At 38.1% G+C, this 57,758-nt stretch overlaps 2 protein-coding genes across 3 annotated transcripts; both read left to right on the top strand.

The window, feature by feature from the left end:
- Nucleotides 1-20,171: 20,171 nt before the first annotated feature.
- On the top strand, nucleotides 20,172-26,615 carry LOC149840614 (inositol diphosphatase DSP4-like). 2 transcript variants are annotated; one of them, XM_090004501.1, is made up of 5 exons: nucleotides 20,172-20,765; nucleotides 22,148-22,241; nucleotides 24,776-24,833; nucleotides 24,917-24,960; nucleotides 26,100-26,615. In XM_090004501.1, the coding sequence occupies exons 1-5, from the start codon at nucleotides 20,434-20,436 to the stop codon at nucleotides 26,178-26,180; spliced, it is 609 nt and encodes a 202-aa protein (XP_089860627.1). In that variant the 5' UTR covers nucleotides 20,172-20,433; the 3' UTR covers nucleotides 26,181-26,615. The 2 variants fall into 2 exon arrangements, with proteins under 2 accessions (XP_089860627.1, XP_089860626.1); XM_090004500.1 differs by lacking the exon at nucleotides 26,100-26,615 and adding an exon at nucleotides 25,158-25,514 and having other exon boundaries at nucleotides 20,230-20,765.
- Nucleotides 26,616-42,906: 16,291 nt separating this feature from the next.
- On the top strand, nucleotides 42,907-53,475 carry LOC149840613 (ubiquitin carboxyl-terminal hydrolase 2-like). Its single transcript, XM_090004499.1, has 2 exons — nucleotides 42,907-46,448; nucleotides 52,914-53,475. The coding sequence occupies exons 1-2, from the start codon at nucleotides 43,564-43,566 to the stop codon at nucleotides 53,161-53,163; spliced, it is 3,135 nt and encodes a 1,044-aa protein (XP_089860625.1). The 5' UTR covers nucleotides 42,907-43,563; the 3' UTR covers nucleotides 53,164-53,475.
- Nucleotides 53,476-57,758: the final 4,283 nt, after the last annotated feature.

The following is a 57,758-nucleotide window of genomic DNA, read 5'->3' as shown; positions in this document are numbered from 1 at the left end:
AATTAGATGTTGGCTAAGCGGATTCAAATTCAGATTCAGCTGGTGAAAAGCTCATACCATATCTGATTTTTTTACATGTAATCAGATTCAGATATCCATCAAATCCAGATATTTGTTGGATTCGGTAGCAAAAAATCAAAACCATATCGGCATCTGATGATAATCAAACATCGTATCCATTGACATCCCTAGTCACACCAAAGGGCCCGACTAGGAGGTAGCCATGGGCTAAGCCCACCTCGATTCCCCAGAGAAGTGGGCTCACCGAGGTTTTGGTATGCGGGCAGGTTGGAGAGGTACCATGCTATGAGTGGGCTGGAAGTGATGGGAGTCTCTATGCCCCCACTGAAGGGATCAACATTGAGCGGCTCAATCACTTGGTAGGTTGGCTGCACACAAACAGGAAGAATCTGTTAAAAGCCAAAAACCAACTTGTTTTTTAATTTTGTTAATTTAACGCATCCACTTATACTGGTAAATTGGATAATTTGGGAACGAATCCCGACTTTCCCATTTATCTGGATAAATGTGTAAATCTGGGAAATGAAACGAGTTCTTCATGGTTCGGATCGTAAAGAGCTTGTTCGAACTCATAAAGTAGGCTCAACAAACAAAACATGAACAACAGGTGTTCGGCACGGCTCGGCTCGGCTTTATAACACATAATGTAGTGTAAAATAAATAATTGAAGTGTTTAGCTTGCACGGATAAGATAAGTAACACCAGGCTCTTTTGGCATCAGATAGCTGGCTTTCATAAAGGATGTGAATGAGTCCAGCCTGGTTAGAGAGGGACTGGACATGGCTGGTGTGTGTAGGGTTCAGAATGTCAAATTTGATTCGTTTAGTTGCATTTGGTAAAGCCAAAACCACATCCAATTATAATTGAATGTGGATAAGGTTTTGATTTTTTGCTGCCGAATCCACAAATATCCGAATTTGACAGATATCTAAATCCATTTACACGTAAAAAGTAGATCTGGTATGAGCTTTTTACCACCTGAATCCGAATCTGAATTTGAATCCATTTAGCCAACATCCTATTAGTCGAATGTGATATTGGCTACATCCGATCAGAATCAGAACCGTTTACATCCCTAGGTCCATGCACATTTGATGTCCGAACTACTGACATGGTTAAAGGACCTTGCAATTGAGCCCGGACTCAGTAACTTAGGGATTCAAATTGGTCTGAGTTTGGACCCACATTGGAACTGGATCCGATTCAGATTTTTGGATATGGGTAGTGGGTATCTGAATATGGTTTTGATTCGAACAGCATGCTGAGTCAACACTTACTGTAGTAATGCTGTTGACTTTGACTCACCTAGTGTGATTTGGTCTAGTGCTGTTGACATCAGCTAACTTGCGCGACTGATTTTGACTCACCTGGGGCAAGTCAGGTAGGACCGGGTCAAATCGCCTGCAGTCATAGCTTTGACTCTCCACCCCGAAAATAACATCCTCACTTGGGCTGCACCAATTCTGTTAAAACTTGGCTTGGGTCAACCCAGTCACGACCTTTTGATGCGCTTCGTGTTTGACTTGGATTGAGTGGGCTCGGGACAATTCTCATGCTCAACCTCAACTTGGTCCATTAAATAGGAAAATTCCATCTAGGGGTCAACCTTTTGGTTTTAATTCCAAATATAGGCCTCAAGTTTCTGAATGTCCACATATGGGCCTTTATTTTCCTGAAAACTTCCAAACAAAGGCTTACATTTATCACGGTGCTTTATTTCAAGTTAAATCACAAGTCAAAATTACGATAATAACCTTCAACATTAATAGTTCACACTGTTTACTTTTTGTGTTTTCTACGAGGATGAATGGGTACTTTTCAATCTTCAAGGGAGAAATACAGGAAACCGAAAAGGAATCACAATTTCCAAGATGAAAGCATAGCGACAAACGTTAAAAATGGCAAAATCTCGTTTTTGAAAAACTAGCGAGAATTTGAAAAATGTTCATAAATCAGGCGTTTTTCTGCAAAATGTCGGCAATAAAAATTAAATTAAAAAATATAAAAATTATTTTTTTAAAAAATATTAATAAAAAATACTTAAAAATAAAAATACATGTTTTTTTCATGATAAATAGCCTTTTAAAACATAAATATCGCGTTTATATCACAATATTTATGTTTTTTCATAAATCTCATGATATTTTGAAAATCTCACAAGAAATTGCCGTTTTAAACTTTCAGGCAGTTTCTCGCAAAATTATTGCAAGATTTTCATAAATCTAGCTATATTTGTCACTATGGATGAAAGATGTTTGACCATAGGTCCTTATTTGGCTGTTTTCAGGAAAAGTTTGTCCATGTTTGAAATTATAGGCAAGATGTTAGCACCAAAATGAATTTTTCCTTAAATTTAAAAAAGAGCTAAATTTTCAATATAACGTGAAAATAGTGCCTGTTCAACTGATTATAACAGGATATTTTTTTTATCTATCCACCGAAAAATGGTGGTTAAAAAAAAAAAAAAACTCCGGCCTCTCAAACCCAACCGTCTCAGAATCCTAGAACCGCCAATTTTTAGAATTCAAGTGGCATTTTCGTCATTTGAGAAGGAGACCATCGGGGCTGGGCTGAGCCTTACCTTCTCGGTCTGGATAGCCCTGACGTCCTATGAAGTAAATTACTTGATTACCCTTAGACTTTTTCTTGTCGACTTCGATAAGACTGTTAGAGTGCAGCTAAGCTCGAGCTCATAACAGAACCAACGCAAAGGAGCTAGGCTCAAGCTGGCTCATTTAAATAAAAAAAATTGGTTTGAACGGGTCAAGCTCGAATAGTTAAGGATACACCCCATCTAAGATACAAAGAACCCTTCACAATGTTAGGAAAGCTGTTTATCTGGTAGATGAACGGTGTGGATCAATCAACAGAATATCACAAGTATTGTTGTTCGCTAAACCATCGTAGGGAAAACTACACGCAAAATCTTACTATCGCTCTAGTTTTTCATCAAATGTGTGGATCGTCATTCAAGTCTTTTTAAAGTAATTGGATCAGTTCTTTATAGTTATTTGGGGTTCTCATACAAATTTCATGATCCTTCTTTATTTTTAATAATGCACAAATCAACTGGTTATGAGAATGATAATATCCATGAGATTAATATTCAATTTTTTTTTAAAGTATTGATTTGACCTCATAAGTGGAAGTCACCACCCAATAGCATGTTTCAGAGTCTTTTCATCATCAACCAGTCTGGCTGGGTCTTGTCAGTATCGACAAGAAAAAAATAACCAAACAGAAACATCAATTAACTATGCAAAGGATCCCAAGTATTAGATCTTCATCAATAGCATTCAATCAGTTAGGTAACCATTGTTAAGATTAATACAACTATGCTAGTTCTCAAATGTAAATAAAACCATCAGTCCACACTCATGTTTACTATTTGCAAGTGAACCATGTCACGAATTGCAACATGTTACTATTTGAAAGCCAGCTTTGCTACTGTATCACAATTTACATGTTGCAGCTACTAGGGTTGTAACGATTTGTAAACAACGCCATATCAACACGGAATATAACGTGGTTCAGTCAATATGACTTACGTCCACGAAAGAAGCACCAGTGATGATTATTTCTTATTATTCTCAAGGAAGAGAGCACCCATATAAATACACAATATCATAATCCTGATAAGGATCAAGAGGATAACCAAAAAAGGAAAGAGGAACACCCTGCCATACATATCGATATCCTTGAAGCTTGAATGTAGGAGAAAATCACGCTGGATAACCGTAACAATCTCCCCCTCAAGTTGGGGATCTTTGATTTCAAATTGTTTGTGTAGTTGAGACTTGATATTTTTCATAAAGCCTATATCATCTCTTGTCATGATGATATCATCTACATAGACTAACAAAATCACGGTTCTTGTAGTTTTAATGGACGAGAACATAGAATAATAGACCGTGCTTCTTTGGAAACCCAAATTGATGAGAGCTATACTTAACTTTGAAAACCAAGCTCTCGGTGATTGCTTTAAACAATAAAGAGATTTTTTTAATTTGCAAACCTGACTTTTCTTTTCAATACCGGGAGGAGGATCCATAAAAATTTCTTCTTCCAAGTCTCCATGTAAAAATGCTTTTTTTATGTCTAATTGAAAAGTTTTCCACCTTTTAATAGAAGCGATTGACAGTAAAGTATAAATTGAACTCATTTTTGCGATACGAGCAAAGGTTTCATTATAGTCAATCCCTTCTTTTTGGGTGTACCCCTTAGCTATGTGTTTGGCCTTGTACCTTTCAACGCTGCCATCACTATTGAACTTGACTTTGTATATCCACTTTCACCCCCACAGTTTATTTCCCTTTGGGTAATGGAACCATCTCCCATGTCTGGTTTGTTTCTAGGGCATTTAGTTCATCTTCCATAGCTTTCTTTCACTTAGGGTCTTTTGAGGCCTCTTCAAAGGTAGAAGGTTCCTGAGACGAGTATGTGTGAAAGATATATGATTGATAGGAGGGTGAAAGGTGGTCAAAGGATATATAGTTTTCTATGGGATGATTGGTGGACTGAGTTGACAAGTAGGTATAAAAGTCTTTTAGTTTAGCGGAATGACGAGTAGGCCTAGAGGATCTGCGGAGGATGAGAGGATTGATGACCGGGATATCCAGACTGAGTGAATCATCGGGGATGATCACAAGGTCTTGGTTTTTAGGACTTGGGTCATGGTCATCTGCCTCAATTTGATGAATATTTTGGTGAGGAGAAGGCATATTGACTATATCATCCGACTGAAGCATGAGAAGAATAGGTTTGGGTTGTCTGACTATAATCCCCTCCTTATGATGTAGATCTGATGGAAAGTATGGTTCATCTTCAAAAAATTGAATTCACATCCTTGGAGACAAACAAATTTTTTGAAAGAAGATCATAACACTTATATCCTCTCTTAGTGGTAGAGTACCCAAGAAAGATGCATTTTGCAGCTCTTTTTTCAAGTTTGTGTTGAAATGTATCTTGAATATGAACATACGCCTTGCAGCCAAAGACTCTTATATGTTTGATCGAAATCGGCCTCTGATATAGAATTTTGAGTGGAACTCTATTGTCAAGATTCACACTCGGGATTCTATTTATAATATAGCATGCCATGGATATGTCAACAACCCAATAACTTTGAGGAACATTCATATGAAACATAAGTGATCTGACCACATTTAGGAGGTGACGATTTTTTCGCTCGACAATTCCATTTTGCTGTGGGGTACCAATACATGTATTTTGTGGCCGGATCCCTTTTTTAATCATGAAGGGCGGTATTGACATATTCACCCCCATTGTCAGACCAAAGCTTTTTTTATCTTAACTTCATACTGAGCAAGGACTATATTATAAAATTCTTCAAAAGGTTTCGACACTCCGCTTTTATTTTTCAAAAAAAAAATCCAAGTAGTTCGGGATTTATCTTCTATGAAGGTAATATAATACCGTTACCCATAGTTGGATTCAGTAGGAGCGGATTCCCAAACATTAAAATGAACAAGATCAAATAATGCATCCGACCGTCTACTAGTTTCATGAAATGGTAGTCTTGTGGCTTTGGAAAATTCACAAGCATCACATGCTAACGAGGTAAGAATCAACTCAGGAAAAAAGTTTTATGACACGGCTGGAAGCATGTCCTAGACGAGAGTGCCATCGGAAAAAAAATCATCACCATGAGTTATGAAGGCTGCAACATCGACTTGGTTGAGCACGTACATGCCATTGCATTCCTATCCTCTACCAATCTCCATCATTTTCATGTTCTGAAATATCACATTCTTGGGAGAAAAAATAGCCAAGCAATTGTGAGTTTTAGTAAGCTTACTAACTGACAATAAACTTGACGTGATTTGAGGTACATATAGAACATTGATTTCACCTCATGATTCAGTAACTTATACCTGCCGATTCCTCTAACTGAGATTGGTGAGTTATTTGCAGTAAAAACCAGGTTTTTACTCACCAAGGTTAGCTCTTCCAAAAGATTAGATCGATTTGTCATATGGTCTGTAGCTCCAGAATTCACAACCCATTTAAAATTATTATCATAGAGTGTAAGGGCATGATTTATACCTTTATCGTGTGGCTGAACGGGCTGATCAACAACAAGATTGGTCTTGGTAAACTGTTCAAAATCTTTTGCAAGATCATCCTTGGTGACGAAATTTACAGCTTCTAGTTTTTGTACACTCTTTTTTTCTTTAGGTGGTCTGCCGACTAGATCTCAGCAACGTTCATGCGTGTGGCCAGTTTTTTTACAGTATGAACATATGAGCCGACTTCGGTTATTGGATTTGCCTTGACTTTTATAACCTTTACAGGTGGAAATCATGGTTGATGGTGGCGTGACATGAGACTTCAATGCCATCTTGTCTCCTTGTTCCTCAATCGATTTGAGATCTGGATTCATGATTTTCCAGTGGGCCGCTTCTCGTTGGATAGTTTGACACACCGTATTGAAGTTAGGTAGCGAAGTAGTCATAAGAATCTGGCTTTTAAGACCTTTGAAATCACTGCTAAGACCAGCCAAGGCTTTGAAGACTTTGTCTTCTTCTGTACGCTGGTTAATGACATCAAGATTAGGGGTGGACAGTTGGCATTGACCCAGTTCATCCCACATGTCAGCCAACGTGCAAAGGTACAAATTGATGGGTTTATCTTCACACGTATATTTGGCTATGTCTTGCTGGAGTTGAAAAACCCTCACCAAATTGTTGTGTTTACCGTATCGTTCTTTTAGGGTTTTCCAGATTTCTTCAGTTGTCTCTTTGTACAAAAGAGATTCACCAATATGTGGTTCCATGGAATTGAGAAGCCATGACATCACTAAGTGATTCATGGACTCCCATTCATCATATACGGAGCCACACGACGATTCAGAGGCTTTGTTCTTTCCTGTGACGTATCCCAATTTTCCTTTCCCACTTAAAAATAAATTAACAACTTTAGACCAACTCATATAATTGTGGCCATTCAACGGTGTAGAGGTGATTTTCAAGATTGGGTTTTGTTCTTGACTCACCATCTTGCTGGCGGGATCAGATATCTAGACCTCAGACACAAGCAACAAAACAAAAGGATGAGAAAGGGTACATTCAATAGAGAGGGATACAATCATGCACAGTAGTGAATGGTCACCAGATCTTTTCCACGAGGGTGCTGAACGTCAAAAGCTTTGATACCACATGTTACGATTTGCAAGTGACACCATGTCACGATTTGCAAGCCAGCTTTGCTACCATGTCACGATTTTCATATACCATGATACGATTTACATGTTGCGGCTACTAGGGTTGTAACGATTTGTAAACAACGCCATATCAACACGGAATATAACGTGGTTCGGTCAATATGACCTACGTCCATGAAGGAAGCACCATCAATGATTATTTCTTATTATTCTCAAGGAAGAGAGCACCCATATAAATACACAATATCATAATCCTAATAAGGATCAAGAGGATAACCGAAAAAGGAAAGAGGTACACCCTGCCATATATATCGATATCCTTGAAGCTTGAATGTAGGAGAGAATCACGTTGAATAACCGTAACAAGAGCTTCCTTCACCGTAGACGTAGGTTCTTCAATGAACCAAACCACGTAAACCTTGTGTTGTGTGTTCCTTGTGAGTGAGTGTATCTCCATGATTCTTTCAACCATAAGCTTTGACCAACATTAATTGATGGTCCATTCGTTGAAGATACATGGCCATGAGCTCATAAATAAAGAAGGTTGTTCCTGCCCCAAGTCTAAATTCTTGTGTAATCACTCATTTTCACAAGGCAAAGCAAGAAACTCCTTTGAGATCAAAGGAGTGATTACAAAGTTTTGTGTTATCGGGTAGACTAGAGGAAAACGAGCCTCCACCCTGCCTAGTTTTGTTTGAACTGGGGATGAAGGACATGAAACAAAGAAGAAGGTTAAAATCAAAACTTGTGCAGGGATGGAGGCGGGGATGAACTTATGCTTTTCCCCGCTCTGTCCCCATCTCCAATCCCCGCCTTGCCCTGCCCTATCCCCGATCCTTCTCTAGGGATGACCTTGGATCAAGGAAAAACAGACCCCGTTCTGTCTCACCCCGTTTGAATCAGGGATGGAGGACATGAAACGAGAATGGAGGTTAAAATCAAAACCCGTGCAGGGATGGAGGGAAAGATTTTAGGATGGGGAGGGGGTGGATGTAACGCCTCAAAATTTTAACCCAATTTTAGATGATTTTTTTAAGGCAGCAGAAATATTCAAATTTAAATAAGCTAAACATTTCAGGCACGTCACAGGAATCCTCAAATCAATTACTTCATTCATTACTAATAAATGTTTGAACATAAAATCATAGTTTAAACCAACTAAATAACATAAGCAACTTTTGATATCCCGGGAACACAATAGATCATATATCTTTGTCCGTACACCATCCTGCAACCGCTCTTGGACTTTTACTCTTCTCCTGAAAAATAATAAGATGATTTGTGTCAGACTACAACCAGTCTGTGTAGGAGAATACTATGATTTTGTAGAAGTACTGTGTAACAAGTATGCAATGTGTATGATTAAATATGGTTGGTAAAGCATGATATTAAGCATGACATAAGAAATAAGTAACATGAATTTAACTTATTGCATATCACAATTCTACTCACAAAAATATAACAGGAATTAACATCTAATCATATAAGTAAACACTGGTTTAAATACTTAATCACATGTTCAATTTTCTAATCACAAGTGAACAAGTGCAAGTATAAATGTCACAATATTTTGTTTGATCTCATAATTATAAGTATTCAACTAGCATACGTGAACAATAGCAAGCTCAAATCAAACTCACAGATATATTAAATTTATTTTATGCTAAATTAAACAAACAATCACATGCTAAAAGTAACTATTAACCTGTTAAAGTGCAAACCTGTCAACTCTCTACTCAACTGATGTACACAAAATATTTTTAGTTAGTGTTTTTCTTTAATTATCCTGTAAGTACATGTGAGCCAAGGCAACCATTTCAGAAGAGAACATTCGAAGGTTTATTATTCATTGGTGTTTTATTAACCCAATATTCTAACTGAAACTGTAATTCCTAAGGGAGCAGCCAGTGACCGAGAGAACATTCCAAAGGCCCAAAACCAAAATAGGATGCATCCCTAACTTCTGCAGAAGAACAAAGAGCTACCACCTAGAACACATTGGTAGTCTGGGTCCCCCAACTCCGAGGACTAGGGACCAACGAGCCATTGTCGCTCGAAACAAGAAGCACATGTCTCCGGAGTTTCGTACCACATACCCTCTCTAAGGTAAGCCCGAATCTGAGTGGGTTGATCTTTTCATTTATTTGAAATTTCTTGAAGTAGAGGGGCATTTTCTCAAAATTAATTTCCTACTACAATAGTAGTAGATCCCTACCCTTTGTGATCTTATAAGGGTATCCAAATCAATTTTGTTCTATTTGATTGCACAGACCCACTCAGAGTGCTCTAATACCTTTAAACCAGTCAAGCACGGATGCCCCGATACCTTTAAACCAGTCAAGCTCACAAATTTAAATTTAAGTTTCTCTTCAATGTTATTGACATTGAGTGCAAGCTCATCAACCAAGCACCTGCATCAGGTACCCAACCCATATTGCCCAATTAGGCAAGACTTTCCAAACACCCACTCAGAGTGCTCCAGTGCCTTTAGACCAGTCAAACACACAAGCCTCGGTACCTTTAAATCAGTCAGGCCCACAAAATTCAATTTACGTTTCTCACCAGTGTTATTGATATTTCACACAAGTTTAATAGCCCAACACAAAGTGACTTGCACTAGCTACCCCTACCAGGCAAGCTAAGCCCCCCAATGATTTATCACATGTAAATCAAACCAAAAAGCCACAGGATTTGTGCATGCATCCGCATTGATTGATCAAGTGAGAGAAAACACAACATATTTACAGAATTCAGGCACACTCAATACCTGAATTTATCACATGAAATAAACGAAGCTCACAGGGTTTAAGCATACATTTAACATTGATTAACCAAATTACATGTACAAAATTCAGACATGATCAGTATCTGGATTTGAGCATGCCTCTACATTTATCAATCAGTTAACAAAATATTCGATTATCAAATGCACACAGAAGTTCGTGGGTATAGTGAACTCCTTGCTACACATACTGCCCAGATCTCAGTCGTTGATGTGTTATGAAGAAACCATAAACAGAGTTTTACACGGCAAGATAGATACTGAATTTCAGTGCTATTTCAATAATCAACAAACAAAATACATTAACTTTTCTGGAATACATATATTTATACCCTCGGTTCAGCCTGTGCCTTGATCCAATATGCAAATTCAGAAATTTTCCAATTATCTATCTTCAATATATATATGTATTACAATTCAGAAATAAATACATTAAAGAACACATTGTACATGACTCAAATATGTAGGTTCAGAGAAATTACGCATGGTAAAACAAAGGCAGACTTCACATCTTGCAAAAAAACTAAACATACCTAGTGCAGTTGAATACTTCAGAGAATACGTTGTACATGTTTTAAATATGTAGGTTCACTGAAATTACGTATGTTAGAAATAAAGACAGACTTCTTATATTGCCAAAATATACATAAACACCTATAGATTCCACGTTCAAAAATTGCCATTATATTCAGTTTATAACCCCTCTCCAAAACCCTCTTTTTATTAAGAATTTGCGAAAACCTCACACAACATGCTCAACATGTGGTACACCCGAAGAAGAAAAACAGTAAACCTACTGACTCCCCAAGTCATAGCTAAAAAAAAAATCACAACATTTCTATTTAAACTCTTTATTAAGAAGGCATATTAGACAAAAAAGGATAGTTTACCGCAAACCAAACTCAAATCTATACTGAAACAACATTTTAGACATCACTGGAAATCACACCGAGGTTGATTTCTCAACCTTTGCTATTTAACTTTATGTAAGAAGAAAAACACCCAAGATATACCTGTGAGATTTGAATTTGGTAATTGAACATAATACAAAAAGAATTTTGTTATGTATTGAACACTGTATCTTTGAGTATAAAATAGAAATCGGGCAGCCAATGCATTCAACATAGAGATTCCAAATTGTTATTGAACTTAATACACTATTTACACATAACAAGTGACTATAATTAATGAACTATTAAGATTGTAACATAAAGCTTACAATTAATCTTCACCTTTATTTCCATCAATTCTAAGCTCCCTGTCCCACCTATACTATGAGAGACTAACAAAATGATAATATAGCTGTATCACACGGATTTCCTATCTCTATGAGATTCAGATGCTCCTTGGGGCTCTAGCCAACAACCACAATGTTCTCTCTTTTTTTGTTCGAGCATTAAGGTTTTCTGGAAACTCAATTTGGGATGTGTGGATGCATACCTACAACTAAGCTAGAAACGATAGTGTTGTGACAGATATGAACTGCATATTATGATATCGGAAAAAGATAATAAATCATGAGGGTGATCATGGCGAAGGTGAAAACAAGGATAGTGGACAATGCTGTAATAGGTAAACGATATTATCACAAATAAGTATTAATGTAAGAGATAAAAGAAAATTGGTTATACAAAACAATACAAACCCACACCCTACAACCAAGAGAAAGAACAAGTAACAAGTAGAAAAAAAAAAAAGATTCAAACCAATCAGAGAGAAAAGAACATAACCTGTACGCCTAACACGGGAAGTCACAGAACCCCTTTCAAAAACTATGAAATGGTTAATCTCTTTTTTTTATATTATTATTATTATTCGAGATACAGAAATTAGTGTATTATGCAACTATTCAATGCTTTATGTATTCACTTATTATACAGAAAATGTGTAACCGACTATAAAGGTAACAATTTTGGTACTGAATAATCAGAACAAAAAAAAACATACCCAATATCAAACTACGCAGGCTGCTAAGCTTTAAATCCTTTTCCTTCTAGGTATATATTGAAATTTCATAGCACAACAGCCCGGAACATGGGAACAAAACGCTGATAGAATCGTACTCCTCACAATATGATACACCAGAAGTTGAATATAGCTTTCCCAAGCTCTATTTATGCAAAAAAAATCATTTCTTTGTGTGTAGCACACACAAAACCGAAATTTTGCATTTGTGCACAAAATAAACCCAAATAGATGAGTTGTGCAACATTATTTTACATACTTGAAACAAGCATACTACAAAAACACAGTAAATCCTACCTTTGAACCGAAAATCCCCAAATCTGTTCGATTGTTTCCCTCTAGCCGCCATGAAGTCGAGCCCTCCTCATGCCGAATCCGCAACCATGAACGAGAGGGATGGAAATTCGAGGTAACCCTCATCATCGTGCTCGTGTGAACCGTGTGTTTTTTCACCGGCTGGTGCAAGAAAGAAAGGAAAACGAGAGGGAGAGAAAGAGGGAACGAAAAGGGAGAGAGGGTATTAACAAGAGAAAAGGGATGGGGGGTCTTATGGTGAGCGTGAGGGTCGGTGAGAGAGAATTGGGGAGGAGATCGTGGGGGAGTGGGGGTCGGTTACCCCAACTCTTCAACGGCTGCGTGAAAACACGCAGTCCCTCTCTCATATAACTCAAAAGCAAACCCTTTTTAGGGTTTGCATAATCCTCTCTTTTAACCTTACATTTTTTTTTACTTGTAATTCATGTTTTAACGCATGTCCCCTTTTTTTTGTGCTTTCATTTTAATGCACTTATGGGTGCGGATTTGGTTCGCCTGAACCCGTGACCCGCAACCTTCTTATTTGTTTGGGTCCACTCGTAGCCTATCCAGATCCATGGATGGATCCGGATCCTCTTTTAGATTTTTAAGGTGTTAGTATTTTAAATTTTGAATAGGGATCCAAATTGAATTACTATGGATCCAATTACATAGACTTTAAGTAACTTATTATGGATCCAAGATCTGCTATGTTCATAAAATTTTATAAGAAATCCAGATCTAAGGATCCAAAGTTTCCTTTATACCATGGATTCAAACCACTATTATGGATCCAAATATAAAAGTTCTAATTGGATCATCGCCATATTTAAATCTTTGATGTCTAGGATCCAAATACAATATTGTGGATTCGAACATTGCATAGACTATTACGATTCCCCATAAGATGTTATGAGTCCGATATAAAAATTTTCTTAGTAAAAATTTGACTTAAAGCTCATGAACCCACTACATTCGTCCTGGATCCAATATCAAATTTGATCATGACATTGAGGATCCAATGCCATATATCCGATCCCTTTGACTGCAATCTATTATTAAATATCAAATTTAGTAATCTGATATCTAAGATCCAAATAGAATATCAAAGATCCGAACATGATATAATTGATCCGATATTGAAGATCCAAACAAAATATCTGATATCTGAATACGAATAACACGTACAATAATAAAAAATATGGTAGGACATAAGTTTCAAGTTTATTTATCTGATAAAATTTACGGGTATTACAGTGGAGACCTTGTCCCCCACCCCCATAGTGACTCTAGGTTTGGTAGGATAAAATAAATGACACCAAGTTTCGAATCCAAGTGTATAATAAAATTTAAAAGAAAGATAACAACCATAATGCACCAAAATTTCATGAGTGGTATGAGTTCCACTTGAACAAGGTGAGCTGGTAGGTGCAGTTAGTGCATGTCACCTTGTGTTGGGACGTTGCAGGTTCAAAACCCAATGGCATAATTATATAACTGTTAGGGGTCTACAGACCGTCTGCCTAACCTTAGCTTGCCTTTCAAAAAAAAAAAAGAGAGCTCGTGCCTACTTTTTGATACATAGTATGGTACTAACGATCGACTTGACTTGAAAAATGGCTTCAGTATGGTCAGTATACAGAGCATTATCTGGGCCTGACCGCTCACGTTTGTGGGCTAGAACCAATGTTGTCAATATCAGTATCGGCCCTGAATCATTGGGCCACCGATTCAGCTGTACCGGTTGATACTGATACTCAAGTGAATTGTTCTGTATCGGCCAGAAAATAATAAGAAAATATTATGTATCAATCATAACGTGACACGTCTTAAAACCATTAAAATAATAATAATAATTATATATATATATATATATATATATAATTTTTGCATTTATTTAAAAATAGCCGATTCAGGGTGAAGCGTATCGATTTTCTAACTATACGATACTGATAACATTGTTTAGAACCATATTTATTTACATAGCCAAGCTTGTAGGAACGTAGACAGGTGGTTTTAGTTCGATGCAGCTAATACTGAATCCAACCTCACCAAAATTTGCCCAATAGGGTCTGGATACAAATTTGGAGTCGGATGAAAAAAAAAAAGGACACCAAACTCAGATCCGATTTGCTAATCAGACATGTTTTGCATGTAATCGTGCCAGATTAACCATTGGATTCAGATTTCATGTGGAATCAAATTCAGATTTAGATGCAAATCTGCACACCAAATCCAAATCGTATTATTAATCTGATCTTACTTGTTTTGCCAAATCAGACCAATCTAATTCTGATTCGGATATCTGATTGAAGCACCATACTTCTTAGTTGTGCTGATGCGCCATTTAGAACGCGTCAGGGATGACACGATTGAGCATGCTATGACACCCATTTTTTTAATATTTATTTTTATATTTTTAATAATGATGTAATTAAAAATAGTTTTTATATATAAACATGTCAAAAAAAATTAATAAAAATCGACACCTTCATCTAATGAAAATTTTAAACTCACAAGTCAAAACCCGAGTCCGCGTGTTGGGTCTCACCGGTAATTTTGGAGATCGTATTAGGTTATAGGTGCACAATAATATCGTCAGAGGTGCCTTGGATACCGTTCATTCATGAGATGAACGGCAACCCAAACACCATCATTTTTCTTTGTTTTTCAGCCGTTCATTTTTCCTGCTTTAGATGCTGTTCATCTACAAAATGAATGGCTTTGAAAATTTTGTGTTGAACCTATCTGAAAAGTAAATTATCTACGCATAGTGTTTGGGTTGGTTGATGTTCATCACATGGATGAACGGCATCCGAGGTGCCTCTGACCTGATCCTGTCCCACATGGTGGATCCTTCTGTCATGAGATGATCATGGCAGTGGACCGTCACCATCTCTCCTGCCATCCCTGCAAACTTGGGTCTTTGGGATCCGAACCCAACACCCTTGGCTTGGGAAGTGTATCCTTGATTGTTTTTTACTCAACAATTGCCTGTTGGTGAGCCAGTCTGTGAGTCAAAGCATGTGGGAGGGAAAAACTGGATTTGGATCAAGACCCGTATTCGGATTTACTTTGTCCAAAGTACCATTACCAACAAGAATGGATTAGTCTAAGCCTACTAGGACAAAGCTAACTACTCAATTAGTCTTGCAAATTATGGTCTAATTTGTCCTCCGAGCTCTGGACTACCCCAAGTGACTTTGCCTGCACCAGTGTCACAAATCTGGGTATTCAGATTTTCTCCCCAAGGATGAAATCCCATTGATTTTGATAGAATGGAAGGTGGCTGCATAAGGAGGATCTGACTACAAATAGTGTCATACTTGTCGTTGAGTCCCACTAAGAATTGGATGAGATGATCGGACTGTAGTCTATCATGCACGGACTTCATGGCATCACACGCACAACATGAAGCAGGACGTACGAATCAAGTTTGTCCCACAATCCATTCATCTTTGTGAAGTAATCTGCAATTGAGCTCTTTATTTGTTTCATGTTGATAATTTGGTGTTGGATCTGGTAGATTTTTGGAGCATCTGTTTGAGAAAATAGCTTATCAATATCCTTCCACACCTCAGTTGCATTTTGAGCATATATCACACTCTTTGCTAGGTCCCTGTGAATGGCATTGAGAAGCAACTATATCGTTATACCTCTCCCACACAACAATCTTTGGTGGATCCACAGGCTTTTTAATTAGGCAATTGGCGAAGCCCATCTTGTTTTTGGTACTAAGTGCCATACAGATCGCCCATTTTCACATCGAATAGTTCTTACTGGCGAGAACTTGTGACACAAGCAGAGTGCTCGGATTATTTGAATGATGGATGTAGAACAAGTTTAACTCGACTGGATCATCACCCTTCTATTTTTAGTCACCATTGTTATCGCTAGAAGCCATGAAAACTAAGCCTTAGATGGACTACGATGAACCTGGATGAGATGGTAAGGGAGAGTGCACCGGCTACAAGGCTTTTGTTGTCGTCGGTGGCAACAACAGCCACAACTGCTGCCGCTAGGGAACACAACAACAAAAACTAAGCAACTCTCAAGGTATCGACCATCTCTGATACCATGAAAGAAGCCAAGGGTGCATATTGCAATGTGTGTATAGCTTCATTCACATGGGTTTCCGTATACATATATAAAAGATACAACGATCTGATATGATCGTAATCTGATTTTAACAGCACTCAACCTGCCTACTACCAAAAATGGTGAAACCAAATAAGGCAGGGACAATTACCAAATCTACGTTAGCTTGTTACCATAGTCATTGAATCCTATAGCAAAAAACATGTAGATGATAGACATTAGGAATAAGAAAATGTTAACAAATCATGTAATCCAGTAAGGGGATAATTTGAAAGAGTTACTTGGATGCACCATCCACTATGTGATTCCAAATATCTTTGAGGTCCCTGCTGCCATGATTTTTTAAAATCAATTTATTCTCTTCGTGAAAAACTGTTTCAATGTTAATGATCTGTTTCAGTGCTACCTTACAGGCGCTAAATTAGCGGCACAATGAAGCAAATTTTCACTGGCGCTGAATTTGCGTCAATGACTAGTTTTCACTGGTCCAAACAGCACCAATGGGTTTTCACAAGTATCCACAAAAGTTTTCACTGGCGAATGTAAATTGCGCCACTAAAACTTTTACTGACTAAGATTTTACTGGCATAACGATTGCGCCAATAAAGACTTTTAAGGGCGCAACAGCCGCGCCAGTAAAAATCGAATTTATTGTAGTGCAATGGGACTAGGACTTGTACTCGTACTCAAATGACTTAGGATTGGACCTTGTTCTTCCACGACCTGGATTGAACCATGTGGTCTTAGACCTAAAGTTGGTCATAGCAAGTAAGCCTGGTTCCAAGGTGTCTGGACCCACTGTTGCCGGTCAGTTGAGTACATTGACCCATTATTCTTTAAAGCATGGATACTGGATTGGGTCCATTCTTTATTTGGCCAGATTTGGCTCAGTAGGACCTAGTTGGACCCAGACATGTCAAGATCTGGGCCTACCTAACTTCCAAAAGGTACCGATTAGCAAAACTCCAATTAAAACACACGTTCCTTTCAATAAAACTTTGAAAATGAAGAAAACAACTGAAACTCTATCTTTTCAAAAAACCGGCAATGAAACATGTCCTTAGAAGCATTTAGAGCACGGAAACTTATATTTAAAACAAATTACTTTTTAAAAAACTCAATTATGGATCCAATTGGATCGGATCATGGGTTTGGATCATAATGATTCTTGAATATGAATCTCATTGTTCTTATATCCTAACTTTTTTTTCATCTAAAAATAACATATATATGTCTGTTTTTGTAACCTGCTTTATAAAATTTAAATCGAACTAAACCCCTATGTATTGTTTGCTGATTTTTTTGCCACTCGTTCTTTTATGCAGTTTTTTAAAGCCATATTTTTTAATGTGAAACCTTTCAAATAGCTTATTTTAATGATTTTTTGTTGTTTCACATATTGCTAACTATAGTCCACACCTAAAGTTTGGAGATCCAAATTCAAACTTTCTGGATCTGAACCCGACCACTTTCCTACTATATGAACCTTATCCTGCACGTAGAGTAACTAAATCGGGCGTATATAGTCAGCACAGTTTGATGATCGCCAATGGATCCAGACCTTTAGAATCCAATACCAGATCCAACCTTTTTTTAAGAAAAAAAATCTAACTAAACTGGTTATGGGTCCAAATAGTGCTGTCAAAGAGTCGTTTTTTTATAAGGTACCCAACCCAACCGGAGCCTGAATTTCCTAGGATAAAAAGTGCCGACCTGAATAATATTTGGGTTGACTTGAAACCGACCAGAGCAATATGTGGGCCGGGTTTGGGTTATGATTTTTGATGGGTACTTGACCCGACCCGAATGTTTTATATGTATTTTTAAGTAAAAGTAAACCTCTGAATTTGTATGGATCCGGGTTTCAGATTTCATTCTTGTCACCCAACAAATATTGAACCTGTCAATTTGTTATTTGGAGGGATTCAAGTACACCCTGGTGGGTCGGTTACCCAACCCGTTGACAACCCTAGATCCAAATTACGAGCATTCCCAATTGGCCAATTTTCTTCACTCAACACAATGTCACAGATTTCGGTATTGGGATTTTCTCAACAAGGGAAAATCTTTCAACTTAATTAGGAAAAAACAGTTTTAATTTGTTCAAGAAAATATTGGCATATATAATACTAAGAAATATATCAAAATATAACTTTAAAAACATGAAAATGTATACAAATTTAAAGAAAGGATAAAAACATCAAAAAAGAAGTCAAAAGGTGTCAATACCGAATAGTTTAGATAGATCATGCATGTTTTTTAGGGGATTGTCTACTTTTGAAAACACTACTTTAAATTAGTGAAGATTTCAGAATATCACCTATATTTTGTTATGAGGCTCAATTATAGTGACAAACGTTAAAAACGGCAAAAGTTTGTTTTTCAAAAAACTTGAGAGAATTTGAATTTTTTTCATAAATCTCACATTTTTTGGCAAAATCTCAGTAATAAAAAAAAATATTAAATATAAAAAATATTTTTATAAGAAAATATTAATAAAAATTATTTAAATATAAAAATACATGTTTTTTTCACGATAAATAGCTGTTTGAAATGTAAATATCGCATTTAAATCATGGTATTTTCATAAATCTTGTGATATTTTAAAAATCTCACGAGAAATTGCCGTTTTAAACTTTCAGGCAATTGCTCACTATATTATCTCGAGATTTTCATAAATCGCATGATATTTGTCACTATATATGGACTCAACCTATATGGTTTTGAGTCGTCCGACCACCACGTTCAGTCAAAATATAAGAGAGAGAGAGAGAGAGAGAGTAGGGATGTCAAAGGGTCTGATGTAATCTGATATCTGACCCGAATCCAAATCCGATTAGTGAGATTTCGTATTAATATTACGTTAAAATCCAAATCTGATCTGATTAAAACTTGAATCCGACTAAGATCCAAATCCGATTAAGTTTAAATATCGAGTTTTAGACTAGTGGAATATGGATTCGGTTTTATCTTCTTTTTTTTTCATCCGGAATCCGATTAAGTCAGATTGGTCTGTACACAATATGTCCAGAGATCGGTATTATCTATTTTAGGCCACATATTTTGTGTGTATAACTTCTGACTTTTTTTTTTTTGCAATAAATCCTAACCAAACCCTCTATCCTTTTCGGGGCCAAAAGGACCATATGTGTGGTTACTATTCAATATTACCATAAATTGATGACAACGAATATGACCGGACCTCATTTCTTTTTTTCATTAAATGGTGTTTGTTTCTTCTCAAAACTTGAGAAAGAGGCCATCCCTATGTCCAATTCTGGGAAACCAATTCTCCGAAGAAAACAGATATTGAGACCCACATATTGAAATCATGCTTCGTATGATGTTCAAATCTATAATAAAATATGAGTTATCGCCTATCAATTTACAATTTTTATCTCATCTTGATTATTGTTCATATTTGATATGATTCTCGTTTTAGATCATAAATATGAGTTGTGAGATTGAATTAAATGAAAATAAAGAAAAATCATATGTTTTTTTTGGTGTATATGTATGTCATGCTTTTCTTTTTTTATTTATAATTTTTATTTAATCCATTATTTTTTTTTTCAAATATAAAAAGTGGGGTTCGACCTCTCTTCTTAGTAAGCGTTTTTGCTGTATAGGAGTGCTCTTGGTGCAAAAGGTTCTTAACACGTTGGTGATCAGATGCTTAATGCACAAATATTTGTACAATCATATTGCACGTGATCTTTTCACCACGCGACGGGATCACGTGAAAAGAGTGAAGGGAGAGGGGGTGTGAGAGCATGAGCCTATCACTTTATCCCGTGGGATTCCAGAATCCCCGGATTCGGAATTCTTTCCAAGGAATTCCGATCCCGGGGAGAAAGTTCCACTTATAGAGACTAGGGGTTCAGATTAGGCGGCGAATTCCTCCGTTTGGGTCGTCCACGGCGTCCCTTTTTTTGAAATCATGGGCGCCCTCCCTCCACCACCGCCCCAACAACCACCACCACCACAATCCCCACCTCTCCTCGGTTTCAGATCCCCCAGAAATCCCTCCCTCCCCCTCCTCTGATACCTCCCTCTTTCTTCTTCTTCGTCATCGTTACTATCTCACTTGATGACGAATCTCGCGGAGATCGTCTCGGCGAACAAAGATAGGGCAAGGGCCGCCGCAATGCGGGGGAGGAATTCGGTCTTTCGGAAGGCGGAGAACGACGGCGACGACGGTGGTGGCGGCCGTGGTGGAATTGGCAGGTGGAACGGTGGACGGAAGGAGGAGGAGGATGATGATGATGAGGAGGAGGTGGAGGTGGAGGAGGTGGAGGTGGAGGACGGGCTCTACATGCCGCCGGTCAACTTCTCCATGGTCGATTCCGGGATCTACCGGTCCGGGTTTCCCCAGCCGGCGAACTTCGACTTCTTGGAGACCCTGGGGCTCCGCTCCATCATGTATGTATGCCGACGCCTCTCCCTCTCTCATCATCATCTTATTCCTCTTCTTCTTTCGCTCACCTTGTGATTTCCTGTCGTTTCTGTTTTTGAGGATTTGGAAGGAGTTTCTCCTTTTTCCTTTTGTTTCTTTATGAGAAAGGAATTGATGCTTTTCTTTTGAAGGATTAATTCGAGTTCGGTTAGTTTTTTCCTGTTGATTTTATATTGTTCTTTCCTGTTGAAATTTGGTGTACTTTTCTTTTCTTTTTTAATTTTTATTTATGGCCTACCGCCAGCCTACTGCGAGGGAATAGGTGTTTTAAGGTTGTTTTCAGCAGATCTGACCCTGTAGATGTGTTCGGCATGGTTGATTTGCTAGGAAACGACATTTTGATAACATGATTTTTTAAGCCTTCAATATTTATGAAAATTTTAAACCATCGATTTTTAAACCTTATAAAAACCTACCGGCGTTTGAATCGGACAATCCAAGAGTCGATTCCTATAAAATTAAGCATGTACTATCAGATTTACCTAAAACATGAAAAAGCCCTTCAAAATCCTGGTAAGCTTGCGGTATACCAAAAAAGTGTTTGGCAGCTACTGCCTACTCTGTTTCCTATTCTAAAGAATTAGAGATTTTGTGATTTTTTCCAACTCTTATGAACGTTTTTTTATTTTTGTTGGTTATCAAGTTCTGGAACTACCATAGAGTTGGACACGATCTTTTTTCCGTTTAATTTTTTCTTGGTAAAAATTTTAGCGCTAGAGGTAGACTAGGGTTATCGTTATTTCATTCCTTTTTAGATGTATGGGGAGAATAGAGCAGAAACATGTACAAATATGATAATTTTTGTGTGTAACGAGTTGATGTTGATGGTTGCAATTGCAATGATGTTATGGATTTGTTGGTATGGGAAGGCCTGAAAGCGAGAAACTTGTTGGAAGAGAATGGTACCGAAAAGAAGAGTAATCTTTTGTGCAATTGGTATCACAGTAACCATGATGGGGTATTGTATGACTGCAGTTATAGATTGAAGCATTTTCAGTCCATTCCCAAAGTTTTTATCACCAAAATCTCTGCTCATTTTTGTTCATTAGAGTGAACATATTGGCGTTAGATTCATAACGAAGATAGAGTAGCGAAGAGGAGTCTCTAAATTGTGTCCTTGGTAGTTTCTCTGCAAGAATCCACCTGAACTGTAAGCTAGCGACCTGGTCTGGATGAACATTTGATGATGCTCGTAGTGACCATTTATTTGGTTCCTCTCACAGCATATTCTTTTTTCTCTTTTCTGCTTTGAGCTTGTTTTCGTGAAATTCTTCGATGTGGTCCAGTGGTAATTTTCAGAATGTTATTTGTAGATCTTTAACCTGTTTAATTTGATTTCCTTTTCCAGATATCTATGCCCTGAACCATATCCTGAACCTAATGCTGAATTTCTGCAGTCTCATGGCATCCAGCTTTTTCAGTTTGGTATAGAAGGAAACAAGGTAATTGTCTTGTCTATGCCTTTTGGTTGACATCCTGTTTAAGTGGTCCAAGATTGTTGAGAGCATTATTTTGATGTGCTCTTTTGAAATTATGATGTGTCTCTGATGATGAATGCTGTGCATATTATAACTGTACCTTAATTGTGCATTGGATTTGTGCATTTCATTTATGGTTTGGTATTGTTTATTATGAAATTCATTGTAATTGAAGTATGAGTATGATAACTTGTGCATCTCTTGTGTAGTGTCCTGTTGTTGATATGCATATTTCAGTTTCTAGTTCCGTACAAGATGGAACCGATACAGCTACTGAATGTTTTATTTGTATTTTCTAACTGAATGTTTGTTGGATGCCCATCTGCATTTCGACGCTGATGTACGACCATTAACTTGTTATTCATAAACCCTGTGTTTGGTTCAGATTTTAGAAATAATCACTGATCTTTTATTTGTATAATATTACCAATACATCAATGTGGCTTGTAATAACTGAATCTTGTTTACCCCATACTGGCATTTTCGATTCCACACAAAATATTGTGGAGGGGATAGCACAGTTTTAGGATTAATGACTAATTCAAATAACTAGGTTAGTTGCAGATATGTGAATTTTCTCAATTCGAAGTTTCCTTTAAAAATGTAGTGCTTCACATGTGAGTGGAGCAAGGGCTATCTGCAGACTGAAATTCATGGAACCATGCTTTGTGATCAAGTAATGCGATAATGGATAGAAAAGACTCCTTATGATCTGGGAGTATTGTACAATGGTCACACCGGCTCGTCTGAGCTTTATTCATCTACTGTCTACCAGAATTGCTATGAACTTCACCTATCAATACCATATGATTGATATCTTCTCTTTTGGTAGCAGTTCCAGCTTTCATGATTGTATATGTGGGTACTATGGTAGCACATTTCAGTTGAGAAGCTTTTATGCATCATATTATGATTTATGGCCTTATGTGAGAGTTTCTTGTTACCAAAAAGAGAAAAAAAATGTTGGGAAGGTTGACAGAAAGAACGACCTAGAATATTTTTACTCATACCGCTAGAAATATTGTGAAAAGAAACATGCATTGGATAGAAATGATTGGAGGAGAAGGATTCATGTGGAAGACCCAGAATGATTTTCTTTGTTGGTTCATATCGCCGACCCCAATTGTTTTGGGATGAAGGCGTAGTTGTTGTTGTTGTTGTTGTAAACATGCATCCATCAAGGTCTTTCACCATCATAGTAATAGCACTTCTTCTATTTGATTAATGGACATAGGATCACCAGGTCCAAGTAGGTGGTTTTTTATTATTGTTGGCAATGAATAAATAAGCAAGCTGAAAAATCTTTACTAAAGAATTAGGATAAATAAAAATTGGCAAAGGATGGTGTTTACTAATAAGCAATGTGGTAGTCAAGTAGCTGACACCAGTGCTTTGAACTGGAATAGAGTTTGTAAAGCTTGAGAAGCCTCCAATTCTTCAAGACACCGATGGTTATGCCTAGGAACACACAGAGAAGAATCAAAGAAGCAAGATAATTCCCCTAGACTGAAGAAACAAACTTCTAGCTCAATTTAGTAGCTTGTTTGTGAATGAAGGTTTATATCTTACTTAGGCAGACATAGAGTCCTGTGAAAAATAGAGCTCAATTAACTGATGATGCATGAAAAAAAAGTTGAATTTAGTAGCAAAAAATATATAATTAGTTTAAAATTAAAAAAATGATGAAGTAACCAACACCCATAAAATGAGTAGAATTAATGTTGTATGTTAGACGTGGGCATGGATGACATTTTTTTTCTTAGTGGGCTGTTAGTTGTTGTTCTGGTTGCAGGTATAATGATTTTTTTGGGGGTTGGCTTTCCTGTGGCTGTGAAGATGCCTTACTTTAGAATTTTATGTGCTCATAATCTTCAATTCTTTTGTTGTCATGCTTTGTCAAGAAAAGTTAATTTTCAGTGAAGGACTTTTTTATTGTATGATTTTGGTTAATAGTTAAAACCACCAGGGAAACATTATTTCTGCCTGAAAAAAGAAAAAAACTATATTGAGCTTGGGATTTATGCCAAAACTTCCACTTAAGTTTAGGAATCAAAGCATCAAGCACTGGGTACATCTAGAGATGGGGTTTTGATTTTATACAGGTTGATCATAGTATATAGAGCTAATGTCATATGGCAAGACTACTGTTTTGCTAGTTAATCAATCATCGCTTTTCATGAACCTGCTTTGAAGTCACGCCTTGCAACTTGCCTAGTTATTTATGTTACTATCATCTGTGATCATTATGATTTCTTTCTTTCTTTTTTTGTTCTTTTTTTTGTTTGTGGGTTTGAGAGAGAGAGAGAGAGCACATAAAGTAAGAAATAAGCAGACTTGAATGCTTACAAACAGAAATAGAAAGTCAAAGCTATATGTATGCAGTATGCACACATCATCAAGGTGATCAGAAGCATACAAAGTCTTGACTTGAATATTGTGTAGTTGAATTAAGTGTTTGTTGGTGCTGTCTTCAACCATAAACAGTCCTTATTTTACAGGAGCCTTTTGCCAACATCCCTGTGGATCCTATCATGGATGCTCTTCTCGTTCTGACAGGTAAAGAACTTAAAAACAATTTGGATTGTTCTTTCAAGTAGTGAACAGGTTATTTACTTGTTTACCCTTTTTTGGTGGTTCAGATGCTAAAAATTATCCTCTTCTTGTTCATTGCAAGCGTGGAAAGGTATTGATACATACAATGGTAGCTTTTTCTTTTATGTTTTTCATATGCATATGTCCCATTGGACTCAGATACTTGGCCCTTTGTTGCATTACGATGAAGGGTGCAGAATGGTGGGTCCTCTTCCAAACATGCAACATGGCTAATCATGCATGTTTTTCTTTTTCTGCTTACATGTTTCTTTGTCCACATGCATGCAGCACCGTACTGGTTGCCTTGTGGGGTGTTTTAGAAAATGGCAAGGTTGGTGTTTGTCCTCTGTTTTTGAGGAATACCAGCGTTTTGCTGCTGCCAAAACCAGAGTTTCAGACCTAATGTTTATCGAGATGTTTGATGTTTCCATCTTGAGGCAATCTCTAAATGACAGTTTGGGTCGGCATCATGGAAGCTCTCCCCAAAAGAGGTCTTCATATTAGATTGTGAGAGGTTTTGATTAATGCCATCAATATCTTCTTTTTTCCCCTTTTTTCTTCCCAGTTGGTCACAGTGTACTCCGTTATTTCTGTATACAGAATATAAGAAGCCATTTTGATTGTAGATTAACTTCTTTTTACCCTCATGTTCGAGTATTTGAGTGGCATTAGTATTCAATGTTGCCTATTCTTTTTTCTCTGTAAGGTTGCAAAATTCATTTTCAAAAGAAAGCGTAATTGCTCTGTTATTTAAAATTATAGTAAGAGCAGAGGATAATCTAATTCATGTAATATTTACTGTTACTGTGGACATCTGAATTTTGATTCCAAGAATAAATCCAGATCCCTGCAGATAAAATAAACAGTATGCCACTGGAATGATTGGTGATGCAACCAGAACACTTTGAGCACTCTTTGGTTTTCCTGCCTGTCTTCTAGGCATTATAACAGGGACATTCTCAATTGTAGCCAAATATTTGACAGCAGGCAGTGGCACTTCTTGCAGCACATGATGCAGTAGAACATGCATGGCTTTCAATGATGTGTTTTCGAGCATCTATAACTACACTTTTGATGGCAGTCCGCATGAAGAGATATGCATTGCGATGTCGAGGTCTATGATCTCTTCCCATGTGCAGGATCAAGTAGGGAAGTCTTGGCTCAACCACCATGGGCTAAGTTGGATAGTTCAGGGATGTTGGCCCTGCCTGACTCACAGCGATATTACAGGACTGCGAAGATGAGAACATACCTTCAGGACGGACAACAATGGAAGAGGAAAAAGAACGGGTGAATTTTCTGCTAGTGTAGTTAGAGAAGCCTGTTAGTTCTGCACCATTTACAGGCGACTACTAGCTTTCGAGGCCATTCTTCTGACCAGAGGGCTCCTTGCTTGGTGTGAATAGAAGTCAGCTTAACTGGCTCAATTGATGGTGAATTTTTTTACTTCATGTATGGTTGACTTACACACAGGATTATGGTAAATTGGATCAGATTTTGCAGTTTTTTCTTCTGCAGTACCTCGACGTGACATGAGCATGAAAAGGTTCAAGAATCGTTTTATGCTAAGAGCTAAAAACAAATTCACTTATTTCAGTTTTTGTTCCTTATACTGTAGGGTGGATCTCAAAAGATATGAGAGATCTCCCTTCAAAACGTACAATATGGCTTTCCATATAATTATATATGTATATATGAAATTGAGTATGAAATTATGTTTACTCACTAGAAATTATCAATTTTCATTCTTTTTGGAAATCCTGTGTTTTATATATCCACAATTGATTCTTTAGGTTTAAGAAAGAATATAAAAAGAAGTGTTTTGAATTACGAAAAATGATCATACTGTCCTTGCAAAATGGTGAATTTCTCAAAATACCTATCAATTTGACAAAATTTCTTGAATATCCCAAATTTTGATTTCTGTTTTTTATGACATATTTAACCCTTCACATACAATACAACCTTCTTGTCTCTTGCAAATGTTTACAAAACGATTCACAAATACAGCATAAAGACATTCACAAATACAGCATGACCTTTGTAACTCTGCGAGTTGGAACAGCAAAAAACCGTAAAAGTGGCATAATGAATCTGGTCCATTTGCATCTATACCTATAGATGCATTTGGTTTGGTAGGCCCTATGTCACATGGATATGGCCACAGATACGGAGACACAAAAGTTTTCAATATGATTAGTATATAAAAAGATAGAACGGGAGCCAAAATAGAGTAACACAAGCTAAGCCACTTGCAAATCAAATTTGATTTGGAATCATGTGACTCAGAATTACAAGAAGTTCCTTCCAAATTTGATATGAGGCAATCAAACACAAAGGTGTTTTTTTAATCTCATGAACCTGAAATCCAGTGTTTGTAAAAACCAATGTTGTCAGTATCGGAATCGGACCTTTATAGTTTGGCCAACGATTCAGGTGTATTGGCCGATACTGATACTCAAGTGTATCGTTTTGAAAGGGTCAAAAACTAATGAAAAAATATTGTCAATCAGAACATGACATGTGTCAAAGCCATTAAAATAATATTAAAAAATAATTTAAGTTATTTTTATATCTATTAAAAATTAGCCGATTCAAGTCAGTATAGTATCGATTTTCTGGCGATACCATATGTATCGGCCGATACAAGCAGATACGCACCGATGCTGCCAACATTGGTAAAAACCATATAATTGATAGCCTACGCCAAATCTAATCCTCATGTCTAAGATGAGAGGTAAGCAAACGTGTCCTGGTCCAAATTGAATCCAACTCATATTATTGGATCTGGATAGCATACACTGAACTTGAATTGGATTCAGGACAAATAGGACCGGATATAGTCAAATCTATGTCAAAACAGGTACACACACTGATCTGGTATGGGTAAAATTCGGGTTCCCATTTCAAAAAGGAAAACATTTTTTTTTACCCATATTCATTGAATCCAGTACCAAATAAACTCAATCAGATCCAGACCCAAATATCTATTATAAAATGAAGTCAGATCCAGAACCAAACTGGTTTTTGCAGTATTCAGCTGCAGATTGGGTCAAGTACGACCCTATCCATTTTCAACCCTTTTTCCATCCCTAACTAAGGGTGTAATTGGATCGGGTATACCTAACCAGACCCGATGTCCCGAGCCGCTTATAACGGACTTAAACCTATTTTAGTAGGCCTGTGGGTTTGGGGTCCAAAATATATAGACCCGTAACAAAAATGGGTTGGGTCTTGTGTATTATAAATGAAGACCCGAACTTGCTTGGATCAAACTTGCATTTTATATCTGACCCAAATGGTTTTACATGATGTAAAACCAAACTGACCCAAACCATGACCGATTATGTACCCAAACCCATTTTATAATACAACCAAACTGAAGTCAAACACACTTCATATCCGAACCCGAATTGATTATGTACCCAAACCCGTTTTATACATGAACCGACCCGGACCAAACTCGTTGAAACTTGACCTACTATTTTCTAGAAGAGTTAATAAGCTTCTCATTTGTTAACGTATATTCTTCATAATGAATAGCTGATTCCATTAATTTACTTTTTTTTTTTAATTAGCAGGTAGTTTGGTCTAGACAACCAATCATATTGAAACTCAAACTCGTCAACCTATTAACCCATATGGATCTATATTTTTCAGCCATACCCGGTCTCAAATCAAAATGGTTCGAGTCTGTCTAATTCTTATACCAGATTAAAAATGGGTCTAGTAAAGACCTAACCCAGTGCATACTTGAACCTGCTACCCTATACGATTCCATAATTTTCAACCATACTCATCCCAGACCCGAATTATGTTGAGTAAGGTTTGGGTCTAACTTTTAAACTCGATTTAAAATCGAGTCTAATAAGACCCGACCCAATTACACCCCTAAAGTATAATGCCCTAGAATTTTCAATTCGAAAAAAGTGAAAATTTTCAACATTTTTTTGAAATATAATTCAACTCAAAGGAGAGGATCGATACACAACGGAGATAATTTTGATTTTTTAATTGAACAACCGAAGGCGGGTTACAGAAACTAACAACTCTAAATCAGACTGGATCCAATTCTTATTTGGACTTGGATCTAGGTCTGCACACTAAAAGATTCCCTCTGACTCAACATGAATTGAAATAAATGCAATATCATTCCAAAATAAATTGTAATGTATCATTAATCATTTGAACCAAAAACATGTTCATGCAAAAAATCCAAAATCATCTCAGTTTAACTAAGATCCAAAAAAGACAAAAATATCCTAGGATCGATAGAATGATAGAAACATGGTCCACTGGCCTTGCCAAAACATCATGCAACCACACTGTAGATCATTCATTACCTGAAATTCTCATGAAATGGAGTCAAACTTATGAAAGCCAGTAAGTTTATACCACTAACATTTAAGATTGCACATGATAAAACATTCATCATAAACATGATACCACAATTCAACAATTAACATATCATGATATAATTGAAAGAGTAAAGAGCAAACATGTATCTCAACATTAATGTAATTAGCAAACATGTATATCAATATCAATGCAGATAGCAAACATGTATCTCAACATTATAGAATAAATAATATTTCATGTGTCAATACATATCTTGTTTGTCTTAATTAACATTGCCAGGTACTCGGGCATAATCCTCGTATCTAATGAGGTCATTACGACTATTTATTATGCTACATAATTCATTTTCTCGAAGTGCCTAACATACCACATCCAAAGCAGGCAATCCATGGTCGAGAGAATTCCTGCAAAAGTTAGACGTTTTGTAAGAATTGCAATACCGGACTATCTACAGTAGTTGATGTATGTCACCTAGGATATATGAACAACCCAAGACTCCCTAACTTCGAGTGACTAGAGACCAAAATGGACTCCATTTAGGGATGACAGTAGACCAGGGTGGATACAAGGGACAAGGTCTCCACCCCCGCCTCATCTCAAAATCCTGCCCTCAATCCCCGCCTTCATCCCTGCACGGGTTTTGCTTTTAACCTCCATCCCTGTTTCATGTCCTCCATCCCTAGTCCAAACGGGGCGAGGTGGAGTGGGGCCTCATTTCTCCACTATAATTCTTAAAGAAGGAGGTTGAATCATCGAATGGTCGACCACACCAATCAGAAGAAGGAGATGAAGGAGAGCTTACTGTAGAGCGAGGACCCAAAGAAGGAGAGGGTCGTTTTAGTTTTAGGGTTAGAAATTAGGAATATATAAGGAAGTTATATGAAATTTTATTAAATCATTAAAGGTATTTTAGTTATTTTACTAACGTGGATCAGGGATGGAACGAAGCGGGGCGAGGAAAAGTGTAGGTCCATCCTCGCCTCCATTTTCGCATGGGTTTTGATTTTAACCTCCATCTTCGCCTTCATCTCCGTTTCAGGCCCTCCATCTCCGGTCCAAATAGGGTGAGGCTAGGGGAGCATTTTCTCCCGGTCCACTGCCATCCCTAACACCATTGCTCCCATAAATGTTTAGTATGACACGTAGATGAATCTACATGTGTTTGTGTCATTCAAAGTTGTACCACCTACCTTCTCCAAGGTAGGGGTGGCAATTTCTGACACGACCCGCCAACCCGACCTGCCAACCCGCCTCTTAGGCGGGTTCGGGTTGGGCTTAAGCCAATCCGTTTAATAAACGGGTCGACCCGTGTAACCCGTTTATTAAACAGGTCGGGTTCGGGTTGGGGGTATGCCAACCCGCCAACCCGGCTGACCCGTTTAATAAACGGGTTAGGCGGGTGGGTCAACCCGCCAACCTGACCTGCCAACCCGCCAACCCGGCTGACCCATTTAATAAACGGGTTAGGCGGGTGGGTCAACCCGCCAACCTGACCCACCAACCCATCTGCCCGACCCGTCAACCCGCCAACCCGACCCGTCAACCCGACCCGCCAACCTGCCTACCTGCCAACCCGATCCGTCAACCCGCCAACCTGAAAACCCGTTTACCCGACCCAACCCATTTATTAAATGGGTTGGCGGGTCGTGTCGGGTTACCCGTTTATTAAACGGGTCAGGTTCGTGTTTGCCACAACTGACAACGGGTCGGGTTCGGGTTGAGGTATGCTGACACGCCGACCCGCCAACCCGACCCAATTGCCACCCCTACTCCAAGGTAGATCATGAGTATGAATGATTTTTTTTTGTATTAAAAGTCTTACCATTACATGTACCTTGATCCATGAGGCAAATTCGGGCTCAGTATCACAAGTACCCTCTTAGGGCAATAATCGTGTCATGATGTTGTTATATGCACCCAAACCTATTTTATGTTGCTTGGCACCTTTAGCCCATATGAGTGCTTCACCGATGAAGGCGAGTATAACAAGTCTAGGTGTGAAAGTGTGCATGTAATGTATGAGGTATGAGGCTTTCTTGAACAACTTGGGGGGGGGGGGGGGGGTTCTTATCAAATTCAAGCTCGTACATAAGCTATCACACATATAAGCAATGTTCACATTTATCACAATATCAATTACACATCAATATTATCCACATAGTTGTTCCTAATGACACTATGAAGGTTCCCTAAATTGTTCGCTCTATCACATGCATCTTTTATATGTAACATCATACATATCATGCTTCAATTTCATGGCATACATCATCATTGCACATTAGGTTCAAACATTCGTGCACATGTCTTATCTTGAAACTCATAACACAAGTGAAGTTCCACATTTCTGAAATATTAATAGTGCATAACCAATTTCAAAATAAATTAAACTTATATATGTTTACATCAAATTTGCAGATGATATTGTTTTGATTGATGAGTCTAGAGCTGGGGTTAATTCTAAGTTAAAATTATGGAGACAGACAATGGAAGCAAGATGTTTTAAGTTGAGTAAGAGTAAGACAAAATACATGGAATGTCGGTTTAGTAAGCAAGGAAGTAGTGATGGGAGTGTAGTGAAGCTTGGTGAGCAAGAAATACCGGTGGATGATTGTTTCAAATATTTGGGATCTATCATTCAAAAGTATGGAGAAATTGATGGAGATGTAAATCATAGGATAAAGGTTGGGTGGATGAAATGAAAAAGTGCAACTGGAGTGTTGTGCGATCGTAGAATGCCATTGTGGTTGAAGGGAAAGTTTTATAGGACGACTATTAGGCTCGCTTTACTATATGGTACGGAATGTTGGGCTGCCAAGAGACATCATATTCAAAAAATGAGTGTAGCTGAGATGCGTATGCTGAGATGGATGTGTGGAAATACAACAAAAGATAAGATTCAGAATGAGGAGATACATAAGAAGGTAGGCATTGCACCCATTGAAAATAAAATGAGAGAGAATCGTTTACGGTGGTTTGGACATATTCGGCGAAGGCCTACTGATGCTCCAGTTAGAAGGATGGAGAAATGGGAAAATATATTAGTTAAAAGAGGTCGGGGTAGGCCTAGGAAGACATGGATGGAGGTGATAGGAAAAGATATGAATGCTTTGAACCTCACCGAGGACATGGCATTGGATAGAAATGATTGGAGGAGAAGGATTCATGTGGAAGACCCAGAATGATTTTCTTTTTTGATTCGTATCGCCAACCCCAATTGTTTTGGGATGAAGGCATAGTTGTTGTTGTTGTATATATTTTCAATTGTATATATATATATATATATATATTCTCGAGACCGCGTTGCCTACTTTTGAACAACATACATATACTTTCAATTATATATATAATTTTGAAACTAAATTATTTGTTTTTGAACCATGCACACACACACACACACACACACACACACACACACACACACACACACATATATATATATATATATATATATATTCAAAACTGAATTATATATTTTTGAACCCTATAAATATATATAAACATACACCAATACGTATATTTTCTTGAAACAACTTGCTCAAGGTTCAATGGTCAGATTCAAACACATTCCTTCATGTCGAACTGAATCCAACTCAAGTACATGGTCCTGCCCGAGAAGGTCACATGTGTGCACGACTCCACCGGCTGAACTCGATAGGCACACGGTTCAATACTCAGCTGAACCGATCACGCCAAGCCCAAAAATCAAATACATATTTATTCTTGAAATCAAGTGCAAGTTCAGGTCTCGAAGCACCATGGCTAAGACCATAGTCTAAGCTCACCCCAGTTCAGACCACGGTCTGGACATATCGCAGATCAGGCTGTGGGTTTGGATGCCCACATGTTTTGATCTGGTATGAGCGTCAGGTGTGAGGTTCAGACCTTGGCTGAACCCACCAAGGTTCAGCCCTATGTCTGGCGCACACCAGATTGGTCCACGGTCTGAACCTGTTATGGTTCAGACCGCGGCTTGAGCAAACGGTGGTTCAAACCATGGTCTGAACTCATCCGGTTCAAAGTGGGTCTGAACATGCCCAGCAATCAGACTTCGAAGATAGCTAGGTACCATACTTTGGTCTGAACCTACTCGGTTCAGACTGAGGTCTGGACCCAACCCACATGCTCAGAAAATAAGACCATTTATTATTATTATTAATATTTTTAAAATTTGTCCCTTATTATTATGGAGACAGACATTGGAAGCAAGAGATTTTAAGTTGAGTAAGAGTAAGACATAATATATGAAATGTCGATTTAGTAAGCAATGAAGCGGTGATGGGAGTGTAGTGAAGCTTGGTGAGCAAGAAATACCAGTGGAAGACTTTCAAATATTTGGGATCTATCATTCAAAAGTATGGAGAAAATGATGAAGATGTAAATCATAAGATAAATGTTGGGTGAATGAAATGAAAAAGTGCAATTGGAGTGTTGTGCGATCATAGAATACCATTGCGGTTGAAGGGAAAGTTTTATAGGACGACAATTAGGCCCGCTTTACTATATGGTACGGAATGTTGGGCTGCCAAGAGACATCATATTAAAAAAATGAGTGTAGCTGAGATGCGTATGCTTAGATGGATGTGTGGAAATACAATAAAATATAAGATTCAAAACAAGGAGATACGTAAAAAGGTAGGCATTGCATCCATTGACAATAAGATGAGAGAGAATCATTTACAGTGGTTTGGACATATTCGGCGAAGGCCTAATGATGCTCCAGTTAGAAGGATGGAGAAATGGGAAAATATATTAGTTAAAAGAGGTCGGGGTAGGCCTAAGAAGACTTGGATGGAGATGATAGGAAAGGATACGAATGCTTTGAACCTCACCGAGGACATGACATTGGATAGAAATGATTTTCTTTTTTGGTTCATGTGGAAGACCTAGAATGATTATCTTTTTTTGTTCATATCGCCGACCCCAATTGTTTTGGGATGAAGGCATAGTTGTTGTTGTCGTCCCTTATGGATCGGATTGTAGAACACTTGTATGATTCTAGATTTGAAACCCACACATAGTTTTTCTTTGAATCTAGGTGTATATGTGTATTGTATATACATATATAACTACTTAAAAAATCATCTTTTTTTTTGGAAACCTAAAGACAATCCATATTTTTTTCATAAACACGACATATATTTATACATTGAAAAGCTCATGGATGGTCCAAATTTAGGGTAAGAGGCATATACAAATTTTTTGAAGTTAATACATGCATTTAAATGAAGACTAACCATTCTAAATGCATCTATATGAAATCTAACAATTGAACATCAATTAGAAATATAAACCAACCATTAACAATATTTTTAAATAAAGTTTAACCATTGAACATCCATTAGAAGTATAAACTAACCCCAAAAAATATTTATAAATGAAATCTAACCATTGAAAATCTATTAGAAATATAAACTAACCATTAAAAATATTTTTAAAAGAAATTTAGTCATTGAAAATGCATGTAGATTTATGAGACAAATCCATACAAGTACAATAAACTTCTTGAAGAAAACACCACAAAGCAGGGGGGTTCTCTTCTTAAAAAATGTATAGGATGAAGTCACAAGAGGTACCCAATCCTACACCAATGAAAGTAGAAAAGATGAACCAAACACCTAAGCTTCTTTAGAAAAATCTTGGTTGGAGCTTGAAGAACTCCAACTCAAAATTAGAAAATCGATGAAAGGGGAGAGCAAGGGAAGAGAGGAGAGAGAAAAGTGATTTTCAAAAATTCTTGAGGAGAATTATGAGATCCTTCACCTTTTGGGGGGTTCTTTATAGAGTAAGTTTGGGGATTGGGTGAGATGAGTGGTTGAGCATTTTTTAAAGAAAATAGACGGTTGAGATGAGGTAAAAGTCAAATTTTCAAAGATGTCCTTGTTTCTTCAAAACCAAAAATCTCTTTTTACAAATTTCACCAAAATGAAAACATTGCAAAAGGCTTTAGAAAATGGTTTGCATTTTGGGTTTAGCCTTGGGGAAGGAGAGAGATCTTTCTAGAACCACTTTAGGATCCTAATGAGAGAAGAACCATTGAGTTCCACCTCTCTCATAAGTTTCCTAAGAGGCAGCCTCATGGAAAATCGTCCCAACCCTTTGTGAGCTAGTTGGTCCAATCCCAACTAAAAAACAACTAAATAATTTAGTATTTTATTTTATTTATTAAAATTTTTTATTCATGTTTTTATTTATTTTGTTTTTGAAACTCTCAACATAAAGTCAATTTCACATTGGAACCCTATTTGGATCAAAATCCAATTGAGTCTAATCCAAACCCAATAAGTCTAATTAACTGTATTTATTTAGTAGTTAATATTAATTTTCCACTAACAATGGTTTAATTAACTTGCATATTTAAATATAATTTAACAGGATAATTATCCACCAACTTAATTTATTCAATAATAAATTAATAACTATATTAAATTACTAATTAATCAAATTTCTTAATTTTAATTTTCAAACAACCATTAATTGTCAACAATACCTAAATTAAACCCAGAACCTAGGAATTTAACACAAATCATTCACATAGGTCAATTAATAGGGATTTTTTTTTCACTGAACACAACAACTCTTTTTTAAAATCTGTTGAAATTTTATGGGTCTTACATAAAGTCTAGGGGTGGGCAACAAGTTGGCCAATCCGACATGGGCTACTATGGGTTGGGTTTGGGTCAAGGTTTTACGCCTTGACCTGCTAGCAATGGGTCCAAAACCTAATCATTTGTATAAATGGGCCAGGCTCAGGTCAGCCCGCAGGCTACCGGGCCGACCCGATGGGCCTAAACTACCTAATTAATTGCTTTAATAATATAGAAACTAAAGTTAATAGTTGTATTAATTGTATTTAAACTAATATGAAATTGCAAATTTTATGATTTTCACTAATTTATTACTTTTAGAATTAATTTGTTAACTTAATTTTCAATATAACTTAGAAATGGGTTTCATCGGTCAACCGACCTACTAAACATTGGCCCATTGGGTCAATGGGCTGGGTCATGGGTTGCCTTTCAAACCTGCGCCCATTAAGAACCAAGGCAAAACCCGACTCGTTAACAAATGAGCCAAATAGTTTTTGAGTCGGGTCATGCTCAAAGTCCAATGAACTAAGCTCCAAATGGACCTGGGCTGAGCCAGGCCGGACCGAGCTCCAAATGGGCCAGCCCCACTAAAGTCTTCCAAGTACACAATCTGTCACACGGTCAATCTTTTTCTTTCAAAAAGGGGGTTCCGTGCACGACCTAAGTGATGGCTTCATTCACCACTTAGCAGCCTGACTACTGACTCACATGTTGTGAAGTATGCAAAGGCCCAAAGGCTTGCACTCTTGGGAATCTCTCAAGAAGGGATGCACAAGTGACTTAGCCAAAACTTTTAATTGGCCTTCCTCATTAACTTAGAAGAATACAAGTATAAAACCCACGCACTTGTGTGCTTACACTTTTACAAGTCTTTATTTTATAACCTTACAAGATAACCAAACAACTCGGGTAGCGCCTGAGTAGGCTGCCACCTATCTCGGTCGTTAAGGCAACTGCCAACGGCCTTAGGCAGGTGGCTGCCTTTCCAGGCTTCCACCACACTGTCTGTGGCTGTTGGAGCCATCTAATAATGGCCGAGTAGGTGGAAAGCCCCACGGCTGCCACCCGACTCTCAACTCGCAATGTCGGACTTCGACGTCATGCGGTTAAGCAGTTGATAGCAACTATCAACTGTATGCCTTCTCTTTAGGGTCGACTCCCACGTGGCCCTAGCCTTTCGGTCGGTCACTCCATGCCCTTCAAAGTTCACCGCCTGTCATCGGGGTTGCACAACACTTGTTCTTCAGCCATCCTTCCGCGAACCTTTCCATAGTCCAAGTGTCTTCTTGAAAACAACTGCCTTAGTTGGCTTGACTTCCTGCCAAGTATCTGCTTGCTCATGTTAGCTTTACAGGCACTGCCTATGTAGCTTTGAGCCTGAATGCCTTAGCCGAGTTGGCTTGCCTTCTAGTGTAGTCGCTGCTCAATATTTTTGTCCCTTAGGCTATGTGCGCTGGCAGTTGCCAGCCACATGCTAGCTTCCACTGTCCACCCCACCATTGGCTTGCAACGGCCAAGGTCTTTCACTTGGTCCCCATAAGTTCCAGTGTTACAGGCCTTCCCCACTAGCGGTGTTCAACATCCCATTCGAAGCTGTGAGATACTCTTGGACTTTGTCTTTAAATTGCCACAGAGTGTTGTCTCGTTCCCAACTTTGTTCACTTTCTGGTAAGCCCCTCTATTGGACCAAGAACTCATGGTAATAATTGGCCTTGCTGTGGCCTCTAAGTCGATGATCAACAATGCATTCCACTTTCTGATTGAACTGTTTGGAAATGCTTGGAGGAGCATGAATAGGGTGGGACCGATTTGGATCCTGTTCATCTTTCAAGTGAGGTTTAAGAAAACTTACATGAAAAACAGGATGGGACTTGATGCGAGTCGGCAAAGCTGGCCTATAAGTCGTGTTGCCTATCCTTCGAATCACTGTAAAGGGGCCATCATAGCGGGCAACAAGTCCTTTGTGCACCATCTTACTACTGATCTTTTTCAGATCTGTGATGTAAGTTTTAACATAACGTTATTACCAACTTTAAACTTGAGGGGCCGCCTGCGTTTATTGGCATTCTTTTTCATTCGTTTCACCGCCTTAGACAAATAGTCATAGACCTCGTCTAGATGCTCATGCCTGTCCCAAATCATCTTGACAGTGGAAGGGCATCTTCCTTGAACTGAAAGAGCCACATTCGATGGTGTAAGGGGTTGTTGGCCTATAGCCAACTCGAAAGGACTCTTGTCAGTCAAGCTACTCCAATGCAAGTTATAACAAAACTGGACAACATCAAGTAGATCAACCCAATCATGTTGGTTGGCCGATATATAATGGCGCAAATATTCTTCTAAGATAGAATTCACCCTCTCAGTCTGTCCGTCGCTTTGAGGATGGTTGCTGGTTGAAAGGTTTAGATTCGTCCCCAGCAACTCAAAGAGACAACTCCAAAAGTAGCCAGTGAATTGAGTATCCCAGTCACTGACTATGTCCAATGACATTCCTTAATGTTTGATGATGTTTGACATGAATAGCTTGGTCGTCTTCTCTGTCGAGCAATTCTTAGGGGTAGAAACAAAGGTTTAATACTTGGAGAATCGATCCACGATCACCAAAATAGATGTCTTGCCGTCCACCTTCATCAAGCCAATAATAAAATCCATCGACACACTTTGACAAGGTTGATCTGGAATCAACAAGGGGTCAAGTAAGCCGCCAAGTTTTTGTCGATCAACTTTGTCGGGTTGACATACAAGACAAGCCCTAACATAATGTTGAATATCTTCCTCCATCTTTGGCCAATAAAACCCACATTCCATCAAAGCCATCGTGCGGTCTTGGCCAGGATGCCTAGCCCATTGAGCATCATGATGTTCTTTCAACAGTTCTTTTCTCAAGCCACCAGTCGTAGGTACATACACTCAGTTGCTTTTGTCATAAATCACCTCATCTTGGGTCCAAAAGCGTCGGCAGGTGCCCTTATGAATAAGTTGCATCAACCACACAGTAGTAGGGTCTTTTTTTGTTGCTTTCTTGATCTTCTGCAACAAGTCCCCCTGTACTTGCATTGCAGTCAGGATCTGAGGCATTTGACTTAGTGCATCAATGATCGTATTGGCCTTACCCGACCGGTGTGCTATCTGAAAATCAATTTCGACAAGAAAATCTTTCCACCGAGCCTGCTTTGGTGATATCATTTTCTGAGTCAAGAAGTAACTGTTGGCCACATTGTCGGTGCAAACAACAAAGGGGCTCCCCAACAGATAATGCTGTCAAAGCCGAAGGCATTGTACCACAATGGTCATTTCTTTCTCACGTACTGTATATCTCCTTTCAGTGTCATTGAGTTTTTGATTTTCATAGGCAACCAAATATCCATCTTGCAACATGACTCCTCCCAAGGCAACATCAGATGCATCCATCTACACCTCAAAAGGTTTGGAAAAGTCAGGCAATCTTAGGACATGTTCCTCCGATAAAACTCTGTTAAGATTGAAAAAAGCTTGATCACAACGGTCTATCCACCTTTAAGGTTGATCCTTCTTCAGCAGGCCGGTTAATTAAAGGCACTACGATTCGTGAATACCCCTTCACAAATCTTTTGTAGTAGTTAGCTAGGCTAAGGAACAACCGTAGCTCAGTAACTTTGTCAAGGACTGGCCATTTCTCAATGGCTTGTATCTTTCAGAGATCCATCTCCACGTTCCCATTCCCTATATAATGCCCTAAAAATGGCACTCTTATTTGGGCAAAGACACATTTTTCAGGTTTTAAGTACATGTTCTTCCTCAATTTTCCCAAAACTAGCCGCAAGTGTTGAATATGGTCATCCGAACTTTAACTAAAGATCACAATGTCATGCAAATATACCAACAAACTCATCAAGACACGAGCAAAAAACATTAGACATCAAATTATAGAAAGTTATTGGGGCATTGGTTAGCCCAAACGGCATGACACAAAACTCATATAAGCCATACCGAGTTATACAAGCAGTCTTATGCTCATCGCCTGCAGCAATGCACACTTGATAATATCCAGAGCACAAGTCCAGTTTGGTGAAGAACTTTGTAGCTCCAAGTCGGTTAAAAAGGTCTTCGATACATGGCAACGAGTATCTGTTTTTTATGGTAAGTTTGTCCAATGCCCGATAGTCGACGCACAAGCATAATGACTCATCTTTCTTCTTTTGGAATAACACAGGGGTTCTATAAGGGGCTTTGGATGGCTGAATATACCCTGCTTGTAGCAGCTCATCCAGTTGTCATCGCAGTTTGGCAAGTTCTGAGGGTGACATTTGGTAAGGGACTTGGGTCGATGGTTGGGCACCAGACACCAATTCAATTGAGTGGTCCACATCTCTTCAGGGTGGCAACTCCTTTGGCATCTCGTTTGGGTGAATGCCTGCATATTCTTATAATATTGTTTGCACACCAGGGGGCAAGGGACTAGAGGAAGCATCTTCTTCAAGTTCCTTCAAAGTGGCCAAGTAAGTCACTTTGCCACGTCTTAGTCCATCTCTAAGTTGCAGAGATGACATCATACTCATCCTACTTTGAGTTCCTGACTCCAAAGGGACCATGCTAGGGGCCAAATCATCCATAATCATGAGAGATCTGAGGTGTGGAGCAACCACAGCCTTAGCCTGAGTGAAAAACTCAATTCCCAACATAACATCAAAGTCCTCCAACGTACAAGCCGTGAAGTTGCACAACCCGCACAAAGATCACACTTGCACGGGCACCATACGTGCTTCGCCACTAATGCTAGACGACGAAGCATTAATGGCCTTCACTTGGCAATTGCTCATACTTAGTTTTAATCCAAGTTCCCTTACAAGTTTGGATGCCACAAAATTATGAGTAGCGCTAGTGTCCACCATCACATAGACAAAACATTTGTTGATGCAAATAACAACATACATCAATCCGAGACTTAGTAGTACTTCCTTTACTGATTTTTGTTGGAAAGCACTTACAATCCTCAAAGGATTCAGTGGATCCGTCTCCACGCCTGTTGTTGCTTTTGCTTTAATTGTCTCCACCATGACAACCACATTCATGGACTTCTTTTGAGGGCAATCTTTGGCTCTATGAGGGCCTTTACAAATGAAACACCCCGAGTAGGTAGTAGACTTAGTTGTTTCTACCTTAGTTTTTTCCTCCGTCTAGGCCTTCCCTGGGGTGCTTTTCTTGCTAGGCTTCCCCATCTTTGGCTTGGGCTTGATCGAATCACCAATAGAGTGAGCTTTGTAATCCACCAGTCGGTCGTCTATAGCCAAGGCCGATGGAAAATCTTTTACCTCGAGATGATGCAGTTCAGTCTGTGCAAGGGGCTAGTCCACTCATGAAGTTAAGAAGTTTATCTTCCGCGAACATGTTTTTCACATCAAGTAGAAGAGCAGAGAAAGACTTGACGTACTCACGAATCGTCCTAGTCTGTCAAAGACGCCGAAGTGCCTCTCGGGCTAGCCACGCTACATTGCAAGGAAGGAACTGTTCCTTGAGTTCCTTCTTCATTTCCTCTAAAGTGGCAATGGCCGACCATTGAGCATTGGCATCGTCCTCCTATTTGGTGCGCCACTAAAGTTTCACATCTCCGTTTATATACATGCTTGCCATAATGACTTGTTCTTCCTCCTTTGTATGGGCAACCTTAAAGAACTGCTACATATCCCAGAGAAAGTTTTCTAAATCCTTAGAGCTTCTCGTGTCGTTAAAGCCTTTTGGTTCTGACACTTTAACCCGCGGCTTGTTAGTGAGCAATGGGTTTTTAAGGGCCCTTTTCAAGACGGTCATTTCAGCATGCAAGTCCACCAAGCCCTTATCTATCTTGTCACCAAGATCGATAAACTGTCCTTCTAAGTTGGTCAAGCATCATTCCATCACCTCCATCTGTAGCACCCACTCGTTAAGTCGAGTGCAATGAGTTCTCAACGTTTCTTCTAAACGACTTAACCTTTCACGAGTTTTTACAACAACCATGCAACCTGGCTCTGATACCAACGGTCACACGATCAATCTTTTTCTTTCAAAAAGGGGGTTCCGTGTGTGGCCTAAGTGATGGTTTCGTTCAGCACTTACTAGCCTGACTATCGACTCACATGTTATAAAGTATGCAAAGGCTCAAAGGCTTTCACTCTTGGGAATCTCTCAAGAAGGGATGCACAAGGGACTTAACCAAAAATCTTAATTGGCCTTCCTCATTAACTTAGAAGAATACAAGTACAAAACCTACGCACTTGTGTGCTTACACTTTTATAAGTCTTTATTTTATAACCTCACAAGATAACCAAACATCTCGGGTGGCGCCTGGGCAGGCTGCCACCTATCTCGACCATTGAGGCAACTGCCAACGACCTTAGGTAGGTGGCTGCCACCGCACTGTCTGTGGCCGTTGAAGCCATCTAACAACGGTCGAGTAGGTGGCAAGTCTCGTGGCTGCCACCCGACTCTTAGCCTGCAATGTCGAACTTTGGTGTCGTGCCAAAGTGCCATGCAGTTAGGCAGCTGATAGCGACTATCAACTGCCTGCCTTTTCTTTAAGGTCGACTCCCACATGGCCCAAGCTTTTCGGCCGGTCACTCCATGCCCTTCAAAGTTCATCGCATGTCGTCGGGGTTGTACGACACTTGTTCTTCGGTCATCTTTCTGGAACCTTGCCTTAATCCAAGTGTCTTCTTGAGAACAACTGCCTTAGTTAGCTTGACTTCCGGCTAAGTATCTGCTTGCTCATGTCAGCTTTGCAGGCACTGTCTATGTAGCTTTGAGCTCGAATACCTTAGTCTAGTTGCCTTGCCTTCTAGTGTAGTCGCTGCTCAATATTTTTGTTCTTTAGGCTTGCTAGCTTCCAACGGGCCAAGGTCTTTGACTTGGTCCCCATAAGTTCCGGCGTTACACTATCCATGGTCTTACACTCTTATTTCTTACCAAGCAAAAAGTTCTTAGTATTTCTCAAGATACCCGTACAAGTGAACATTGGGGTGGGGGTGCGGGGCGCTTTAGAAATCCCACAAACCCATAAAAACAAAACATTTTTTAATCACGATTTTATCCTTGAATAATGTTCTCTTCCTCCTTGCGACTCCTTTTCTCTCTCTAAAAAACGTCCCCCTTCTTTCTACTGTACTCTCTCTCACTCTCGATTGTAAATCCTCTTATTAAATCGACTGACGATATTCTTTGTACATTTGTGGGTGGTATACTTTTTGTTTTCCCGTCTTGTTGGGATATTTTCTCTCACTAGGTAAGAAGCATCGTAAGAGCCTCTCTGTTTGGATTCTTCAATTTTCCCCTACTTTCTATTGAAAAATTCATCTTTTTATTCGTTATAGCTCAGTTTTTGCTTTTCTTTTGTTCTTTCTGGGGGATTTTTCTGGTGAGTTTGTCTTGGTAGTTTCTTGCGGTATTGGTGGAAATTGCTCATTGGCTGTCTTTTCATCTGATAGTTATCGAATCACTCTGCCGTTCATTGGTTTTTACTTTTTAGGTATTGCTTATTTTTGGATGATTTGGTTGCTATTAGAATTTTGTGGTGTTCGATCTTAACATTGGAAAATGGTGGGGATGTTTTGGCGGATTATTCCATGACTGGGTGTTTTGGTAGTGTTATAAGCCATTTTTTTGAGTCATTAGATTGAAATAAAAATACTTATCGATCGAATCAAGTTGATGAAAGATGATTTGGGGATTGAAGGCATGAGGGCGGGAGCTTGACAACTTCATGTTCTGTGAGTTTTTGGTGTTCTGGTTGAAGGAAAATGTCAAAAAAGGTTAAGAAGAAGGCGCGTCACGCATCTGTGCATAAAGGGAAACGATCTCCGTTGCGTAGTGCTTCGAATAGAGTTGATGGTGCTAATAAGAAATTGGTTGTTGAAAGAGAGAAGGTTGGATTTATAGAGAAGAAGTCGTGTAGACATGCCAATAAGGGTATTGATGTTGAGAAGGTTTCTGCTAGGATTAGAAAATGTGGGAGTGTACAATGCCAAGATTGTCGCGAAAGAAGAGACAGGAAAGGAAGGAACAAACAAGGTAGAGCTAAGGCGAGTGTTCAAGAGTGTGTTGGATTCAATTGCATTTATATGTGCTTGCTTTGCGGTTATCTCGGTTGTGGAAAATCTGCTGATCCCACAAGCAATACAAGTCATGCATTCAGACATTGGCATTTAGCACGTCATCCCTATGCAGTTCGGTGGGATAATCCCGTTTCATGCTGGTGTTTTGAATGTGGCTTGTACATTACAGGCAATGTAAAGAAGGAGGCGGAGGAAGATACGGATGAACATGGTGAAAGCAATGGGACCTTGCCAGAGGTGTTGAGATTGATCAAGGAACATTCAACAAAGGATTGTCAGGTCGATGTTGAACAAGTATGGTTCAATAGCAATGCAAAACATGAAGATGAGCAACTGGAAATTGGTGAAAATTCAGTCTCAGAGGTGAACGATGATCAAATCGGAAATGGTTATGTCGTTAAAGGTTTGATTAATCTTGGGAATACATGTTTTTTCAATTCAGTTATGCAAAACTTGCTTGCGCTAGACACGTTGCGTGACCATTTTATAAATGCCAGCATGTCAAACATCGGACCACTCTCATTGGCTATGAAGAAACTATACCATGAAACAAGCATCAATATGATTGACAAAGAGTGCAGGGAATCAAATTATGGATCCCGTATTAGTGGGGCCATAAATCCCAAAAGCCTTTTTAACTGTATTTGCTCCAAGGCACCTCAATTCAGGGGATATCAGCAGCAAGACAGTCATGAATTGCTCCGCTACTTACTTGATGGGCTTAATGGTGAAGCATTGGTTATGAAAAAATCATGCAGTGGTAGTGAAGGGGAAGGTGAAGAGACGAAGAGTTTGGACTCTGCTGGGACTTTTGTGGATAGGATTTTCGGGGGGCAACTCTCTAGCACTGTGTGCTGTCTGGAGTGTGGGCACTCCTCAGTTGTGTACGAACCATTTTTAGACCTTTCACTGTCTGTTCCAACAAAAAGGTACCCCTCCAAAAAGCCATCATCGGTTCCTCCCAAAAAGAAAGCATCCAGTAAGGTGGGAAATTTTAATAGAGGGCGAAGGAACCGAGAGAAGGTAACTGCAGTTGCAATCCCCAGACCTACAAATATAGCAGCAGATTTGGTTGATACCCATTTGCCACCCAGTGAGTTATCCTCTTCATCTTTTCCTTCTAGTGTGCCTATTTTAGAAGAAACTCCAGTTCAGGATGAGGATTTCTCATGGATGGATTATATAGGGCCTGGCATTGTTTCAGATGAGTCCTCTTGTCATATAGATTTTGGTGTTTCAGAAGATCATGCAAAGAACTATGGTTGCTCTGCGACTTCTGTGGCTACTGAAGATGGTTGTGCACCTGCAAAGGAACTGTCTGCTCATAATTATGAAAATGGTTCAGTTGAACGTGATTGTCAATTCAGCCAATCAAATGTTGCTGCTGGGCTTGCCCCTAAAATCGAGAGCAACTTACCTTGTCAATCTGAATGCCAAAGTGCATGCACAGATAGGTTAACTGAAGAGTGCACAAGCAGCGGTTGTTGCCCTGGTAAGGAACAGTTGCTAAGTTATGAGTCTTCTGGTGAGAGCAAAATCGTAAATGGACTCCCTTTATTGGTCCAAGAGCCTGAAGTTTTATTGCTTCCTTATAAGGAAGTTGATTCATCTCTCATGGAGATTACAGAAGCAACAAGTGATCCCCCTAGTTCTGCCTGTCAGGTGTATGATAACGTTCCACTAAAGGAAATAAATATAAAGGCATCATCTGTAGTTGGCTACGAAGAGAAAGATGCTGATTTTGATGGGTTCGGTGACTTGTTTAATGAACCGGAGCCTGTTGAATCTGGACTGGCTAACGAGAGCCTTGAAGAGACTGGGATGAAAGATTTATTGGAGATGGAAACTATCTTATTGGCTGGAAACAGCAGTGAATCTAATCAAGAAGAGGTTGATGACACAAATTCTCCAGTATCCGTTGATGTTTGCTTGACTGGTTTCTTTAAACCCGAGCTCCTTTCTGAAGAACATGCATGGAATTGTGAGAATTGTTCCAAGATTGTCAACTGCCAAAATCAGTTTGATGGCCAAGAACAACTTCTTGTATTGGACAGCGGAGCGATGCTATCAAAATCACAGGAAGATGGAGATGATTTTAGAATAGAAAAATCTCATGCTGATATTGATCGGAGCTTGATTGGAGCACCAGAAGGTAATCTGTTGCAATGCAATGATGTGGTGGTGGATCCAATATCCATTACCAAGACCCATGTTGCAGATGCATGTCAGCATGCAGATCATGGTGAATCAACCAATTCATTTCATGAAAAAATATGTGGTTCAGAGCAGTTTATTGACACCAGTCAGAATGTTGATCATGTTTCAAAAAAAAAGCACCGGGTGCCATGTAGGATACCTAAATTAAAAGGCAAAAAGGCAAATGTAACAGGTTGCAACACTGTTATGATGAAGAGAGATGCAACAAAAAGATTTCTCATCAACAAAGCTCCTCCGGTTCTAACAGTTCACCTGAAGAGGTTTAGTCAAGATGCACGTGGTCGCTTGAGCAAATTGAGTGGCCATGTAAACTTTCAGGTGGCTCTTGATTTGAAGCAATATATGGATCCAAGGTATTGTTTGCTAGTTTTTTTTTTCCAATGGCATGTCTATTACTGTTCAAATTTTGATATATATATATATATATATATATATATATATATATATATATATATATATATATATATATATATATATATATATATATATATATATATATATATATATATATATATATATAAAATCTTTCCTCATGAAGTCGATTTCTTTTATGAGTTACCTTGCTTGTTTTTTACATTGGCAGCACGTTATTTCTTTTCTTGTTTTATGAGGTTTTTGCCATTAATGAGCTTAATCAAGATATGTATTTCCCTTGCTTTGGTTACTGCAGCTTTAATGTTGCCAGGTTCCATTGGTTTAAATATTTACTTTGGAATTGTGTGAATTTCTGGTGTTTTCTAGCAATTTCCTAGAATTATTGTCTCTCAAGTGAGGAGTTTGGAACATGTTTTCCTTTTCTTTACTAAGGAGTCTGTATTGATTCTAAACTGCATTGCAACAATTTTCTGATGCCGACATATTCTGTTGTTCTGAACATGCAAATACAATTGCCTTTTTTTCAATTGTATCCTTTTTTCCAGGATAGACCTTCGCCTTTGTTATACATTTAAATATAACATCTTTTTAATTAGTGCATGTTGAAAGACATGTACATCTTCTGTGCCTGGCCTTTTAAATCTTATTTATTCTTTGTATGTCAACTTGGCTATGCAGCTAGCGTTCATCTCACTGTTTTGAATCTTTTGCTAGGCCATGGTTGGAGCTGGAATTATTTCCATCAGGCTGCATGGGTTACCTTCCTGGAAGTTTCAAATAAAGGAATTTGAATATGTACAGGAGGCATAGAAGTACTCTTTGATTGTTTCACAGCCTAACTAGTTCCATCCACCTTTGTTCATGTTTTGTGTGTGCTGATTTCGTATTTCTGAAAAAGTCTTGCCAGTTTTCTTCCCTGTTATGTCATTAGTGCAATGTGTATATATACATGTGTGGGTGGGTAATCCTTGTGTGTTTGGAGACATTTCAAAATGCTGAGCTCAAATCATGTTAGGTAATACACATAGAATGATAATTACACCTCATCAGTCTGATCCATAGCTACCAGGAAGCAAAGTGGATACAGGAAGCAATGCGTGAAGCGGAAGCGGGGAAGTGAGTGTTAAAAAGTAGTATGAAGCATGAAGCTGGATTCATTTTGGAAGCAATTGTGGAAGTGAAAAAAGAAAATGAGTGGGAAGCGAGGGGGAAAGTGAGTAGGAAGCGAAAAAATAATAATAACGTGAAAAACACAAAAAATAAGGAGGAAGCAAGGAGGAAACGAGGGGGAAGCGAAAGAGAAACAAAATTGAAGCGATTTGAGAAGTGAGCAGAAAGTGTGCTTCCCCCAAATGGGAAGTGAGTTTCTCCCACGTTTTCGTGGTGCTTCCCACTTTCAAAGCACGCTTCCGGGAAAGTGCACTTCCCCTTTAAAGAGGTGCTTCCAGTAACTATGGTCTGATCAACTTTTCAGCAACAAGATTTGATGATATGTGCAAATTACGAAATAATTCCTGTGGCATGCCTAAACATTTCTCTCTCTCTCTCTCTCTCTCAAAACACACACACACACACTCAATTGGATCATTTGAGTTTAATTTCATCTTTCTTGTCATTTAGTCATCTTATTGCCTTTAATCTAAAATCTTGATTCTTTAGTCTTTATAATTGGGTGAAGTTGGTTGATCAATGTTATCCCTGAACATGCCCGAAGATTGCATTATGGTCTGATGAGGACGAAACCTTGTCTTCAGTTGTGGTGTCTAATTATGTTGGGATGAATATGTCCATTCTAGCAGAGGTTTGAAACCTAGATATATTCAAATATGGCTTTAAATTCAATTAGTTTTAGGCCCTGTTTGGAAACTAGTAGCTGGGATGGAAAGTGGCATTTCAGGAAGTGGCTGCTGCTAAATCCTGGATTTGGTGCCAATTCCATGCTTTAGTGTAAATACAATGCTACTTCCCATCCCAAATGCATTAACTCCCATCCCAGCTACCTGTTTCCAAACAGCCACCAGATGGTAGTTTGACCAACTTTTTGCCAAATGCATTAACTCCTATCCCAGTTCCTAGATTCCAAACATTCCCTTAATCTATTATATAATGTTCATTTGTAAAATCTTTGTTTTGGATTTCTATTTTGCCAGATCTGGCATTATTGTAACAAATTTAGATCTATTGAACTTAATTTTTCAAATCAAGCTTAGTTTCAAATTTGGACTTGAATCCATTTTTCTAAAAGTTGATTTTACATTTAGACTAATCATGATACGACGAATCAAACCCATGAGAGAGAGTAACCTAGGATTTATAATTTTCTGTTTTTAGTTAATCAACATGTTAATGATTATCCTTTATCTGTCATTGTTATTTAATATTTGCTATCAATAGGATGAATCAACAGAAAAAGTTTTAGGGTTTGACTAGAAACATGGGTGAGGAGTCGGGATATATATATATATATATATATATATATATATATATATATATATATATAGGGAAACTGGAATATGTTTACCAACCAAATATGTTTGCTGGTATGAATCGTGATTTGCATAGTTTTTTTTGCAAATCTAACCCTGCAGATGTATTCGGTGTGGTCCATTTGCAAGGAATTGACTGTTGGATCATCGGATCGATAAATGCGATTTTTTATGCTTAAATATTTATGAAAATTTTAAGCCATTGATTTTCAACAATTTAAAAGATCCTTCTTATACATCATAATTGGATGATCCAAGAGTCTGTTTCTATGAAACCAAGCATCTAAATCACATCCATACACTGAAATTTTCGAAAAAAAGTGAAAAAAACCTATGAAAATCTTGGTTCATACCATTAGACATATTTCAGTTACCCTATATATATCATAGCCACAGATATCGTCTATATTATCACTGTATTTTCAGCAAATGATATTATAGGTAAAATATCACGATATTTTGAAAATATCGCCAATTTGATATTATCATGAGATATCACAATATTCTCGTGATAATATCATGATATTATCAATTATCGTTACGGTTTTTATTTATTTTCTACATCTTAAATGTATTTTCTTCTTTATTTAGCATTTTTTACTGATTTCTTTTACTATAAATGGATTTTATTATCTGAGGCTGATATTTTCTTTCTTATTTTTGTTACTGTTATATGTTTTTTATTTTTTATAAGCCCTGAGATTTATCACCAAACCTATAATATCGCAAGAAATAGCCAATACCGATATTTGTGACTATGATATATATATATATATTATAATGTCGCCATGGCCTTCCAATACATCCATTTGAGAACCTCCTCTATTACACTTGACTTCTTTTTAACCCATTCATGTAGGATGCTGATCAGATCCAAGATTTGTGTTAAGTGATTACCTTTGAAATCAGGTAACTCTTGGTAGGAGCACATTATCCAACAATCTTGACATGTGATAAAGATTGAAAGTTATTTGATTTAACTTGGACTGGTCCTACTTTTTTCCTTTTTAAGTCTGACCTGAGAAAATAGATTATTTAATGAATTTGGAAATTCTTTAAGAGTTGTAGGAATTTGTTGACTCTAGAATATTTGGTGTCTTAAATGATTAATTTTGATTGTCCCAAAGAGTGCTAGCTTCATTGCATATAGTTGACAAAATTAATCCCAAGTTTTACCATTGGATTCATTTATATCTCAAATTATTTAAGAACTTGAATTATGTAGGTTAGAGCCAGGTGTATGGTGTTTTCATAAAGTTTACAGTTTTGAACAAGAAATTTTCTTTAAGTGTTTGATTTTTTTCAGTTTAAGGTCTTATATTCCCGTTTACCTCTTTAATTATGGGATAACTTGTCGTGCAAGTGGGCCTATATTTTCATCACCCAACCATAGCCATTTTTAGTCATTTTGAGTTATGTTGGACAGCCATCTCTCGTTCTCCCTTGTCTATTTATGATTAAAATGGATGGACAAGTTTTTCTTCCATACTTTCATTTTATTACTAAGAGAGCCAGAACTATTCCCCATATGTTCGTTTTGTTACCAAGAGAAGCAAGAAGTCTAGTGGTGATGGAAGGTGATGGTGGGCATAATCCTACCTTCCCTGATAAGGAGTTGTCTTTGGCCCTTCTGAAAGATGGGCTATCTCTTGCCCTTCTAATCTGTTACCACTGGAATCCATTCTTCCAATTGTCATAGAGCTAAACGATGGGAAAAACCTCCTCCTTCTAACTAACATAGAGGAAAAGAGTAAGGGGAAAAAAGTAAAAGATAAAGCTTTTCTTTTTGTTTATGGTTTGCCGAGATGTCATGTCATGATTGTTAAATTGTACATATATAGGTGTATATACCTATATAATATGGTTGTATATATATACATATAAATATGTATATATTTATATTTTTTTTCTTGTACTTGTACTTGTAATTGTAATATGTAATACCCATTAGGTTTTTTTTTGTCATTTCACATTGTGTAATAGGCTGTGCCCATTAGGGGCACTTTAGTACTTTTCTATTTTCCTTTTCTTATTTTTTCTTTTCTTTTCCAGCTAAGGACATAATAGTCCTTGGCATCTAGAGCCATTGGAGTGGTTCCCAATGGCTCTTGAGGCCTCTCTTCTCTATATAAAGGGGAGTAATCCCCTTCTTTTATTATGCTTTCTCAAGCATTCTTTGGCAATGACTTTCTGCTGAGGCGCGCTGCCTGGGCCAGGCACAAGGTTACTGCATAAGCTTATAGGTCTCAGCGGTAGGACCCTGTTTTACGGCTTAGGCAGCATGGACATGTTTTTTTTTTTTTTCTTCTTCCTTTCTTTCTTTTTCTTCCTCATCCCAACCCTTTTTTTCCCTCTCCTTTTCCTCTTCTTCTTTCTTTCTCTTTTCCTTCTTCTTTCCCTTTATTTTTTTCCTCTCCATTTCTTCTTCCTCCTCTCGCCCCTCCAACTTCCCAACTTCTCTTTTTCTTCCTCTTCTCCTTTTTCCTCATTTTCTCCCCTTTTCCCCTTCTTTTTCTTCCTTTTCTCCTTTTGCCTTTTGTTTTATTTCTGTTCTTCACATGTATGTCTTTGATTTTCACAGATAAATAAATAAAGCATAAATAAATATATATATATATATATATATATATATATATATATATATATATATATATATATATATATATATATATATATATGTGTGTGTGTGTGTGTGGTGTGGTGTATATATAGTTTTATGTTCAATGCTATGCAATTTTATGAATTTTGCAATATGATACATTGAATTACGTACGTGTACTTCATTCTTAGTCACAATCATATGTTTGTTACTAAATTTAATTATTTATTCTATATTCTGCTTTTGTTGATGTTTTATTTTTTTTGGTTTGCCTAGACCGACTAGTCTTTTTAGGGGTCTTCTGCCTAGGCCCCGACTTGCACTTTTGACAACAAAAATTGTATTCCACATATACCATCCCTAATAGACATATCCATATAAGCAACCATATCTATGCATCCCAGGCTTGGGGTTAGGCTTATCAATGGATTGAAGAGCCAACCCAGCCCAACCAATAACCCGTATGCTTTTTGTTTTGTTTTTTTCCTCTTTTAACAAAGAGTTCAGACTTGTGGTTTGGATTTGGATTCGGATTTGATCAATTTGATCCGGATCAGTCAATTTTTTCTATATAAAATTCATTATAATGGTAGGATGTGGACCTTATCGGTTCTGGTGTCACCATATCCGGTCTGAATGTGGATCCTGATTATTGTACCCTATCACTAAGTCCAATCAAGCCTATGTTGGGTTCAAGCCATGTCCAACCTGTTGACAACCCTTCTCGGATACGCTGGAGTTTGCTTAACATGTGAACATTGTTGGATGTCAGTCCTTCAAGACTTGTCACGTGAAGCAGTGAGGATGCTTCATTGGCAGTTCTTGATTCACCATCATATCATTTGACCACTACAAGTGTGAAGGAGATAAATATATAAATATTGCTTTTCAAATAGTTTATCTTGTTTACTGAAATACCTTCCATTAAATTGTTCGGAGGTATATAGAAATATATCTTGTTCTATCCACTAAAAATTGAGGCTGAGATTTCAAACTTTCTTGGTTCATGTCTTGCTAACTTTCTGCGTCTGTGGTTAGAAACCCGTTGGTGGAGTGGTTGCTAGTCTAAATTTGTAATCAGTATGTGGATGACCTCGGTCTTGCTTTTATGATGTCCTGTCCGAGTTCTGTAATATGCTTGCTCTGCTGTTTTTTCATATTCAGCTTACCTAATAAGTCCAGTTTGGCTTCTGTAAACTGATTCTCTCTTAGAATTTAGTACCAATTGCACCAATAACAGAATATTCTTATTTAACACCAGTTTTTCAGCTTTTCAAGTATTTAATTCTAATGTGTTGTCTAATTTATTCATCTTCCACAATGGCAATTATTTTGATAAGCGAGAAATTTGACACCAGGTGTACAGATAAAAGCAACTGCATGTACCATCTGGTCGGGGTGGTGGAGCATTCTGGGACAATGAGGGGCGGTCATTATGTTGCTTATGTGAGAGGTCAGGAGAACAGAGATTCCTCTAAGGTTGTGGAAGATGGACATTCTGTTGGTGTTTGGTATTATGTAAGCGATAATTATTTTCGTGAAGTGTCTTTGAGAGAAGTGCTTCAGAGTGAAGCATACATTTTGTTCTATGAAAGGCATGAAAAGTAGCCGGTTCTGCAGCTATCATCTATCCACGATCAGGTAAATAACAATTCTTTGTATCATGCTGCAAGTTACTTGCAGAAACTGGTAATGTGTTCAAGTTCTTGATGAAGATTCACGATACATTTTTTGGCCCATAAAAGCATCCGCAGAGATGATGAGGATTGAATATATATAGAATATTTGAGCAATGTAAAACTCAAAAATGGGCTTTTATTTTTTATTCGATAGCTCCCATTCCCATGGAAATATACATGTATAACATGCTTTGCATGCCAATTTTTCCTATCCCAATCATTAGGTTATCTGTTTTTTGTCTCGCTTTTCTTTCTCAGCATAAAATACCTTGGGTGATGTCATGGTAATCCATAATATGATTCTTCAGTTAATCATTCACTCTTAAGCATGTTCATTTTGGTGCATGGAGTGCTTAATTAGTTGAGTTAGACAATAAGATTGATGTTCTAGTCCATAATTGCATATCCCTCTGTTGTGATCTTCTCAGCATGAAAAATTCTCGTGACAAATTGTTGTTGAAATGAGAAATATGGAAAAAAATCATGGTATATCTAATGTTAAAATCATAGAAGATTATACAACCAAAAAGGTGAAAGAACACATTAAGATCGCCACAAAAATTGATATATTATAAACAGGTAAATTGAACTGACCAGGTAAGATATTTTACATTTTGTGAAATTGATGCTGATATTTGTTATTGTGGTTTAGTCTTTACTATTTTCTGCATTTATTCCCCATTTCTTTGTATTGTTACCATATGAGTAAGCCTCTTGTGCCGAACTTTATTCGTTATCGGCCAAAAGTGTTGCACGTGTGTCTGCATTGTGACAGGGCCTATGGTGACGCTCGTGTTGCTAAGTAGAACGCTTATGTCTCGCCTATGGTATGCGGCGGCAACACGAGGCAATGCAACATCACTAGTAAGTAGCTCAGCAAGCCTTAACGTGCACACTACATCTCAAATGTATCTGCTCAGCTCCATGCTTCGTGCCATGGGGGTCTCTTCGGCCACCCGCGACTATGTATCATACTTTCGTCTTAACTTCAAGTCTGTAAACAGAGGACATCCATGCAGAATTCATGTGTTACAATTGAGTATTCTCTTATTCAATCATAGGTAGGGAACATGTTCGTGTCAGAATACAAAGGATCTACTTTTTTTGGAGGTGCCCATGCGGGCTTGCCCAAACTTCGGGACCACGCATCTCCATGCACGTTGAGAATTATCGAACCAAGATCAAAATATCATCAACACATTTATATGTGGGGAAGACTGTGATGTGGTTGTTTTTGCGAAATACGAAGTTTACATTCGAAAACTTCATTGAAAACAAAAGCGGTGCATTTTCAAGAAATATTAGGGTTCCTTCTATTGAACCTTCTTTACTTGTATTGGTGCACCGTTATGCGGTTCGGAGTGGGCAACCCTTATATCTCATGAGTTGCACATCAGAATGCATGGGGGTGCTCACGAGTATACAAATTTTTTATGGGCATCTTAGGCATGCACGACGCTCGTTCTTGTCACTCGCCTTATCGGCCAACTTTGCATCCTTGCGAGGGGTTCGATGAGTGCATGTCAAGCGATGGTGATTCCTCTTGGTTAAGGAGCTTTACTATGTTATACTAGCAACTGACTTAGGCTTGAGGGCTAAAAGGTCTTCTCCATCGCAGGGGGGGTTACCTGTTGGGCACGCGCTGCACTTTGCGGGCCTCACAGGTGTCAAAACTCAATACATTCTTCGTTTGGTGTGTATTTGAAACTCGATGCTCACTCTAATATATGTGATGCTTATTCTGATGCGTAGTTGGCTCTATCGACCCTCGATTGCTTGGATACTCGTCACAAGGCGACACACCCGTCCTTTGTTGGCTTGGATGTTGTTACGCCAAATACTTTGGCATCGCTCCGCTTTCGACCCATTCAACACTGTTGCTTCAGATATTCTGTTGTGCTAAGCGTGCATAAAATAATCACTGCCTCGAATCCGCTTTCGTTAGGCTTGCGTAGCTCTTCGCCTAAGGCAAGTTGTGTGTTGCACAATCCCAAAAGTTTGTCAAGTTTTTTTTTCGTGTAAGACAGGAAGACACGAAGAAAAAAGCTGTGATAACTGGTATAAGAGCTTATCAAATTAGTTTTAAAGTTACCCCAAATAGTTGTCAGCGTCTGTTTGTCAGTTTTGGTTATCGTCAAAGTCGTCTAAACTGCTATTGAAAAAAACTGCCTTGATTCACATATTCTCTACTGGTTATTTGGTTTTTACTGGTATTATTTGTGTGAACTCTTCAAGTTCTCTGCATTATCCTTTATTAGTCAGTTTATGACATACTGATTGAGATACATCACACTTCAAGTGTGAGTTGTGGTGAAGTTTACACTGAAAAATGTAGCATCTACGTCGATGGTACTTGCAATACTATTGGAGGGTACTTGCAAATCTATCATCTAAGTTCCTAGATTAAAAAGTGACCCATACACTTTCTCTACTCCCTATTGTCTGGAGTTGCATGAGAGTGCTCATGCGTTCTATGTGCTCCTAACGGATGCTACCATTCTGTTGAGCGAGGCGGTTATAGGATACTTCAATTACTATGTATAAGAATGATATTTTAAGGCTTGAAAATCAACCACTCTGAATTTACGAAAATATTTAAGCATAAAAAATCACATTTTTTTATTTAATTATGATAATCCAATAGTCAATTCTAAGCAAATAGACCACGTTGAATGCATTTACAGGGTTAGATTTAAAAAAAAATGAAAATCTTGGTGCATACTATATATATATATATATATATATATATTGTGCCCACCTTAATTTGGATTTCTGGTTCCTCGTATCTAATGTCACATGGAAGAAAATGGGCCTCATTATTATTGTGTAGTTTTTTCATCCAGCATAGTGCACATGGGACCTGGATGTCTCATTATAGGTCAAAACGTGTCATGTTGACTGTGGACCTGAATCAGTGTCGGTAGTGTAAAAGTTCAAAGTAATCCCTCTTACTATAGTTTCTCATTTGGCTTGCGACAAAGGATGCACACCCAAGGTATCGAACTCTTGACCTCCTTCAACTTGAAAGCCTCCTTCAACTTACCTAACGAGGTATGCAGTGCTCTTGCAGGCTCTCAGTAATATTGGTTCTCACGCTAGTCCCACGTAATAAAGATCTCCCATCCCAGGATCTGACATCTATGCATCGTTTTATTTTATTTATCCTAAGAGCCTTGGAAATCAACGGTCCAAATTGCAGCAAAATAATTACTTGGTAATGCCAACTAGACGCTATAAATTAAGGTTTTTTTTACAAATTAGTCCCAGTCTTATAGCCGATTTGTAAATTGGTCCCTACCTTTTCTTTTAGTTAACCCTTGCAAATCAGTCCTTGAGGTTAACAGCTGTTAGCTTTTCAAACGGTAACTGTTTAATGCCTAGAGAAATTGATGGTTTTACCCTTACATGAACCAATTTGCAAAATGTGAATAAAGTAAGGACTAATTTACAAAAAGTTAATACACTAACAACAATTTGATGAAGCAATTATGGTGACTAATTAACTATGGTTAGTGTTTGACCATGGTCTAACTAACAGCTATTGACAGAAGGACCAATTTGTAATAATAGCCAGAAAGGCAAGGACTGATTTGCAAGATGGCCTAAGGCGAGAATTATTTTGCAAATTAGGCTATAAGGTGAGGACCAATTTGTAATAATAGCCAGAAAGGCAAGGACTGATTTGCAAGATGGCCTAAGGCGAGAATTATTTTGCAAATTAGGCTATAAGGTGAGGACCAATTTGCAAAAAACCCAATAAATTTCTACTCTGTCAGGACAGTGACCATAAGTACACCGGGCAAAGCCAGCATGGCTAGGTCTTTGATCCTCAGGTGGTTTTCCATGTAAATATAAAAAAAAATGTATACACCAAATGAATAAAAAAATCAAAATATCAAGATAGATGCAAACTGATTGTTTAGATCCCAGTTGCATCACACTCTCAATTTCTATGAAGATTTTTTTTTTAACGAAAGAAAATCCCATAGTCTCCTGCTTTGCTCTTGATCATAGTGACACAAGTTTTAAATGGCAAATTATCTTCAGTCAAAAACTCGGGAGATTTTGAAATTTTTCATAAATCTTTCATTTTTTGGTAAAATCTTGTCAATAAAAAATAAATTAAAAAATACAAAAAAATATTTTGTATAAGAAAATATAAATAAAACACATTTAAAAATAAAAATCTTGGGGGTTTTCACGATAAATATCTGCTAAAAACGTAAATATCATGATATTTGTCACGGTTTGAAAATTCTCCCGAGAAATTGCGGTTTTAAACTTTGAGGTAATTTCTCGTGATATTATTGCGAGATTTTTATAAATCTTGCGATATTTGTCACAGAGCTCTTGATGCAAGGGACGTGTACTCCAGGCATTGAATCGTTGACGTCCTTTAACTTAAATGGCCTAAGTTGAGACACCAGGTGTAGGAACCTCTATGGGTGAATCTGCACTAAGTTATGTACATGTTACCGACAAGGACTTCACGCACCTGAGTAGGCAGGTCGGACAAGGGGGAAC

This window comes from Nuphar pumila, chromosome 4 (genome assembly GCF_984573655.1).
Source record: "Nuphar pumila chromosome 4, dmNupPumi1.hap1.1, whole genome shotgun sequence".
NCBI lineage: Eukaryota > Viridiplantae > Streptophyta > Magnoliopsida > Nymphaeales > Nymphaeaceae > Nuphar > Nuphar pumila.
The sequence above is the reverse complement of the archived record's forward strand: the minus strand, read 5'-3'. Positions and strand labels throughout refer to the sequence as shown.

What these genes read in the sequence shown, in the direction of transcription:
- LOC149840614 (XM_090004500.1), top strand. Translation starts at nt 20,434, where the DNA reads ATGACGAATCTCGCGGAGATCGTCTCGGCGAACAAAGATAGGGCAAGG. An exon ending in TGCTCTTCTCGTTCTGACAG is followed by an intron (nt 24,834 to 24,916) that starts GTAAAGAACTTA and finishes TTGGTGGTTCAG; the next exon opens with ATGCTAAAAATTATCCTCTT. An exon ending in TTCATTGCAAGCGTGGAAAG is followed by an intron (nt 24,961 to 25,157) that starts GTATTGATACAT and finishes ACATGCATGCAG; the next exon opens with CACCGTACTGGTTGCCTTGT.
- LOC149840613 (XM_090004499.1), top strand. Translation starts at nt 43,564, where the DNA reads ATGTCAAAAAAGGTTAAGAAGAAGGCGCGTCACGCATCTGTGCATAAA. An exon ending in AAGCAATATATGGATCCAAG is followed by an intron (nt 46,449 to 52,913) that starts GTATTGTTTGCT and finishes ATTTGACACCAG; the next exon opens with GTGTACAGATAAAAGCAACT.